At 36.6% G+C, this 72,089-nt stretch overlaps 3 protein-coding genes across 3 annotated transcripts; 1 reads left to right on the top strand and 2 right to left on the bottom strand.

The window, feature by feature from the left end:
- Nucleotides 1–7,895: 7,895 nt before the first annotated feature.
- LOC133831569 (uncharacterized) lies at nucleotides 7,896–13,201 on the bottom strand. The gene is made up of 14 exons (XM_062261936.1): nucleotides 13,051–13,201; nucleotides 12,843–12,944; nucleotides 12,695–12,760; nucleotides 12,507–12,604; nucleotides 12,310–12,407; nucleotides 12,157–12,208; nucleotides 11,907–11,999; nucleotides 11,370–11,480; nucleotides 10,422–10,770; nucleotides 9,581–10,092; nucleotides 9,379–9,488; nucleotides 8,957–9,015; nucleotides 8,692–8,879; nucleotides 7,896–8,215 (listed from the first exon to the last, which is right to left on the bottom strand). The coding sequence occupies exons 1-14, from the start codon at nucleotides 13,103–13,105 to the stop codon at nucleotides 8,027–8,029; spliced, it is 2,082 nt and encodes a 693-aa protein (XP_062117920.1). The 5' UTR covers nucleotides 13,106–13,201; the 3' UTR covers nucleotides 7,896–8,026.
- A 1,426-nt stretch (nucleotides 13,202–14,627) lies between these two features.
- On the bottom strand, nucleotides 14,628–16,066 carry LOC133829506 (probable F-box protein At5g04010). Its single transcript, XM_062259217.1, has one exon. It carries the CDS (start codon nucleotides 15,575–15,577, stop codon nucleotides 14,804–14,806), a length of 774 nt encoding a protein of 257 aa, XP_062115201.1. The 5' UTR covers nucleotides 15,578–16,066; the 3' UTR covers nucleotides 14,628–14,803.
- Nucleotides 16,067–37,151: 21,085 nt separating this feature from the next.
- On the top strand, nucleotides 37,152–39,831 carry LOC133829508 (peroxidase 3-like). Its single transcript, XM_062259219.1, has 4 exons — nucleotides 37,152–37,364; nucleotides 37,707–37,895; nucleotides 38,190–38,355; nucleotides 39,428–39,831. Exons 1-4 carry the CDS (start codon nucleotides 37,152–37,154, stop codon nucleotides 39,829–39,831), a joined length of 972 nt encoding a protein of 323 aa, XP_062115203.1.
- Nucleotides 39,832–72,089: the final 32,258 nt, after the last annotated feature.

The raw sequence follows: 72,089 nt of genomic DNA on the forward strand, positions 1-72,089 counted from the left end.
AGATACCTCGGGAGCAGAACGCCAATGCAGATGCTCTCGCCAAGCTCGCCACCTCGGGGGAGGCAGAAACCCTGGGGTTGGTGCCAATTGAGTTCTTGGACAAACCAAGCATAGACGGAGATCGAGCAGATATTGAGATGATTGACATCAGGCCGACCTGGATGACTCCCATTGTTGAGTACCTCGTCGAGGGCAAGTTACCCGAAGGGCGCAACGACGTACGACGAGTCCTTTATCAAGCTCCGAGATATACGCTAGTCGAGGGGGTGTTGTACCGACGTGGGCATTCATTACCTCTCCTCCGGTGTGTTCTTCCAAGTGAAGCGAAGGCCATCCTGCAGGAAGTTCATGACGGATTCTGCGGAGATCACACTGGGGGGCAAAGCCTGGCCTTGAAGATCCTTCGGCAGGGTTTTTACTGGCCGACTCTGTCCAAAGACTCGATCTCATATGTAAAAAAGTGTGACAAATGTCAGCGGTTCACCGCGGTTGCACGAGCACCCCCGACCGAGCTAAAAATGATATCGTCTCCCTGGCCCTTCGCCATTTGGGGCATAGATCTAATAGGCGCCCTGCCCACCGGAAAGGGCGGGGTCCGTTACGCCGTGGTAGCCATTGACTACTTCACAAAGTGGGCCGAAGCAGAGCCGTTGGCGACAATAACATCGAAAAAGGTGCTAGACTTCGTGGTTAAAAGCATCGTTTGTCGATTCGGCCTACCCAAAAAGATCGTTTCCGACAATGGCACTCAATTTGACAGCGACCTGTTCACCGAATTTTGCGAAAAGCACGGAATTGTGAAAAGTTTCTCATCCGTGGCCTATCCCCAGGCGAACGGCCAGGTCGAAGCTGTCAATAAAACTCTGAAGGCAAGCCTCAAGAAGAGATTAGATGAGGCAAAGGGGATCTGGCCAGAACAGCTCCCCCAAGTTCTGTGGGCCTATAGGACCTCACATCGGACTCCCACGGGTCACACTCCTTTCTCCCTAACCTTTGGAAGTGAAGCGGTCCTCCCCGTGGAGGTGAAGGTCCTGTCGCACAGGGTCCGGTCCTACGAACAAGACAAGAACCATGAGCTCCTATGCCACTCCTTAGACTTGATGGATGAGAGGCGAGAGGATTCACAACTCCAGCTCGCCCATTATCAACAGAAAATCACTCGCTACTTCAACACTAAGGTCAAAAGACGTGCCTTTAGTGTCGACGATTTGGTCTTGAGGAGAGTTTTCCTGCCCGGGAAAGATCCCAAAGATGGGGTTTTGGGACCAAGCTGGGAAGGACCATACCAGGTCATCGAAGTCATCAAAGAAGGGACGTATAAATTAGCTCGACTTGGTGGAGGGGCGGTCCTGCGGACTTGGAATGCAATCCACCTAAAGAAATATTATCAATAAACATTTGTAAGACCTAGAAGGTCACCTTCCATGTATAAGTAAAAATCAAATGTTTCTCGTTATTTGCAAGTGTAATTTTAAAGTAACAACGAAAGGCCCTTTCCCAGTTACTTGGGGGGCATATGGTACCTGGATATATCCAGGTCTCCTTAACGACTTAGGTGTTAATTTTTATCTACGGATAAGAGTCATCACAAACTAAGTCCTATCCTGGTCTTAACCGGGTCATCAAACTTAGAAGTTAACAAAAATTTGTTGACCGTGGTTCTTCTTTAAAGAGCTCGGGATACGGATAAAAGTTAACGCGATCTAAGTTTTTTCGAAATAAGTTCCTGGTCTTAACCGGGTCATAAAACTTAGAAGTTAACAAAAATTTGTTGACCGTGGTTCTTCTTTAAAGAGCCCGGGATACGGATAAAAGTTAACGCGATCTAAGTTTTTTCGAAATAAGTTCCTGGTCTTAACTGGGTCATAAAACTTAGAAGTTAACAAAAATTTGTTGACCGTGGTTCTTCTTTAAAGAGCCCGGGATACGGATAAAAGTTAACGCGATCTAAGTTTTTTCAAAATAAGTTCCTGGTCTTAACCGGGTCATAAAACTTAGAAGTTAACAAAAATTTGTTGACCGTGGTTCTTCTTTAAAGAGCCCGGGATACGGATAAAAGTTAACGCGATCTAAGTTTTTTCAAAATAAGTTCCTGGTCTTAACCAGGTCATAAAACTTAGAAGTTAGCTAAAATTTGTTGACCGTGGTTCTTCTTTAAAGAGCCCGGGATACGAATAAAAGTTAACGCGATCTAAGTTTTTTCAAAATAAGTTCCTGGTCTTAACCAGGTCATAAAACTTAGAAGTTAGCTAAAATTTGTTGACCGTGGTTCTTCTTTAAAGAGCCCGGGATACGGATAAAAGTTAACGCGATCTAAGTTTTTTCAAAATAAGTTCCTGGTCTTAACCAGGTCATAAAACTTAGAAGTTAGCTAAAATTTGTTGACCGTGGTTCTTCTTTAAAGAGCCCGGGATACGGATAAAAGTTAACACGATCTAAGTTTTTTCAAAATAAGTTCCTGGTCTTAACCAGGTCATAAAACTTAGAAGTTAGCTAAAATTTGTTGACCGTGGTTCTTCTTTAAAGAGCCCGGGATACGGATAAAAGTTAACGCGATCTAAGTTTTTTCAAAATAAGTTCCTGGTCTTAACCAGGTCGGAAAACTTAGAAGTTAGCTAAAATTTGTTGAACGCGGATCTTCTTTAGAGAGCCCGGGACACAAATAATGTTAACTTGAACTAAGTCATAAAAATAAAAAGATAAATTGTGACCAAATGCATACAAGTATATATATAAAACTGGCTGAGCAAGATGTCTCGAGGCGGAAACGCCCCATACAAAAAAAAAAAAAAATGCTCAAAGTGCGTAAACGAGGAGCATCCTAAGCCCCATCAGCTGGCCCCTTGGAGGTCGCGGTCTCGCCCTGTTCCGCCGCGGCAGAAGCCTCTCCAGTCTCCGAAGGAGGAGCCTCCTTATTCAGGCGGGCTTGAAGCCGCGGCAACAGGAATGCCCAGAGGTCCGACGGCATGAAGGAGAAGTCCGCGTCCGGATTGTGGGACCAGCAGTGATAGAATAGGTCCTGTAAGGACTGCTCCGACACGACCCGCTCGTCTTTCAGGGCGGCCTGGGAGGTCTGGACTTCGGCCTTCGCCACCTCAAGGTCTGCCCGCGATGCGGCCAGGGAGTTTTTAAGCTCTAGGTTCTCGGAGTGAAGCTTCTCTAGCTCGGATGCGGCCAGGGAGCGTTTAAGCTCTTGGTTCTCCGAGCGGACCTTCTCTAGCTCGGCTTTGGAGGCCGCCAGGGCGTCTCTCGCCTCCTGAGACTCCTGGAGGGCAGTCTGGCGATCTGCTTCCAAACCCTCGAGCTGGGCCTTGGTCCTAACGATGCCTCTATAGGCGGCAGCCATGCCCTGCAAGAAAAGAATGATAAATTAGCAAACTGGAAGGAGAAAGGCGGCGTGTGAGTGTCAAAGCCTTAGAAGAAGGGGGCACTTTACCGTTAAAGTCATGTCCATAGCAGATTCTATAACTCGGACCGGGCTCGTTGTTTCGATGGCCCAGAGCTCCTTCTCCCTGATATTGTAATAGTGGCTGACGGCGTAGCTGGCCGACTCGTACACCGTGCCCCGGAATGCTTCGGGCATCTTCCTCAGAGCCCGGGGGTCGACCGGGATACGCACGTCCGGGGCTGCCGCGGCCAGATTCCCGACCTCTATTACCCCGTCCTGGGCGGCCAGTGGAGATCGTTGGGGTGGCGGATGCATGAGTCCTGTCCTGGCGACAGGGAGGTTCGCCCCCGCGACCTGGGATGGCGGGTCTCTCTCCTTCTCCGTAGCTAGGGATTTGGTGGAGACCCCGGTCGAGCTCTTGGACTCGCGAAGCCTCTTTAACCTCGGCCCCGCTGGGGGATTCCCACCGAACACAACGCCCCGCAGACTATTCCCGGGCTGAGACATCTCTTCTGCCAAAGAGCAAAAAACACGGTTATTAGCAATCATACAGAAATAAAGGCAATAAGAAAGCAAATACTAAGGGAGCCCTACCCCCCGAGCTGGAAGAGCCTAGGACGATTATCTCACGAACTGGCGAAGGTTCTAGGTCCGGTTCTGAATCGGGGCTGGACTCTTCTACGTACTGCCTAATCCCCGGAGCGTAGACGCCCCTCTGGAGCGCAGGCCACGTGCGTAAATTGGTCCCGTACTCCTAAAAAATGGCCGACCTAAAGGCTAGGGTATTATCTACTACTACGGTACCCTTGGGCCGACTCTCTTGGTTGTCCAGCACGAGCTGGTCAACGCAGTGGAGCAGAAGCGTGTCCAGGTTCGGATTCCTTGGGTGACGATGGACGAGCTGCCTAGGGTTGAACCTAACCAGCCGGGGGTCTGCAGTGGCCCTATCTACGTTCTTAAATAAGTAAGAGTTACCTTGACCGGAAGGACCGGCGGCTGCTCCGGATTGGGCCCTCTCCTCGCTCATCCCCTGGGCGACCTCCAAGTTCCTCTTCCTGTTCCTCACCAGAGGAACTTCCTCACCTTCTTCCTCGCCTTCGTCATCTGCGACCTCCTCCGCGACGATCGGCCTGTTGTCGCGGGCTGGGGGAGGACCCCGGGGCCTTTTCAAATTCAAAGTCTGATTTGGGAAAATCAGCTTGCAGAATACCATCGCCTCGTCCGTCACGAGCACGCGGTAGTCTTTCTCACTGGGGGGCAGGTTCGCCAGTGTATCGTATTGACCCCCGAGGGTCACGGACTTTTCGGTCCTCGAGTAGATGGCTGCAAGGTTGGTTGAAATCAGAATTGGAATAAGGGACGAGCTAAAATAAGATAACCGTTAAAAGGCGAGCTAAATGGAGGATTACTTACGAGGGCGGTTGAAATAATGATGATCGCAGTTTCGGAACCCAGTAGACATAAAAAACTGGTCTTTGAAGTCGTTTGGATGGCTCGGCAGCTCGATCACTGCTGCTGTGTTAGGGAAGCGGGTTAAGTAATAGAACCCGTCGCCTCGCCCCCGCTGGTCCGGGCTGGCTTTGAGGCAGAAGAAATATAGGATATCAGCAGGAGTGGGGACCTCCCACTCATGCTTTTGGAACAAATACCTCAGTCCCGCCAGCAGACGGTAGGAATTGGGGGGGAGCTGAAATGGGGCCAACCCCACATAGTTCAGAAAATCAGCAAAATACTGATCCAGGGGGAGGAAGGCCCCTGCCTTGAAGTGTTCCCCGCTCCAGGCCGCGAACGACTCGTCGAGCGGCGTGCAGCTCCTCTCCCCATCCGCAGCAGGTCGGGCGATCACGGAGGTCTTCCCCAGAGGAATGTTGTGGTTAAGGAAGATTTTGGTGATCTTTGCCTGGCTGGTTATCTTCGAGACGATTCTCTCCGCCTCGAAAAACGCGTCAGGAGCCACCTCGGCCTGCTTCTCCACCGCCGGCCCAAAGTGAGGAATTGGCGAGCTGGTCACCATCGCCTTTCCTTTATCCTTCTGGGAGGCCGAACTTCCCACATTCTTCTATGGCAGATTTCTCTTTGGAGCCATCTGGTCGCCTATCGAACAAAAGAAAACACTTTAGAAAAGGCGACCCAAGCAGGAGAGTGAAGCAAGTATTAAGTACACGAGCTGGGGTAAGCCCAGCCCGTGGAGAGTGGTGCCACGCGTTCCAAGGAACACGCGCCTATGCCCTCAACAGATCCCAGATTACTCGGAATTCGTGTGTCAGATGGCTCAGAGTAAAAAAATTGCCTTGGGGGGAAAGTTTCAACAGGCAAGGCGTGGCAAAACCGCTTTTAAGGCGTATTCCCTAAGCTACCCGGTTTTTGCACCCAAAGTTCCTAAGGATCCTACCCAGAAATTGTTCCTAAGAGAGAATCGTGGAACCCATGTTCTAAGGCGATGTCCCATGGCAAGTGTGCCCTAATCTAAGAAGGGCCATCACCCTCCATATCCGCGCGACCCAGAAAACCTCTGCATGTGGCTACAGTAAATTTTTTTACCTAGGCTACAGTGGCATGCTTTCAAAAATAAACAGGGACAGAAGACTTACAGTATAGGGTTGGATGGTGAGCGAGGTTGCTGCGCTGGTAGGAGCTTCGTTGGCACAGTCGTCTCCAAGGCCTTGAAGGAACTCGCACGCTTAAGCTTCGTGAACGGAGAAGATGAGAGCAATGGAAATGAGGGTTTTGTTCTTCGGAAGGTCAGAGAGAAAAGAAGGAAATTTGAGAGGTTCTGAATGGTAAGGTGGCCCGTGCGTGGGATGACCACCCCCTTTTTATACAAGGGAGGATCACGTGTAAAAGGCTCCTGGGAGACCCTCCACTCGAAATGTGAAACGACGGCTGGACAGTAGGCTAGGCCATTTAATGCGGTTCTCGTAGAGTGTACCGTCGCCACCCACGGCGTTCCACGTATCAGACGCATGCGAAAAGCATGGAATGCGAAGGGTTGTGGGAGAAGTCTAAAAGCTCCTACTGTGGTCTCCCATATCTGACGTCATGGACCACGAGCAGGAGCTTGGGGGGCAGATGTACGCCCTGGCTTTCCCACGGGCTGTTTAGCAGGACGATCCTCGGACTAAACATGATTTAGCCCGAGGATCCCACAGGCCAGAGGCTTTATCTTCAGGACGGGCCCTTTCTAGCTCGAGGGGATGGAGTTTCCTGCTCCCTCTTGTTGTTCCAGGAGCTGGGAACAACATCCGGCGACCACTGACGGATCAGCTCGGGTTATGGATTGTTCCGGCAGCGAGCTTCTCAGGAAGCTCTGACCCTATGGGAAGTCAACACGCAAGATAAACGTGCATAATCCTGCCATCACGTGTCCGATATCCCCCTGACTTCTCGGACACGCAGCAGGAACGTGCGTATTCAGACACCCACGGACGGGTTGGGCCGTGCGGCCCATTGTTTCCTTCCATACTGATTAGACCACACTTGTGTGTCAGGTTTAGGAATTAATCATGAATATCACAGACTTGATATGACAAATGGAAAGGTCACGGGATGACCTCCCTACCAATTTCCAGGTGCCTTCTCCTATAAATATGGAGACCCTGGGAATTGATAGAGGTTGGAAAAAATAGTCTTGTAAGAACTATATATTTTGTAAACCAATTACCCAGAAAAGATCAATAATATTGACTAGTGGAGTAGAAGGATTTTAACCTTCGAACCACTTAAAAACGTGTTTAAGGTCACCTAGTTCTTTTCACAAAGATTTCATATCTGCGGCGGTTCTACTTTTAAGTACTAATCTCTTTCTCTTCCTCTCTTAATTACCTGTTGCCGAAGAACCGCGTCAACAGGTATTATATGTAGATAGATATTATAAATATTAAAAAATATAGATAAAAAATAAATAAATAATCTTATGTATGGTATAATGTAAAACTTAAAAATAAAATAGAAAAATATGTATTTTTGAGATGTATTTTAAAAGATAGAATAGAGCACCCATCAGGAGTGCTCGACTGACTTTTTAATTATGCATGTTAGATTAAGCATAGATATTCAAATATTATCATTCTCTACATAACATAAAAAAATCTTTTCACTATTACCCCAAAATTTAATCTGGTCTAAAGAGCATGAGACCATGATATTGCTATGGGACACCATACTCTTATTGGTACAATTCAGATTAAAACATGTAAATTTAAATTTGTAAGGATCAATGTTAAATTATACATCAATGTGATGTGTGGTGCCCCGCTGCCTCTTTATCATGTTTTGATTTAATATTTCTAATGGCCTCTTTTGGTATTTGGTTAGTATAGTTCCCAACCAGCAAGAGTATTTTGAAGGTCACTTTGGTCTAACCAATTATGTATAGTTTCATGCTCCAAACACAAGACTAAGCAGCAAATGTCAGGTCTCATCTCATAATTTTATCAATACACAACTTAATAGCATTATCACTAGCATTTAGTAAATTAAGCATTATATGCACATAGAAATCCAAATATTCCCGTAATAAATATACATATAAATAAAGTGTTTGTTTTAACTCTGTTGTCATACGGAATTAAATGTGTGTAAGAGATTTACAGTAACCTAATCCTAATGGCTCCAGAGCTTCATTAAAATTCGTAATTCTTACAAGGACTCTGCAAACTTGGGAGCCTCTAAGTCCAGCTCTTGTCTCATAATACAGTTCATTAGCCAATCACTGCTGAATGTCCACAAGCCCTTCTTTGCAGCTAATATTGTCTCTTCCATGTCTTCTTCACAAGCCACAAATATCGTTTCTGAAGCTTCCTTTACTTGGCTCAACCTACTAACAACCTGTATTTTGACACAAAAATAAGAAAAATGATAAATTTATTAACCATTTACATCCCATGCGAGAAAATGCTCAACCATTTTTTTTCTCAATTGAAATAATCAGCAGAGTCCATATCCACGTTTCTGGCAATTGACTATAGCTCTAAAGTTGTTGAAGAAAAGGGGACACTTTATCCCAAGAATCAAAATATAGCCTGAATTTTTAACAAATTGGAATAAAAAAAGCCCATCTTTTGAATGAAAAAGATGCAAGGTAAGATATTGTTTAAAAACAGAAGTTGATTTTTTTACTACTAGAAGGGGTATACTTGTACACCATTATGGTTTTAGCATAGTTTTATTTTCTCTATAGTGCACATTATGGTTATGAACGATGTATTAAGAGATGAAGTGAGAATTCTAGACAACTAAAAGAATTATTGCCATTATAAGGATGCTAAAGTAGTTCAAGGCTGAGTAGGAGAATTTAAACATACATTTGCACCAGCAGACCTCACAATGGCGGATAGGCATTTAGCTGAGGGCTCAACATGGGTAGCCATGCATACATCATACCCTTTAAGCAAGCCTCCCGGGTTAGCTTTTGCTCTAAGAACTGCACTTTTCAATTCAGTTCTGTACTTCAGCACATATTCTTCGTCATTTAATATGTAAGGCACTTCATCTGCAAGTTAAGATGCTTTTTAGTACTGAAATCATTTTTGAGCATTTGAAACCAAAAACTGCCAAGTCCCAACTCACCTATAAATCTTCCTTGTCGGCAGCTTTCTTTTAACCAACAGGGTGAGACTATCCAAGCTCTGAACAATGGATAATGTAACGTAGTTAGCAATTATGATATGTAGCTGGCTAATAATATGTTAAGAGGTAGACTGAGATGACAAAATAATAGAGAGAACTGAAAATATGGTTGCTGGTACAGACTTCCCACATTTCTAAAACAATGAAAAGAAAATAGCAAAGCCAGTAGATTTATACATTCAATGTCCAAATAAAAGAGAAAATGAGGGAAAATTTGTTTCATGATATACGTAAGATATCTCTAATGAACTTGACAATCAAATAAATCAAGAAAATTTTATGAGATGATACAATAGAGTACACAAATGAAAGTATTAAAAGATACAGGTTTAGGCAGTACTAATACGGACTGGACCACTAACCCTGAGCAGAGAGCAGTGCAGAAATTTAAAGTTTTTCTGACTTTTCCGGTGATAATGTGAGTGCTTGCACTTCCATCAGATGTAGTGACACCACCAAGGTCAGCTATTACCTATACCAAATAAAAGTTTCAACACAACATGTTAGAATGAAATATGGTAGAAGAGGAATTCTCATGCCAACAACCCAAATAAGCTGCTGTACCTTTCCAAGGTGTGCCTTCTTATTAGCATCAGCAATATTCATCAAAACTATATTATAACCTTCAGTGTGTGGGTGACCTTTCCCAACACAAGCTTCTGATATCGTTTTACCCATTGCACAACCTTTAGCATTATGTTCGCAACCACAAGTAGAACAATTTGATTGAAGTCCATCCAAAGATTTATTTTTTGAAGCAGCCACAGGGCATGTTTGGTAAGAACAATCATTTCTGCTACTTTCCAAAGCTAAATCCGAGACAGAAGATAACTGGCAGCCAACTGGATGGCTTCCCTTTACTTTCTTTGACTTCAAGGAAGATAATGAAGCTTCCCAAATCCTTTTTGCTCCTGAACATTGTGTTGAACAAGAGCAGTGGTTCACATCAGCATTGTCTCCAGTCTTAAATAACTTCCTAACACAAACCAATTTGCTTGACAACTTTGACTCCCGTCTAGAAAAATGAGGTGATTCTGTGTAACACCCTTGTGTTTCATCCAGCCACTGAGAATTTCCTGTCAAAAACAAACCAAGTTCAAAAATAACTCTGATTGCAAATAATGGCTTACTACTAATTTTTGCTTTGCATGGGAAGCAACATAAAAATAAATTGACACCATAGTAGTTATGTCCTATTCAGGTAACTGAAACATTACAAGGTCAGTATTAATAATTCAATCTTTTGGACATATGCTTAAAGGTTGGCTATCTTGAGTATCTTCTTCATAATGATCCTCATGCTCAGGAAAAACATCCAAGTCACAAATGGGAATGAAAATAATACCAAATATCGTGGCCAAGATGGTAAGAAACTACAAAGTAACATATTGTGAATTCTACCTACCATGTAACTTCTTATCTTCTCCTGGACATTCCTTATCATTTACCAGCAACTTAGGTTGAGAAGTTTCAGTTCTGGAAGCAATTTGCTCTATTGTAGTCAGAATATTGTTGCCCTCCATTGGAACTCCAAAAGGGGGTTTTTCAATAGCAGCAGAGGATGAATTTCCATTAGGATGTAATGGAAAAGTCAATTTCAAAGGGTCCGCAGAGTGACCTGCAGCTTCCTGCTTAAGATGTGAAACCATAAGGGTTGAACCACCAGGTAAACATAATGCTTTGCGGATGTCAGCTTTAATAGGTAACCTTCGAGCTTTACCCTTTACATCAACCTCTGCGACTGATACAAAACCCTGAAGTTTCAACAAAATTATATAAAGGAAAAAAAAAATCAAAGATAATGTGACGATTGGTTCTTATTGAAGCACATGATATAACAAGTAGAAGGTTACTATACCAAACCAAAAGAATCAATGAAGACAAAATTAGCAAATTCAGTTGGTTATGTTTTACAATTGTAACTTTCAAAGAGATGAACACTTATAGAGAGAGGTGTGACTTTGTACACTTGGGGTTCTGTTGGAAGAGGTCTCTTCAAAGAACTGTGTGATCTCAGTGCTCAATATTCTCTTTAGTTTTAGTCATTGTGGATTGATACTGCATTGGATGTAAGCCAGCTGAGCCACATAAATAATTGTGCTGTTTTTCTTTATTGTTTTAGTTCGATAAATTGCATTAGACAAAATTTCTTGCTAAGTGGTTGTTCTGATTTAAAGATTTTGTTCATTGGAGAAGTTAATTTTATTTGGTAGCAAGAGTTAGATATACAGGAAAAATAAAAATTAGACATCATTGTGAAGAGGATGACTTTCACTATAAAAAAATAAAAAAATATAATAATAATAATAAATTAATTCAATGAAAATTTGTTAAAAAGAAAAACCTAAACAACCTGCTTATGCCAAAATCCTTCAGATTCCTTGTCTCCCCAACACAATATTGAGCAAACACCTACACTCTGAAGCCTCTTTCTTAATTCCATAAACAGAATACGACCAAATCCCTGCAAATGACTAATCCAAATCAGTTATCCCAATAAGATAATTCCAGGAATGAGCTCAAAAATCTCTTTTATAGTAAAACGAGTGAAGAAAAGAGTAAAAAATTCCATAGAAGTAGATAAACCAATTCAATGATAAAGAGCAAACCAGCAAAACAATAAATATTATGTATTTTCATTATAATACAAGCATAGATATCTCATCACCCCCTGTCAACATTCATAGATCCTGGCATAGTGCCTATGTAAAAGTTATAATTTAGATATTCCCCTTTTATCAAGAGTATCAGAAAACAGTATAAAGAAAAGGAACAAAATAGAGATGTATGATACAATTGAGAACAAGGTATTAGAATGCTGGGACCACACAAAGAGAGGGAGAGAGTGGGGTGCACACTGCTGAGAGAAGAAAATGGTGATAGTAAAGACCTTTCGTTGGTGGGCAGAACTAACAGCAGCTAGAGGAATCTCAGCATATTGCGTGTCAGCAGGAACTATTTGATACGTAATTGCAGCTATAATCTGTATTTGGAGGGAGGGATTAGGAAATAACATAATTGTTACAACTTAAAACTAATGCCAAAATTAGAATTCCGTTAAGCTAAATGTTAACCGAAACAAAAATCATCTAGTTCTTTTAGTGTTACCCGTAAGCAAGAAACATGTGTAGAAAGCTTACCTCTCGTAGACCTCCTACAGACACAAGAATTAAAAGCAGCGAGCAATATTTCCTGCAATAATACATTACATACTTAATAAGCATCATTTTAATTATATGTTAAAAGCAAATGTAGCACTAGTAATCTACAACACAAAATGAAACTCCCATTACCCATTTGTTACACATTTTTCCAAGAACAACGATTGCTTTCCAGTATTCGCAGCATAATTCATTGCAGGAAGTTCTGTCGCATACATCTTAAGCACTTCCTGCGAAAACCCATGTAAAAAAAGTTATACCAAAACTGAGTTTTTAATCTTCGATACCAACCAAAACTGAAGTCTTGATTCCCCATATGTAAATTTTACCTGAAGAAATGATCTGCTAGAGTTATTAACATCTTTCGGATTAACAAGCAAAAATGAGAATTCTCCCTCATGAGAGACAACCCTCTCCCCATCCTCCTCTAAACATGCCCAGAATCAGCATCTCACAATCTCTAATAACAAAAAGAAAAGAAAAATGAACTTTGATCACTTATCAAGAACATATTTACCTCCTTGGCCAGATTGACAAGCCCCTATATCAATCTCCTGGTTCTTTTCATCGGCGTCTTCTTTCACTGAAACAAACACAAAAGCCTTATAAACACAAATCAAAATTAACATCATTGCCATCAGCTAAGAAAGAAACTCGACCATTACCCGAGATTCTAACTTTAGCATTTCTATTAATGGAGATTTGAAGACACTTTTCATCAGATTCACAAGTGTATTTATTTGCTTCCACTGTAACCTCGCAGCCTCCTGCGACCACAAACAAAAGAACAAATCGATTAATACTCCACAATAGTCATTTTCGCCATTAGCGCGTTAGATTTAAAGAACTAGGGTTTTGGGATAGCGATTTTACCGATTGAGATTGGGGAGGGAAAGGTTGCCAGAGCGGTCTTCTTTAGTCGCGCCATTCCGTACTCAATGTTTCGAATTGAAATCTTGGAAAGAGGGAGACGATTATATATAGGCGGGAAAAGAAGGCATTTTCTTAAATATCTGTATTTCCTGGGGATACTTTTGTCTATTTACTATACGTTAATGAATATTTACGCGCGAGGCTGAAAGCATCAATGAAGATTTATAGGAAGATATGATTTGTACACTAGTAGGATTTTTGGGTTTTTGGTTCATCAGGTTTGGATTTTACGGGTTTCGAATTGAGAAAAGTGGTACTGAAATTTATCCTAAATTTTTAGGCTTTTTCGGGTTTCGGATTTTATTCAGATTCGGTTTCGAGTTTGATCGAGTTGGGCTGGGCCATTTGTGTTTTGGGCTCGAAAGCCAAATTTTGCAAAAATACTATTTTTTTACACTTTTTTCAATAATACATTTTTTTAGATTTTGGGTTTTATTTTAGGTTGGACTGGGCCAATTGGGTTTTGGGCCAAAAAGCCAAAATTTGCAAAAATATCATTTTTTTACACTTTTTTTCAAAAGTACCATTTTTTTCGGATTTCGGGTTTGAACCCGAACCCGAGTTTTAACAAATTTCAAACCTGAACCTGACCCGAATTTTGTCGGGTTCGGGTCGGATTTAACCCGAATCCGACGGGTTTTTCCAAAAAATGGGTTTTTGAGTTGCGGGTCGGGCTAGTTTGCAAATTTTTCAGGTCAAATGTTCACCCCTATAAAAGACTATTGATAGTTGGCACCTTAAACTCCCAACACCACATGAATTATCGTCTCATGATTAGTTAATGATAATCCATAATTTAAATGAGACCTTATATTAAATTGCATCAATAATAAGAGTATGTCACTACTTGTGGTGTTGGACAACAGTAATACTCCTTGGCAGTAATTCTCTTTGTAAAAGACTGTATTGCTTCTTTCTTCATACTTATAATTGATTTTTTGGATTTATATTTTGTAAAATATTTTAAATATAATTCTAAACTCAATCAATAATTTACCAAATTAATAATTTAAAACAAAATTAGATAAATTCTGCTCGAAAAATACCAGTAACAACCCTCTTTTATTTCTCTTCCCACCTTATTAATAAATTATTTTTTAATTAAATAACTATTACTAAAAATATCATTTTAATATATTAACAACATAAATCTGTTTTTTAACACGCCTAAAAAATCATTAAATGTAATACTTAAATATTAATTAGTTTATAAAAATTATTTAATATTGTTATTTTATTAATGATTATCACTTTAATGAAATAATTTTTTAATTTTAATTGAAAGCGTCAAAATAAATTATTTTTAAAATAATAAATTGTAAATTGAGAATTTTTTTATTAGTAGTTGATAATTTTTTACAAATAGACGATCAAGCATAAAGTAGCTCTCTGTTTATCTCACTCATTATTATGCTCTCAAGTGGTAGGATCTATCCCACTATTATATTATCAAGCTACAATAAAAATATATATTTTTAGTGTAATTTTTGACGTTATAATTGGAATAAAAAAACACATTATATAATTAAAATAAGTCCATATTTCACAATAGCAAAATTACATTCTGTTTTGACAAAAAAAACACACACACACATAAAATACTTATTTATGTTAATTTCATATCTATACTACTTCACAAAAAGTAAGTCAAACCTTTGACTCAAACTAGCTACGTATACACAAGAAGATCGTATCAAAGAGGCAGAAGAAAATGGTCCAAGTATCTAAGACCATCTTCAACGCTCACATACCTCCAATTCACCACATTCAGCATCCCAACGCTCACTTTCTCAACTCTACCGCCTCCCCCAAACCCTATCTTCAAATCCGCCACTATTCCACTCCCAACAATCCCGGAAAAACACGCCGGCGTAGGCAGCTCCGCCGAGAACCACCCCTCGCAACCGGCCGAGAGTCCCATCTTCCCCTCGCAATCCATCATCGTAAAAACCCCACTCCACCCCTCCAGAACCACGTTCCAAACCACCTCCACCGCCTCAACCACTTCAGACGCCGCAGCCGCCAAAACTGCCGACTTTTCTTCGTTGGCTACTTCCACGGCGAATTTGAACACCCCGTCGGCGGCGAGGTCTCGGATTGGCTTCGATACGGCGGCGAAGACGTCGGCATTATTATTTCCAGAAGATTTCTTCCTCTTGGTGGAGACGTTGACGGTGAAGACGAGGTCGTCGAGCGATAGACGAGGCTTCGACGGTAGTTGACGGCGGATGGCGGCTGCGCTTGCGATGGAGTAGAGGCGTCTGTAGGGTACGGCGGTTAGGTTGTGGAGGTTTGACATGGAAGAGAAGTGGGCTTGACAGATGGGCTCCCAGAGGTTGTTGGAAGACATGAAAGCCGACCACGAGTTGCAGACGCAGGAAGCCAAAGCTAGGGCTTTTGGGTCAAGGTATTGGGAGATTAGATTGAGGACCTCCCATGGCGGTGGAGAATCTTGTTCAGTCTCCATTTTTCGTTCTTCACAATTTTTTTTTTTTTTTGTCGTTTTAAAGATTTATTTAGAATCTTGTTCAGTCTCCATTTTATTTTGTCGTTTTGGTCGTGGGAGGGTTTTGGTGCTGTGTGGTTAGGTATACGTGGATGGCATGGGGTTTTCTAGAGCGATGGCATGTGTCAAGAGCGAGGACATTGCATGGATATTGGTTGACACGTGTGACTAGTGAGAGGTACTGCCGAAGTACACGTGGCGGCGTGAGGCGTGGAAAGTGCTTTGGCGTGTCTACGATATCCTTTTGTAACTAAAATACGACAACAAACAAAGCATGGTAGAAGAAATAAACGACAAAGAGAACATATTACAAAAACGACAGGGAAATAAAGAAATACGACAATATGATTATTAACAAATGATCATGGATAAACTAGCATTAAGTATCAAGAAACGACAATTAAAAATTTAAAAGACTTATAAGTCACATGCTGATGCTGAGATTAGGTTTCGCCCCACCACAATGTACAAATTATAGCATGGAATTAGTAATAGAGAAATGACTACAAATTATTAGAAGAAAATATTATTTTTTTTTATTTTTGTCAATAAAAAAAGTTATTTTTAAGATAAGAGGTAATTCCATTTTATATGAGATTTTTAATAGAGTGCAAAAATATGACTTTTAAGAATTTTCATTTTTATGGGTTTATTTTCCCATATTTTTGTAGAAAAGTTGGTTTGTGCCATAATTTCACCCTTAATCAAGTTTTATTAATTTGAAAAGATATGTTTGTAATTTGATTATTATTTTTTTAGCTTATTTGTTTTTTTATATAATTTTATATTAAATTTTTCTTTGGTTGTTTTGCAAATTTTTTTTTAATATGAATTATGTTTAAAATTATTTTTTATTTATAATAAACATTTTTTTTAGATTGTATGTTTCTTTTTTTAAATCTTGGGTAAGGTAACCGGTTACTTAATTGATATTTGATAGTTATGTAAAAAAATCACAGAGCTATGTTAAATAACATGTACTATGAGAGGTAACCAGTTATCCTGAGAGGAGTAACTTTCTGTCATAAAAGGGGTAATTAGTTACCACAAGAGAGGTGACGGGTTACTAATATTAAATATAAAAAGAAACATCAAATTTGAAGGAAAAAGAGGAAGACCACAAAATGAAGAAGAAGTAACTATGATTTTAGTAACATAGTTAACTTGTTACCATAAAGAACCCAGAAATACACACACATCAGAACGTGAAAGTTACCAGTTACTCCCAGAAATATACACACAAAAAACGTGAAGGTAACCGATTACCATAAATCTGAAGATAGAAAAAAAAAATCAGATCCACCCCTTTTCCCTTTTCTCCCATCTTCTTCATATAATTTTCTTTCTAGATTTGAATGTTATCATCAGGGTAACTGGTTACCCATTTACGTTTTTATATTTTCATTAGTTTTCTTTTCCAAATTTTGGTGTTCCTATAAGGGTTATAGTAAAAAGAAAATGCTGAAAAAATTGATTTAATTTTTTTTACATATAGTGGAAATTTTTAAAAAAAAATTACAATAATAAAATATAATAAATAAAAAAATAGTAAAATAATTATGTAATATTAAAATATGTGTGAAAAAAAGAAAAAAAAATGAAATGAGAAAAGAATAAGTACAAAAAATGAAGAAAAAAAGAAGGAAAGAAAACTAAAATAATATGAAAAAAAAAAACCAAAACAAAGGAAAATGATGAAGGAAAAAAAAACAAATGAATGAATAAAAATGGAAAGAAGAAGAAGAAGAAGAAAAATAATATGAATGAAAAAATTGGTAGAAAAAAATGAAGAAAAAAAAAGAGGAAAAAGAAAGAAAAAAAACTCACATGTATGAAAAAAAAAAGAAAAAAATGGAAGGAGGAAATAATAAAACAAAAATGAAGAAAAAAAAAAGAAAACTGAAAATATATGAAAGAAAAAAATAGATAAATGAATAAAAATAAAAAGAAGAAAAATGGAAAGAAAAAAAAAAAGATGAATAAAAAAATTGGTAAAAAAAGAAAAAAAATAGAAGAAAAAATAATTAAAAAATAAAGGATAAAATAAAAAATTGAAAAAAATAAAATAAAACTACTTTCAAAATCAAAGAAAACATAATTTATGATAAAAATGTGGCGTTTTCATGTTTTAGTTAGCTACTAATTGTGTTTCTCATATTTTAATTTTTTTTTTAATAAAATTTTCCATAAAAATTAAGAAAAATATAATTTCCATATTTTTGCACATTAATAGTATAAAAACCATATTTTTGAAAAATTCTCTTAAGATAAGTCGTGAAAAATCTGAGATAAATATGCAGATATTATGATCATCATCCTTATACTATAAATCGAAGTTGATTAGATCCTATAGAAGCATTTATGAACTAATTAAATAATTAAGAGGTTAAAAATTTGAATAAAAATATAGTTGAGAGTCAAAAGTATGTAACATTTTGAAATTCATATTCTGAAATTGAATTGGTTTATCTTGCAAAAACCATGAAAATTAAGAAATCACTATTAACTAAAATAAAAGGACAATAATTAATCATAGTTATTTATGTCATTGGGGGTTAGTAATGGAGGATCTCCTGAAACTTTTTTGGCTGTGGATTGAGTTTTCAAAGGCAAAAAAAATGTTCATGAGCAATTTTTCGTGGCTAATCTATATAATGAAATCTGGTTTTTAAAGAAGAAAAATAAGAAGAGAGGTGGGAATGTATATTACAGCAAAAACTTCAAAGTGACATACTTCCATTTTTCCCTCTTTTTTTTTTTTTTGTTTTGGCAAATATAGTTATGGGATAGACAAAACTTCAAAGGCACAACTTTTTTTACTTAAAAAATAAAGGGAAAATTACATGTTATTCGGTGATTTAAAAAAAAAATTCGTTTTACACAACAAATTAAAAAAATTACAAAGTCATTGTGCTCCAGCCAACTAGTGTATACATATATTTTTTTGTCAACTAGTGTATCCTATTAATATATAATTTTGAACTAACATATTTTTTTTTGTCAAATTAATTTTTTTTAAAATATTATATGTCAAATTACTTTAATATTTTTTATCAAATCAATACAATTTTTATCTTATATTTTAAACTATTTTAATTATATTAATTCCTATAATACAAATATTACAATTTTCATATTATATATTTAAAAAAAAGTCTCAATACTTTAATTTTTTTTTTTGTATTTTTCTCTTCAGTCATTAGTTCATAAATACTTTGGGTATGATAATAATAATAATTACAAATAAATTTATTTTACTTATAAATATTTAAAATATAATTATTAATATTAAATAAATATTTATGTTTACATAAAATATTATATATTTAATCAATATAATCTATTTCTTTATTAGTTGTTACAATTTAAATATATATTACTTGTTTAATACAATTTAATATTTTTGTATATACTAATTATAAAATTCTTTTAGTTACAAACTTTGTTTTATATATTTTTATTACAAATATGTTAACTAAATTTACAACTTACTTTTTGAAAATATTAGTCACAAATATAATTTTTTTAGTTATATAATTAGTTATGTAAACCATTGTTACAAAAATAAAAAAATTTAGCAAGGAATTATTCTATAAATGTTGTCTACCAAAATGTAAAACTTGTTTACAAATCTGTAAAACTTAGTTATATATTTGTAAATATTGTTTACAAAAATGTTTTTATGTAATTGGTTTACACATCTGTAAGAACGTGTTACAGGTTTGTAACATGTAAATTCATAGTTGTCGTTGTCTGTAAAAGCTTATCACATGTTTGTAACATGTAAGTTCTTATTTGGCCTTTCTCTATCATGTTGTTTAGAGTTGCTCAAGATCCAATCCAGTCCAACTACCCCGAACCAATCCAATAATAAAAAATTGGATATTAAATTACAATTGGATTTGATTGGATTTGTAAACTTAGCCTTACTCTGTCATGATGTTTAATGGACTTAAAGTTGTAAACTTAATATTTAAAGGTCTATAATGTGACAATTGTAAAGACTTAAATTGATATTATTACTCCATAGTGTCTAGTTTTTTATATGTTTTTTGTTTTGCTTGTTAATTTGCTTAATATCAAAATTTAGGTTCAAAGATAAAAAAAATAAAGTGCAAATTACATATTATATGGGAATTTTAATAGATTGTGCAAAAATATGGCTTTTTTCAATAAAAGTTAATCTATGGCTTTTTTTGTTTTAATTCACTTTTATGGGTTTAGTTTCCCATATTTTTGTATAAAAGTTTGTTTATGCCATATTTTCACTCTTAATCAAGTTTTATGAATTTTGAAGGGTATGTTTGTAATTTGATTTTTTTTTTTTAGCTTATTTGATTATTTTTTTATATTAATTTTATATAACTATTTTTATATTAAATTTTTCCATAGTTGTTTTGCATTTTTTTTTTGTAATATGAATTGTGTTTATTATTTTTGTTTATTTATTGTAAACATTTTTTTTCCTTTTTTTTTTGGTTGTACGTTTTTTTTAAAACCTGGGTAAGGTAACCAGTCACTTATTTAATTTTTCAAAGTTATGTAAAAAAAAGCCTACAGCTAGCTTAAATAACATTTATCTAGAGGGGTAACCAGTTACTTGTTTGTGTTTTTTCACATTTATGTAAAAAATAATCTTAGAGGTTAAATAACATGTATCAGGAGGGGTAACCAGTTACAGTGCGATTAGTAACTTACTGCCATAAGAGAGATAACCAGTTATCATAAGAGGTTGATGAGTCACTCATATTAGAAAAGAAAAAAAAAACATCACATTTGAAGGAAAAATAAGAAGAGTAAGTATGATTTAGTAACCTAGGTAACCAGTTACCATATAGAACTCAGAAATATACACACACATCAGAATGTGAAGGTAACCAGTTACCTCCTAAAATATACAAACAAACAACGTGAAGGTAACCAGTTACCACAGATCTCAAGACAGAAAAAAAAAAACCAGATCTGACCACGAACCAACCTCCTCCCTCGCCTCCGACCACTTGCCTCAAATTGAACCAAAGAAGTAGTATTTTCCATACCTGTAATATTTTGTAAATTTTTAAGTAGTTAATTGGGTGTAACTGGTGAAGGTAACTAGTTACTTTAGTATGCAATTAAATACGTCACTGAAAAACTTAATTGGAAAATATAACAGTTTTTTAAGATAACTGGTTACTTTGTTGTTACTGAATGTTTTGACAATTAGAATTCAAACCAAATATCAAATGTTTTTTTATCGCAAAGACAAAGTTGAATCTAAAATAATCATAGTTCTTTTTTATCGAGAGAGAGCTCAACAACGGAGCTACGACATAGAGGCAGAGCAAAAACGACCCCACAAATCGAAGCATTTTTATAAATATTAAAAAAAAGGTGTATTACGCAAGATTGTAGAAAGACTAGAAGGAATTTTGAAGGTTCATAGCTTGGATTTTCCCGAGAAAATCAACTAAAGAGTGACAAATGGAAAATTACAAAAAGTGCTTTAACAAGAAGAAAATATTAGAAAAATGAGAGAGAACAATGATTCGGGTTACAAGATTTGGGAATAATTAGAAAAAAGGAAAAGTGCAAAACAAATCAATGGAGTATTTGATTAAAGATTATATGCGGTGTATAGATCTGCAAAATGCTCCAAATAGAAAATCCAAAAAGGGAAGATGCATTAATACAAATTAATTCAATACAGAAACCAAGAGGCAATCAAGAAAGAAAGTTGTACAGCAACATAGACATATTTACAAGAAAAGATTTAGAACTTGAAAAAGAATAATAAAGAAAAAACCTGTGAGCTTTTGAGCTTGGTTCTGAGCTCTAATGGCGGCCGAAGAGGTTTGTTTGTTTGCTTGGTTCGTAAAGTTAAAAGGCAGCTGTAGATAGTTTTCTCACAACTAAAAATATCACTTGTAGTAGACTTAACTCACTAGACTATACCACTCAAGCTACTGATTCTGCTCATAAATAAATTAAATTAAAAAAGCTATGTATTCAATTCAATATTTATTTTTGCGTAGGACAGAGCTCCTCCTCGTGACTAGAGCCGTTACGCATATATGAAATCAATGGTTCTATATTATGTAGAAGAATTAGGAAATTAATAGATTTTAAGTTGAAGAAAATTAGATTAATATAGTATTTGACAGAGCAAGATTTTACAAACCTGGTTTTCTTGGATGCTTTGGACGATGGAGAAGGACGTCGCCGGAGATGGACGTCGCTGGAGAAGCAGATCCGATTGTAGGAAGGTGTTGTTTCACGTGGCTGGAGGTTTGGGTTTGTGGCTGGAGTTGCCGGAGGAGATGGGTGTTCTTGCTGAAAAAAAAATTCTGTTGGGGATGTTTTTGATCGAGTCAAAATTTCAGCATTGTAGTATTTGGATGTGTAATTATAATACTACCCTCCTTAATGGACGATTTGTTTGTTTATTTTTTTATTTTTTAATGTGGGATAACTTTTCCCATATTCTGATTTTTTGTAGTTAAATTATTCCATACAAAGTAAGTAAAGTTTAATTACCATATTTTTGCACATTAATGGCTAAAAAGCCATATTTTTGAAAAATCCCCAAAAATAAAAATAAAAATAAATCGACCCAATCCAATTACAATTGGAACGGATTGGATTTGTAGGCCAAAACGGGTTGGATGATGATTTCCAACTTCCAACATTTAATTGGATTGGATTATGTTGACGCGGTTCTTCGACAACAGGTAATTAAGAAAATAAGAGGAAGGGATTAGTGCTTTGTAATGAACCGAAATAGATTAATGATCTTTTAATGGATTGGTGACACAAAATACATTTTTTAGGTGGTTCAAAGGTTAAAATCCTTCTACTACACCAGTCAATATAATTGCTATATGCTCGGTATTCTTTTACAGGGTATTTCCTTACACAATAGAATCCAACCCTTTGCAACTCCCAGGGTCTCCATATTTATAGGAGAGGGCACCTGGGGGTTGGTAAGAAGGTCATCCCGTGACCTTCTTACCTATCATATCACTTCTGTGACCTTCATGATTAATTCCTAAAACCTGACACATGAAGTGTGGTCTAATCAATAGGTAAGGGGGGTAATGGGCCGCACGGCCCAACCCAGTCGTGGGTGCCTGAATACGCACGTTCCTGCTGCGTGTCTGAGAAGTCAGGGATATATCAGACACGTGATGCCTGATATATGCATGTTTACCTTGCGTGGTTGACTTTATAAGAGGTCATTCCTTCCAACTCCAGTTCCTACCACGAGCTGGATGCTTCCTCGACCCGCGGCCTTCACAGTCCTGACTCGGTCACTAAGTAATCTTGGTGAACCTTTTGGATACCCCGAGCTAACGGGGTAGGACCTGATGACAGCAGCTCCGGTCAAAGGGGGATCCACGTGGCTGATATGACTTAGGCCGTATCTCAGCTCGTTAATAGCCCGTTGGAAATTTAGGGCGTACAGATTGGTTAGTGGTAAAAATGTTGGATCGGATCGGATGAGCATCCCTATTGTTGTTTGTAAAACAAGTTTATTGCTATATTTTTAAATAATTTTATGATTATGACATTTCAATAATATGATTTTCTCAAATTACAATTTTGCAAGTTTACAAATAAGTAATTCAAAACTGATTTAAAGATATTAATATATATATATATGTTGTTCAGGATAATATTTGTAATGGTTTGATACAAATTTGGAATGTGATGAGTAATATAGATAACTGGGTAAATGTTGGTAATAGTGGGTTGTGGGTTATATAATAGGCATAGGTTACCGTAATATTGTAATTAGTTTAAAATACCGTATTTTTAGAATTTTTTCTAAATTTGCCGTATATGTGTTAGTTGCCCAAAAATAAATACCAATACACAACCAAAACGATAATTTAATTTTAGGGATGACAACAGATAAATTATAACTATTATACAACAATACTCTTATAAAAAAATATACATACCACATTTTATTATCCTTTTAGGCCTGAAAAAGGCAAGGAATTCTCATATTGAAAAACTTGCAACTAGATTTTCATTTGATAGAAAAAGCTTGACATGCTGATCTTTCATAGAAGCAATTTTAACTTGGCAATGTTTTATAGTGTGACCTATATTTAGTTTATGGTCGCTTGAATGAGCATGATCTACGAGAATATTGGAGAGATAGTTGCTTTGGCTAAGGCCCTTGAATTCATAGAGAGACCAAAGCAACTATATTTCCTCTTAAGTCAATTAAAATTGATCAAGTTCGTTTTACTTTCTAATTTTTTGTTTGTCGAGCTCTTATCTGCTCGTGTGCTCAAGTGCAAATAAATCATTCCCTCTTGTTCGAAATTGTGCCCGAACTTAATTGCTTATTTTTAATTGTACTCAAGCATATTCTCAAAAAGCCCACGGAGATGCCTAGTGCATTGCTTTTAACCCAGCTTGTATATAGGGCCAAGTGTCACGGGTTGACATTTTGACAGCGGAAATGCCCGTGCGGCACCTTGACTCCTCTGAGCCAAGGTCAGCCTTCCAGCCATTCGAATAACAATGGGCACATTTTTCGCGCGACCGTGTGCCTCTGCACACTTCCGTCTCTTGAACAACTCTCGCTGAGTCGTGCTCTCAAGCATCTATGAGTGCAATCATGCATCACGGCTATCTAGCCAAGACACCGATGCTCACCCAGACATTGGTTCTCACTATGGCAAGGCAAATCCCAACACCGATGCTCACCCAGACATTCACAAGTCAAGGTAGCATGTGTGGCCAAGAGCCAACACCAAGTTGACGTGCCAACACCTTTCATCATGCCCCATTTGATACTATCCGATTAGCTCACGTCACAGACCAAGGACTCCCATACGTCCTTGGTCCAATCCTCAAGGCACCATACCATCATGCATGTTGGCAGGCCCTCGAGACTGGCTGCCAGACTAGTAGCATACACTGGACCTCTGTCCTACTCAAGCATAGTGCACCCTCCAATGCTTGCATGCTAACAAGTCCCACGAATGACTTCCCATGCCATCTCGTGTCGAGATTCGTGGCCATGGCACGCCACGACATCTCTCGAAGGTTTGGGCCACGTTCCATGCAAGCGGCATCCCGGCAAGCCAAGGGAACCGTACCCTTAAACCTCTGGCAGCACACTTCGACGCATTACCGGGGCGGCCCGGTAATGTCCATGAGTACTCCTACTCATGGAGACATATGAGTCCCCTCGTGGTCCTCATATGCCCACCCTACTAGTTCTTCCCACTAGTAGTAGCTCACTTGACGCACCTGTGCCAGGGGGTGGTGGAGAGCTGACACCAGGTGCTCCCCCTACAAGAGCCTTCTGAGCTTTTAGCCTTCTACCAGGAACATATATGATTTTCGCTTGGGAGACATATTTGGCTTCCAGCTCGCCAATTCTCCGAATCTCCCAAATTCGATCATACCATTGCGTTCATTGACCCTTCAATATGGAACCTACCAAGTCCCGTCCATTTCCGGGCAATATTGAAGATATTTACGAAAATCCCACTGCCGTACAAACTAGGTATCAGCATGCTCACCAGCCTGCACCCTCGCGTGCGCATCTGACCGAGCGCCATCCTAGCTTGTAACGTGCCATCAAGGCCGGCACGTTACACCAAGCACCTTATTCTCACAAGATAGTCTTCTATCTTTGCCCATTCTGTGGTGGGGTGTAGTCTCTTTTCTCCTATATTGATGTGTGCGAGCTTTAGGCAGTTCTTAGTTATTTTAAAAGCTTGATCAAATTCATTGACAAAAAACATGAGGTTCTATCTTAAAATTAATTGGTAATTAATATTAGTGGAGTTACTAATGTTCTTATTAGTGACTCAATATCCCCTCAAGATGGTGGCGATTTTTCGCTCACCAATCTTGAATCATCTGATCACAAGTGACCATTTTTCAGCTGACTTATCTTTTTGGATCTCAAGTGTATTTTTGCACTATGCAGATTTTGTGAGTTTTTTTTTTAAAGTTAGTTTACTCTTTGAATCGGTGTGTATCGAATGTCTGTTAGGGAATTGACTCATAATACCATGACAAGTATCATGAGGCTCCATCTTAAAACTAATTGGTGATTAGTGAAGTTCCACATGTTCTTATTAATGACTCAATGTTCTTACACTTATTCTACGTGAGACACCATACTCCAATATTGATCGTATTCACATTTTAAGTTATATGAAAATCTTTAAATTTAGTAAAAAAATATTGTTACAAAAGTTGCTCCATTTATTATATAAACAATGATAGAAACTTGCCACTCATGTTTTCATGAGCTATGTCTTAAACCCCAATTACGACAAATTTTGGTGTTTTGTGAGGTTGGTTTTATCAATTTTATGAAAGCACCCCACAACAATCACTGCAACAACTTTCTCAATAATGTAGGTATTCTTAAGGCGATAATGACATCATTTTTTTTCCAAATTTTAATCAAACCAAACTACAGTCTTCCTTAACATCTTTATTTATAAACATATTTATGTATATATATATAATCTTAGATAAATAAAATTTAGTCGTTTTAAAGTTGCTGAACTCTTAGAGGGTTGTACTCATCCACCAGCTTTAACAAAATTTAATAGTCTGATTACACACACACAAACAATGAAACTCTTTCATTCATTATTATATATTAAAAATTATAACTACCACATAAAGACACTCTTGTAACAATCCTTATGGTATCTAATAAGTAATTATAAAAGAGACTTAAAGCAAGGACAATTAACAATCTTAATAAAAAAGTGGACGAAACTTAGGTAAGATGAACCCCTATAACCAATGATTCAATAAACAACTTTCGTAAACCATTTAACTATGAATAAAATTACCAACTTCCATTTTGTAATGCTATAGCTAAACCAGGTTCGGTTGAGTTAGCATATGAAATTTAAATATTTGTTGCTATAATCGATATTGTTAGATGACAGTGACTTTAATTAATAATTATAATTTGGTAATGGAGTAAAAGAAAAAAAAATGTGATCAATAACAATGAGAAAAAAGCACCCAAGTAGTCGAGCTGGGAATCAAATCAAAATAAGCAAGGAATTAAGAATAATTAAACAACTCTAAGTTTAGCTCAAAAAATGAATTAGTTTCACTGTCAATTTCTCCATTTTATAAATTTTTATATTGGCTCTTAATATTATTGTTGTGAGGTATTTTAATTAGGGGTGTTCATATTGAACCACCCACACTGCATCACAATTTGCGGTTTGGAACCTTTCGCGGTATGGTTACGGTTTGTATTTTTGTTAAACCGCGCGGTACGGTGCGGTTTGCGGTCTTGAATTTTATAAATGTGATTCAAATCACACCACACTACATCGTTGTATATATTATTTTTTTATATGTATATATTTTTCAACTCTACCGTATTTAAACTTAACCATATATATTTGTATAGTATAATATATACAATATCAAGAAAAATTATTATGTTTTATAGGATGCTAACACATATTCTACTCAACCTAAATATATTCCTCCTTAATCAAAACATTTACTTCTATATCACATTTTTTTCTTTGTTATTAATTTTCAGTATTTTTATTGTTTTGCTAAAAATTTATTAATTTGTTGTATATTTATTGTTTTGTTAAACACTCTTTAGTGGTTCAGCCCCAATGTGTTGACCGCGTTTTTGGCCAACGACGTGTAGACGTCAAAACGACAATAAACCTTCAAGAGAAAAATACGACACAAATAATTTTTATAGTGGTTCAGCCCCAATGTGTTGGTAATAGCCTAATCCACTTGGAGTTGTGATATATTTAGCCTACACTTAAGATCAGATGAACTTGAGCCAACTGAGTTTCTTAAGTACAAGTAGAAAAATATAGAGTTTCTCTCTCTAGAGAATACAAGCTTTATCTCTCTAACCTCTCAGAAAATGCCTCAAGAATGCCCCAAGTAACAGTCCCCAAAATCTCAAAACGAGAGAGTTTTATTAGTCTAAAAAGATCAAATCCCCCCCAATGATTCCATGAGCCCTTTATTTATAGGCTCATGGATCGTACATAAATATCTCCCTTTTTCCGGGTCTTTGGTTCTTCCAACAGACTTTAATTAATAAAATATAAATAAATCTAATATTACAACAATATGGCTATTATTCCGGGATATCTGAGAGATTCCCGCGCAGGTATGACCGATTCTTGTTGATGCCGTTACTGGGATCTTTTGTGTAGCCCTGCTCTGTTTAGTTGGTCCACATCACACCCAGGAGGAAAACTGAAGGGCCAAAGCACTCCACTGGTCGGCCAAACACTTGACTGGTCGGCCAACACATGTCTGGTCGGCCAAACACTTGGCTGGTCAGACAAGCACATAACTGGGCGGAGAAGCACCTGACTGGTCGGACAAGCACATGACTGGGCGGACAAGCACCTGACTTGGCGGACAAGCACCTGACTGGTTGGACAAGCACCTGACTGGGCGGACAAGGTCATGACTGGTTAGTCATGACACTTCTCTGGTCTAACATGACACATTTCTGGTCTAACATGGCACATCTCTGGTCTAGCATGACACTCCAATGGTCTAACATGGCACATCTCTGGCCTAGCATGACACATATCTTCACTGGTTGGATAGAAATTCTATCAGATCGGTCAGATCACTTTATCATAACTCCGAAGAGCCAACACATTTATTGACTATTAATGTGTCATTTACTGACCATGCATTGCCACTTGTCACTTCCGATTGCCACGTCATCGAACTGAAATTTTGGGGATAACATTTGGCCCCCAAGTTTATTATACAATTTACTCATATGATAAACTTTTCTTCTAGCAAAATGTTCTTGAGATCATCCAAAAGCTTCCATCCGGTTAGTAACCTTCACCTTTGTAGTAAACCCACGATCGAACTTTTCTTTTGATTTCTTCAAATTCCATTTTTTGAGCTTGTTTGAATAGCTGATTTGAAATGTCTGTTTGGTCCCCGGGACCTAAATAATTTCTTAACTGCTAACCCTTGGGTGTATTGTTTCCTGCTGCTCAGGTGCCTGCCTGGCTCTTCGGACACCACTCCACATATATGCTCAACCTCTCGAACATGTAGCCTCGGGTGAGCCAAACTCCTTGAGAATGCTCCATTCGATCGGCATGCCTGGCCAGCAGCTCCTCGGACATGCACCCCAATACTTGGACAGGCAGTTAGCCGATCGGACACCTCCCACTGGTTTCTCGGATGGCAGCCCTCAAACACGGACCCTCGGAAGCACCAGGCTCCTCGGATGGCTAGCTAGCATCTCCTCGGACATGGACGCTCGCTCGTTGAAGGCGCACCCCAGTTGCTCGGACGAATGCCACCGTCCGCTCGGACATAGCCCTGGCTGCTCGAACACAGCCCACACCTGATCGGACGCAGCCCACATCCACTCGGACGCAACCTTGGCTGCTCGGACGCTCACTTAAGCCGCTCGGATGCAGCACCATTCGCTCGGACGCGGACGCCAACTGCTCGGACGCACCATCCAGGCGCTCGGCCATGCACCCCAACCGTCCGGGCGTGCATCTCCTTTGATGCGCATCCCCTCGGCATGCTCCTCGAGCTGCTCGGACACGAGACTCCTTCATCCGCTTGGACAAGCGGCACAGCCGCTCGGGGGCATTGCACAGCCTCCTGGACACACGTCCGAATCACTTGAACAACTTGTGTGCATCTCTCATAAGTATTTTGAGAGATTGATTTCTCTCAACCAATCTTGGGGAAAATTGACTTCTCTTCTCAAAAACATTTTTCCACTATGTAGTATTTACTTTGCATGCATTTGTTCATGTTTGTTTGATTCACTCCAGGGACTCATCGTTGTTAGTCATGCTCAACAACAGAGTTTCCTACTCGACCAGTGATATATGCTCAGCTGACCAGGGAAGTTGTATCTGCTCTCCCGACCAGGAAAACGTTGCACCTGATCAGCTAAACCTTGTACCTGGCCAGTAGTTTACTCTTTTTTCTTGTGAAGACAATTGTTGCTTAGTAGCTTTGATATTTTTCTCGTATAGCCGAGTTGTTGGCATTTATACTTTACTTTTCTTTGTTAACTTAAAACATTCTAAGTCTTTTATGACTTAAAAAGTTATAAGTTTTTTGTGAATAGTAAAGTCACTCTGATGTATGCCTTATATTTTCGCATGAGTACTTAGTTTTCTAACTTTGAAATTCTAGACATTTCATAAGTCCATACTAAGTATACTTTCTCACACTTTTATTGCTCTAACATTTTATGAGCATAATGTTTATTATCACACGAATATTTGCTTCTAACTTGAAATTTTGAAAAATTCCAAGTTACTTAAGCTTTGTCAAACAAGTTAGCTTAATGGCCTTTTTTGACTTCAAAATTTTACAAGTCAGCCTAAAAACAAATATGCTTACTCGTGCTCTTATTGCCTGTGTTAAATTATATACAAGTATACCCCATGTGCCCCCCAAATGATCGAGGGTTGTAAGATCCTTAGTCACTTGCTACTTGAATGAATCTGTTCGAGCAGTTAATTACTCGTGAAACACATAGAATATATTGAAATATTCAAGCAGTTGAACACTGCTTGAACGTATCGACCAGTTGAACACTGTTCGATTTTACTGACCAGTTGAACACTGTCCAATTTTACCGACCAGTTGGACACTGCTCGAATAATTAACACACATGCACATTTGTAGCAAGAATCGACCACACTGCGCGTAGTCTCTTTTATTACTCGTAAATTAAAAAGGACAATACGTGTCTAAAAACGAGCCTTAAACAACAAAAATTGTTAAAAAATAGATGACTGGTCAGCAAATAACCAGCTCATACACCAAATTTAAATAAAAAGTCAAACAACTTGAAATTAAACTACCACTCTGAAAGCGGTATTTAGAAATAATATATTCACAGACGTCCGCCCTTCCAGTGGCTCCTGATCCTAGCACTCCCGCTCAACATACCTCTCCCTTGCTATGCTGCTATCCTCAGCCAAGTGTGGACCTCCACATATGGTGTCTAAGGTAAAGTCCACAGGTCAGGGCTGCAAGGGTGGAGATCTTTGTCGTTTGAACCCAGGATTGCTGCTGCCTCCTTCTCCTTGGGGTGTCTCTGCCCGGTACTTTCTCAACTTGCCCGACCGGAGAAGAAACTCTATCTCGTCCTTGAGGTGATTGCATTCATTTGTGTCGTGACCATAATCTCCATGGAAACGAAAAAACTTATTCATATCTCTCTTCCTCATCTCCTTCCTGATGGGTGGAGGTTTCTTGTAGGGAACCTCTTCATGACTAGCAAGATATATTTCTACTCGGCTGGCCGAGAGGGTGGTGTAATTAGTGAACTGAGGCTCATACTTGGTTGGATTTTTGTTTGAACTCAACTTTGTTCTCTTTTCTTCATGGTGGTCAGACCCGTTATTCCCACGTTTCTTTCCACCATTCTGACTATTTCCACCATTCTTAGGAGGGTCAGTCGATCCGCCCGGATTGTTTATGCCATTCTCCTCTTTCTCGATTGCATCATCCAATTTCATATACTTGTCTGCTTGGTCAAGAAATTGTTGAAGTGTTGAAATTGGATTTCTATGTATGCTATCCCACAAAGGGCTCCGATAAGTTATCCCAGCGGATATTGCAACCATCTTCCCCCCGTCGCCTACAGCAGTTGCTCTATTTGCTTCTCTCATGAATCTCTGTATATAATTCTTTAGAGACTCATCTTTTCCTTGTTTGATATCTGCCAAGTGGTTGGCATAAACTGGTGGAGTTCAGGCAGTGCTGAATTGTCTACAAAACTCCTTCCTGAATGCTTCCCAAGAGGTAATGGAGTTTGCTTAAACTTCCAATACCATTCTTGGGCAGTATCCGACAATGTAGTCGGGAAAACTCTACACCGATAATCGTCACTTACTCCAAGCAATTCCATTTGGTCCTCGAACTTCCCAACATGTCTGATGGGATCTGCCTCTTCTGTATATACTGACAGAACTGGTGCTTTATATTTTGCCGGTGGCTGGGCTGCTCTAATCCGGGCACAAAATGGGCTGCCACTCTGGTGGTCTATCGCATCTATCCCGGAAGGTCGTTTTGACAAACCTTGCACTGCAGCTGTTAGCACGTCAAGCTGGGCTTGGATGGCTGGTGCAACTGACAAAGTTCTAGGGTCTTGACTGCCTGGTCGGGCATTACTATCTGGTGCACTGTTGTCAAGTATTTATACTTGACTGGCAGGGCGGTTCAGATTTTTCCCTTCGACCAGAATGGTCTTCCTCTTGTTGGTGATAACATCCCTTAGATCCTTCCTGGAAGCATGCTCTCCTGCCCAATCGAACACCGTACTCTTTGATTTTCCAGAGGGCTTACTACGCGAGACTTGCTTTCTTCTACTACGCTACTGGCTGGGGTGCAGTGGAGGCTTTTCGGTACGTCCCGGGCATTATTTTCCTCCTTGTTGGTCATGGCCCTCCTTTTCCTTTGACTGGCCAGTGTGATGACTATCAGCCTCATCACGACCATGCCCATCTTTGAATTGTGAAGTCCTCTTATCTCGAGGAGTCCTGGTCTGATCCTGCCTGGGTGGAGTCCTTTTACTGCCCGATCGGTGACTTCCTGATCTCGAAGTTTCTGATCGTTGGCTCCTGGAGGGAGTTCTAGAGTTCTCCCTCTGTGTAGATGCAGTTTTAGAGCGGACCCCATCATCTTCTCGACCAGGGGGGTTACTCCTGCTTCTGTCCGGTCCATGAGAATTGGCTCTGTCAGTGGTCCTCCGATCAACATTATTATTTCTTGCTCCCTGGGTGGCTGCTTGTGTCGCGGCTTGAGCATTGGCTTGGGCCAATTGGGTAGCCGCTTCTAGAGCAAGTGCTGCTTCACGATGTCTCCGGTCGACTTCCTCCTGTCGCTGTCTGAGCTCTTCGCTTCTGGCCTCCATATCGTGTCTTTACTGCTCTAACACAGCTCTCTGCTTGGCCATCTCTTCAGCGAAAGACTCCTGCCGAGCATTGAATTGCCTCATCTCCTCTTGGAAAGCGCCTATTGCTTCCTGGAGTTGTTCAACTTCTGGAGTGGTCTCCTCGAGAAATACCCTGGGCTTAGTCTCTGGGTTTTGCGGTCCAGGCTCTTCAGATCTAGCAGGCTCCTTTGATGTGCCTGACTTTTTGGATGCCACATTGGTATTCTTGGGCGCCATTTCGATATGATAGCCGTGTGCTTCTTCTCTTCAGGCTCTCAATGAAAGTACCAAAATGTTGACCGCGTTTTTGGCCAACGACGTGTAGACGTCAAAACGACAATAAACCTTCAAGAGAAAAATACGACATAGACAATTTTTATAGTGGTTCAGCCCCAATGTGTTGGTAATAGCCTAATCCACTTGGAGTTGTGATATATTTAGCCTACACTTAAGATCAGATGAACTTGAGCCAACTGAGTTTCTTAAGTGCAAGTAGAAAAATATAGAGTTTCTTTCTCTAGAGAATACAAGTTTTATCTCTCTAACCTCTCAGAAAATGCCCCAAGTAACAGTCCCCAAAATCTCAAAACGAGAGAGTTTTATCAGTCTAAAAAGATCAGACACCCCCCCCCCCCCCCCAATGATTCCATGAGCCCTTTATTTATAGGCTCATGGATCGTACATAAATATCTCCCTTTTTCCGGGTCTTTGGTTCTTCCAACAGACTTTAATTAATAAAATATAAATAAATCTAATATTACAACAATATGGCTATTATTCCGGGATATTTGAGAGATTCCCGCGCAGGTATGACCGATTCTTGTTGATGCCGTTACTGGGATCTTTTGCGTAGCCCTGCTCTGTTTAGTTGGTCCACATCACACCCAGGAGGAAAACTGAAGGGCCAAAGCACTCCACTGGTTAACCAAACACTTGATTGGTCGGCCAACACATGTCTGGTCGGCCAAACGCTTGGCTGGTTGGACAAGCACATAATTGGGCGGACAGGCACCTGACTGGTCGGACAAGCACATGAGTGGGCGGACAAGCACCTGACTGGGCGGACAAGGTCATGACTTGTCGGTCATGACACTTCTCTGGTCTAACATGACACATCTCTGGTCTAACATGGCATATCTCTAGTCTAGCATGACACTCCTCTGGTCTAACATGGCCCATCTCTGGCCTAGCATGACACATATCTTCACCGGTTGGACAGAAATTCTATCAGATCGGTCAGATCACTTTATCACACCTCCGAAGAGCCAACACATTTACTGACTATTAATGTGCCATTTACTGACCATGCATTGCCACTTGTCACTTCTGATTGCCACGTCATCGAACTAAAATTTTGGGGATAACAATAAGCTTCTAATATTTCCTAGAATTGCTATGCCTCGATCATCGCTTGAATCCGAGTCCTAAAACTCAAGTTTCCTTCGAAAATGTGATCGGTGTCAAAAATGGAACTTTGAGGGAGGGAGAACGTACTGAACGTTCTTTTTATGTTTCTGACAGGTTACTTCAAGCTTAACTAACCTCAAGCAAATCCTAATGCTTGGGGTCCCGAAAACGCCCCCGGGGTAAAATAGTCAAAACTTCCAGAATTTCCCCCTGATCTCACTAACTCCTAATTTATCATCAAATATTTAATCCCATTACCCAACATCCCGGTAATGTACTAAATACCCCCTGACTCACTCTGAGTCAAGTATAAATCTCGTTGTAACTTTCCCACTAGCTTACCTCCTAGGATCATCTCGTGTTGAGTAACTCATGCATAACCAAATAATAATGAAGTGCCACACACATATCACATATATGCCAAATATGCTCAAAATATGAAAATTGTCCAATTAAACAAAAATGGGCCCTACAGGCATATTTAATACACTTAAACATGCATATATAGTCATATTATAATATAACTCACATAATCATGCATAATGATACACATAAATATCACATAATCATATAACTCCAAGTTTTGCCATCCTGACCCCCTAATCAAGGCCCTAAGCCTTATTAGGAAATTTGGGTCGTTACACTACTACTCCCATCACCGATGACAAAGACATTCGTGAGCCTACTGATCTGCACAAGCAGGGAGTGGACTTTGGAGACGACGACCAATCTAAGATATGCTCCCTCTCTTCTCCGGATCTGGGTGGGTGCACATCTACTCCGTCGCCTGAGGAGTAAGAAGAAGGAGTCGAGGAGGAGGGAGAGTCGCCATTGTTGTCAAGCAATAAGGAAGAAGAAGAAGGATCAGGATAGATGATAGAGAAAAGAAAAAAAAAAGAAAAATTATTTGTTTAAATTTTTTTTCTATTTTCATTAATAATTTTTATATAAATTTATATTTTTTATTAATTTTTTTATTTTAAATAACTTTTTATAAAAAAATTATAATCTAGACCGATGAAGAGATGATATATGTTCGTTTTGTCAATATCTAACAACTCTGTTAGAGTGGGTACTGTTTACTGAGTTTTTCATAAACTAGAAATATATTAAGAAATAAGAGTTAGAAAGAAATGATCAAAGATAAACAAATAGAATTTTTACGTGGTTGGGGCGTTAATGAGCCTTAGTCCACGAGTCTATTGAATTAGATTTTAGAGAGCTTTTGACAATGGAGTTTTCTGCAAGTTTTAGCAGAGTAATTGCTTACAAGAGAAAATCTGGGATCCCCACTATAGTGCACAACTGACCCTATTTATAGGCAGTCAAGTGCAATGGGCTTAGGCTCGACTAATCCGAGTCCAATAGGGATGTAATCATGGTTTTCTCACTAATGGAGTCATAATACAAAGAAGGTTGCTTAATAGAACATAGTAATCAGGGCCCATTGGGCCGACTTGGGCATAGCCAAGCCTTACAGCTGCCAATAGTACATAATTTCAGACTGGTCTGTGTGGACTTCTAAGGGGATCCTAGGGACAGGATCTGTCAGAGTAGTGACAGTATTGTTTCCTAGGAACAACATACATTCCATGCATAACCTCTTCTGCAGGTTAATTGAGGAGACTAACTTCCGTGTTTCTTGGGGACATGTCAGCGTTAGGGAAGATCAAGCTTGCCCTATCCAGACGTATGGTTTGGGTTCCTTTACTAATGTCCCGGTTTACTTACCGGAGTCCTGGTTAGTTCACCAGGACTCGGGTTCATTCTTGACAAGGTCTATTCCCAAACTAGTGAGCCTGCCACCTCTATTGGCATCTCAGAGGATACTGGTAGGTTGGGACCAGGAAGATGAGTTGGGCTTGCATCTTGGTCATGGTTCCCTTGTTATGTTCGTGCTTACCGAACGTTGTTGGGCTCATTCACGATTGGGCTATTAGGACTTTCTTCTTCCCTATTCATCGGGCTCAGGATGGGCCCGGATCTCTTTAAGGGGGCCCACGGACCCATTGCATCATGCCGTGTGTCCCGAGGGAAAATAGGGATAACAGGTACCAACGGAACCCGGCATAAGTGACATTAAGTACTTTTACCATAAAAAAAGAAGAAAAAGATTGGTTGCTAATAAAAAAATGTTGGATACTTTTGTTGTTAATTTCTTTTATATATATAAATATTGTTAGAATGTGGAAAATGGTCTAGAAGTAGAATGTGGTGCATGGTAAGAAACATGAGGTTCATCTCAAAATCAATTGGTGATGAGTGTAGTAACTCATGCTCTTATAAATTGTTAAATATACCCACACTTTCTATGTGAGATTTTCTCTAACATCCTCCCTCAAGATGGTGACTATTTTTGCTCACCAACATTGGGCAGCTCGATTGTAAGTGGCTCTTTGACTCTTTTTTGGCTGACTATCCCCGAATCACAAGGGCTCTATTTGGCTCTCTTTTTAGACTGGTTTGTGATTTAGATCGTGTTTACTCGTTAGAGTTTTCTTTGGCTCATGATACCATGTTAAAAAGTTGAAAGTGGTCTAGAAGTAGAATATGGTGTATGGTAAGAAGCATGAGGTTCATCTCAAAACCAATTAATGATGAGTGGAGTAACTCATGCTCTTATAAATTGTTAAATATACCTACACATTCTTCATGTGAGATATTATCTATAACAAATATAAATGTATAATTAAAGAGACAACAACTACTGCAGGCCGCTATATCATTAGTATAAAAAAATAGCAATCCGGCTGTGCAGCCGGGCACAGTTTAAGAGTCATAATATGATTCGTGTACAGATTATTTTGACTGGACAAATCATAATTACAGAATATATGATTAATTATGTATGTGCAAGTCAACTTTGCTCAATCATTAATTGTAACAATTGCTACTTCATTTACAAATTTGAGAAAACTTCTTCGTGTAGTATATAATGTTTAGTAATTAACTAATTAATGGTAATTTAAGAAGAAAAATTGTTTGTTGGCTGCGATTTCAGCATAAGATAATATCAGTTTAGTTGGCAATATAATTTTGACCATTAATATTATATTTGCAGCAGAGAGATTAATTATATTATAAGTGAAAGACTACGTTTCTAGCTATAATATTTGCCTATATATACCAGCACTCGAATCCATTCATTCACACCAATAAGTACTATCATTGCTCATAAATACAAAGATATTTCTAACAATGATGAAGATCAACGTTCTTATATTGGTGTTTGTTGTTCTAATTAGTCTCTTGGTGGGCTCTGAAGGAGGGCAACTCACAAACAATTTCTACAAGCATCGCTGTGAAGAAGCTGAGACTATTGTGAAGAAGGCCACCGAGAAACATGTGGCCACTAACCCTGCTGTGCCCGCCCGCTTGCTCAGAATGCATTTCCACGATTGTTTTGTTAGAGTAAGTAATTGTCTATTGTGCTTTGTTAAATGACAATTCAGCCCTATGTTTTAGTACTCTAGACTCGATTTTAGTCGAAATATTTTCAAATATAATATTTCATTATCTGTTTCTCGATTACATTCTTAGCTTCTTTAAACTCATTCCATCACCAACGACCCATAATATGATCTTATAATTGAAAATATTTTGACCAAAATCGAGTTTGTAAAACAAAGTATCCAAATTATCATTTAACAATACATAGGAACCGATCATGATTCGGAAACACACACAAATGCCAAAATAGTATTTTTCCTTAAATATACAGGTATTAATATATCATCATTAATATTATTTCAGGGATGTGATGGTTCGCTTCTGTTGAACTCAACAAAGAAAAATGCTGAAAAGGATGCAGCTCCAAACCAAAGTTTGTTGGGTTTTGATGTAATAGATGATATAAAAGCACAAGTTGAGAAGAAATGTCCTGGAGTCGTTTCATGCGCTGATATTCTAGCTTTGGCTGCAAGGGACTCTGTTTCCTACGCAGTAAGTTATTAGAACTAAAAAATATGAGAATTACTAAGGGGCACCACTAGTGTCCAATATCACAAGTAGGTGGCGTACCGTTATTGGTACAATTCAATATCAGGTCTCACTTATTTGAATTTAATAAGTATTATGGAGTATCGCTAACCAATCATGAGGTGCAAGTGCCACCTCATGTGGTGTTGGATACCTTAAAATGTCAAATAACAACACTAAAAATATATCTAACAAAATTTAGCAATGTGTTTATATATTTAGAGTCTTAATAATATCTTAATATGTTTATATATTCAGTTTAAGAAATCCATGTGGGAAGTGCCTACGGGTAGAAGAGATGGGAAAGTATCAATAATGAGCGAAGTACAGCAAAACATTCCAGCACCCTCCTCCAACTTCACCCAACTCAAGCAAAGCTTTGCCGCCAAAGGCCTTTCTGCGCATGACCTTGTCGTATTATCAGGTAACCTAATTGTAACTAAACCAAACTAATTAATAATTAAAGCCATTTCTGTAAATACAATTCTTTGTTTGTCCATATATATATAGAGTATTGCTATGGTGCATACCTTTTGTGACTTTTTGTATTTCCCGGCTCGTGAATAGTTTTTGGCGCGATTTTTTTTATGACCGTGTTTATTGTAGTTACTTAGACCATCCTGCAAATTTTCAGGAAATTTCGAATAATTTACAGTAACGAAATCTAGGTTCAAACATGTTGTTGCACTCGTGATTAATTTTTTTTATATGCGTGGAAAAAAGTTTATTTGAACCTAGTTTTCAACATTATAAATTATTTGGAATTTCTTAAAAATTTGCAGGATGCTCTAAATAACTACAACAAACACAGCCATAAAAAAAATCGCGCCGAAAACTGTTCACGAGCCGAGAATTATGCACCATAGAATTACATATATAGACTATAACATATTATATATAGAGCTACTACCACACATTTATTTTCTTGATAACACTGGTGCATCATTTTTCTATTTTCGACACCTGGATAGATGTAATCCAAATTTTTTTATATGACGGTGTACATGTAGCTATCTAGAACATCTTACAAATTTTCAAGAAATTCCGAATAAATTATGGTACCGAAAACAATGTTCAAATAACTTGTTGCATGCGTGTTTATTTTTTTGTATATACGAGTGTAAAAGTCAACTGTCTGGACCTTGTTTTCGACACTATTTCTTGAAATTTGCAAGTTATTTTAAATGATTACAATATACACTGTCATTTAAAAAGATTATAAAAAACACAAATTGGTTGCACTGATGTTATCAAAATAGTATAAAAATAGTGGATGGAGGATGGATTATAGTTGCTCCTATATATATTAAGGAACAGTTAGTACTAATTATTGTGAATTGACATTACTTAACGGCTTATTGGAAAAGCATGCAAAGAAGAAGAAATTAACAATGAAAAAAATGACAAAACGACACGTGGGGTAGCTTTAGTTGCTGAACTTGAGTAGTTTTATAACATTAATAATTAATAGCCTAACATAATATATATATATATAGGAGGACACACAATCGGAGTGGGACACTGCACTGCGTTCAACGACAGGCTATACAACTTCACTGGAAAAGGAGACCAGGACCCTTCACTGGACAAAAACTATGCCAAACTCTTGAAGACCAAATGCCCTCCAAACGACCAAAACACAACTGTCCCAATGGACCCCGGCAGCGCTCTCACCTTCGACAACAGCTACTACGGCGTCGTGCTCAAGCACAAGGGCCTTTTCACCTCAGACGCCGCACTTCTCACGAACAAGGTCGCCCGTGACACCGTCCAGGAGTTAGTTTATCAAAATGATTTCTTCGCTGAATTCGCACTGTCCATGAAGAAGATGGGAGCCGTTGAGGTCCTCACCGGCACGGCTGGTGAGATCAGGAACAAGTGTTGGGCTGTCAATTCTTAAAACAATAATATAAATATATGTATGAACAGGGAAGTCTCAAGTAACTGAAATCTTTGAGTGTGTCCTGTGTGTGTGCATGCGAGTGTGTCCTGCGTGTGTGCATGCCTGTTCTTCTTTTATTATCTTTCGATTGAATAAACAAACTGGAGTGTATTTATGGCTTTTAATTGATGTTGTGATAATTGTGAATTTCATGAGTAGAAATTTTCTTTTCCCAAATTAAGCGTCTTTCTTTAGTTTCTTCACGTAAAATTCTGTAAATTATGTGTGGAATAAGTATGAATTTAGAACACAAGCTCCTATAAAACATGCAACTCGAGATCTCGATATAAAAAATAAATCATATTTTACATGCACGATGTAAGTAAAAATAAATGTTTAATACACAACTTAAACCATATCGTAGTCAATATCGATCCAGTCCAATGTAACAAATACATCCGATCTTTTCTACTTTACTAATGTTCTAGAAAGAGCATAACACTACAATGTGTAAGTAGATCATATCGTAGATTGGTAAGTCAGTTTGAATCCTGTGCACTGACTAATCTTAGGACTAACTTATTTTTGAACATATAATCATATTTATATTCCTCTGTGATTACGTCACTATAAATATCATTAGCTATATGCTCGTGATTTAATAGAAGTTTATATTAAACAAATATTCATGAAAATAAAACATGTGAGCAAAGTGTTTGACCAAGTCAAAAAATGATTTCTATTATTTTATTGATAATAAAATGAGATTATAAAGAAATTGAGTTTTAATTAGGGCATAAATGTAACGCCCTGGTTACCCCAGAACAGTTACGGTGAACCGAAAATTTGACCCGCTACCCGAGTCCTTTGGTTAAAAACGTGTTCTAAGTATAATTAATAGGTTAAGGTGTAAAACCAATAAAAAGGAAATGATATATTTTATCATAAACTGCTCATGAACTATTCAAAACGTTTACAAATTCTTTACAGTACAAAAAGGTCACTACTGTTCCAAATTTACAACCCCGCCGACCTAAGCGGCAAAAATAGGGTAAACCCCCTAGTTCCTCTGAGAACTCCTTGGCCGTGGTGGTCAAGCGGTCGCATATGTACACATCACCACCTAAGCTCTCCACTCAAGGCTGGGTGAGCTTTTCTTTCCCTTTACCTGCACCACATAGCACCCATGAGCCAAGACCCAACAAGAAAACACAATATAACATGATATAATATCAACAATGATCATAATAACCATTCAGGACTATCAGTCCAAAGCAGATAGGTGACAGTCGCAAAAGTCACAAAAGTAGGTACAACTCCCCTTAGCCTTGTGACGATAGGGTCACTCGGGCTTAATAGATAAGTGAACCTTTCACTAGCTTAAACAGGATAGGTGCATGATGAATAGTCACCAACATAACCTTCCTCGTGACCATAGAGTCATAACCCTGGAACAGCGTTCCCTAGCCATGTGACAACAACCACCTTGGCCTCTGGCCCTGGCTCTCAGTAACTAGTCTTAGACTAGCCAAGCGCTTATAAGATTCATCGACCTTAGGGTCGGTCTAGTGTTAATGCCTTAGAGTCATTCAACGCTGCTATCGATTAGATCTAATCTTTATTCAGCCCTGCGTTCAGGACGCTTATGCCGGTTCTGACTCTTAGGTCAGTATCCCTGACTAGTCAGTGCCATATACAAGTAAACAATATTCACTAGCATTTAATATGCAATCCATGTCCACATATATCAACCAGCATGCCTCAACAACTATTATACATGTCATATACGCAGGGTGCAGCTTTCTTACCTCAGGTTCGAGCGAGAAATATAATAAGGACGGCCCCTGAGAACGATCGATCTTTTAGTTCCTTAGCGGTTACCTAATCACAACCAATTATAACCTCCATTAATGAGAATCCACAATAAAAGGGTCTTAATCTAAGCACCACTCTCGGGACCTCGAAACATGCCCACACAGTGAGTAGATTCGATCCCGGGCCTTAAGGATTGAAACCCCAAGTCAAAAACCCTTAAAAACACTCAAAACGGGGCTTTGAAGGAACAGGGTAGCGCTACAGCGCTGACCCCTAGCGCCCCAGCGCTATTCTCAGAACCTCCAACACGCCCAGCTGCCCACTGAGTAGCGCTGTAGCGCCCTAAGGTGGGCGCTATAGCGCTACCTCCAGACCAGAAATCCCCTGAAACCTCCTTCCTCATCTCCTTCGATTCCCACCTGATTCCAAGCTTCCAAATCCTGTTCTTGATGCCAAATGAACCCAAAAAACATCTCAACATACCCCAAACATCCCAACCAATAGAACCCTAGCCAAAACTCCCAACAAAACCAAGATCTCACACTAGAAATCACAACTGCAATACAGAATTAAAATAGGGCAAACCAGGGAATTCTATGGTTAGAAACTTACCCAAAGCTCAGCTTATGATGCTCTTCAATGGAGGAACACTCTCCCAAACTCCCAAGGCTTGCTTCCCAAGCTTGAATCCTCAAGAATAATTCAAAAATCACAAAGAAAGATGAAGGAAAGAAGGTACGGGAGAAACTTAGAAACTTGCTCTGTTTTTCTACCTCTTTCTTAGCCAACAATGGTTATATCTATCCTAGGGGTGAAATGACCATTATACCCCTAGGTCAATTTAAAGTTTCTAAAGGCTCCTAAGGGAAAAATTGGTACTTTCCCCCTATCTCGTTAATTATAATTAACACTATCCAATTCCCGCTATTCTCAATAATCTCAAACACCAATAATTTGTATCCTGTTACCCTCTAACTCCCGGTAACGCTCTAATCATTAAAATCACCCTGGGACTCAACCTGAGCCCCGAACTTAAACCTGTTGTGACTAAATCGCTAATCAATAATCCAAGATCGTCCCATGTCGAATAGCTCGAACAAACCCACATTATAATGTGGTCTCAACATATATGTAATGCCCCAACTCCAGGGACCGTTACGGTGTGCCTTGTAAACAGTGCTAAACTCGCTAATCGAGTCATTTGGCCAAAATTGTGTAACTAAGTATGATTAGCGGTTTAGGGATTAAAAATTTTGGTTAAGATGTAACGTTTCATTAGAACGTTTAATTATACATTGGGATCTTGAAAATATAATTTTAGAGTTTATTACAGGAAAATATTTACAACAGGTCGTTCTATGCGGCAAAACAGGGTTTAACCCTAGTTCCCCTTTAAACCTTGGTCGTGGCGGACGAGCAGCTGCATATGTACACGTCATCACCTAAGCTCTCCAACTCAAGGATGGTCCAGCTTTCTTTTGCCTTTACCTGCACCACATAGCACCCGTGAGCCGAAGCCCAGCAAGAAAACACAATATAACATGATATAATATCAACAGTGATTGTATTAATTACTCAGGACCAACAGTCCAAACAAATAGGTTACTATCACAAAAAGTCACAAATATGGGGACAGCACCCTTTAGCCATGTGATGATAGGATCATCATGGCTTAACAGATATCAAAAGTCACCAATATGGGATTAGCACCCTTTAGCCATGTGATGATAGGATCACCAGGGCTTAACCAATAAGTGAGCATCTCACTAGCTTTAACAGGATAGGTGCATGGTGATTAGTCACCAACATAACCTTCCTCCTGACTCTAGAGTCATAACTGTGGAACAGCATTCCCTAGCCATGTGACAAACAGTCACCGGGGCCATATGCCCTGGCTCTGAACAACTAGTCTCAGACTAGCCAAGCGCTTATAATTTCGTCGACCTGAGGGTCGGTCCAGCGTTAATACCCCATATGAGTCATTCTTGCTAATATCGATTAGATCTAATCTTTATTTGGCTCGGCGTTCATGACGCTATGCCATCTTTGACTCTTAGGTCAGTAAAACACGACCAGTGTTCAACTCATTGTGAACTTGACTAATAAATCACAGCTTCACAGATGGATCTAACACCGTTGCCAAATCTGACTAATAAGTCAGTGCCATACACAAGTAAGCCATGCCACCAAACATATATCACATGGCCAATATCCATAAACAAGGTATTCAGCATGCTTACTTAACAGGTATTAGTACAATTAGGACCATGCACAAACACAGAGACTCAAGCTCTGAACGATATCATACTCAGTGTACAAAGCATATCCTAATCACATGTTTCTCGTGCATCACATACATTATATTTAAAAATCCAACATGCATCAATAGTAGCCATGCATGTCACGTTTAATAGTCAACCAACATGCATCAAGAATAGCCATGCATGTCACATATACACAGGGTGCAGTTTTCTTACCTCAGATTTGAGCTAGAATGATTAAAAGAGCGACCCTTGAGAACGATCAACTTTTAGTCATTTAGCAGTCACCTAGTCATAACCAAATATATGATACCATCAATAAAAATGATCAACATAGGTTCCCAAACCAATATCTAGCCTCCGGGACATCAATCCACACTTAATCGGGTAGTAGGATCGACCTCGAGGCCTTAAGCTAGCATCCCCAAGTCAAAAACCCATTTCTGGCCAAAAATGCTTTTATGGGCCGCGGCTCACCACAGCCATGCCGCGGCTCACCTCTCAGATAGAGGCATTTCCTCCCCAGAAACCAACATAGGTCGCGGCTCACCATAGCCATGTCGTGGCACATTACGCAAAACAGCAAAGAACCAGGATTTCTTCCCCTGCGTTCTCCTTGAAACCAACCCTTCAAACCTATCCAAAACATCATCCAAATACTCAATTCAACCCCTAAACTTCATCTATATCAAACCCTCATCAAAACCCAAGTTAAACATCAATCATAACTTCCATTAATTCCAACTTTCCACAAAGAATTCACAAGCTGAAAACTAAAGCCCAAAACAGAGTATACCATAAAATTAATGGCTGGAACTTACCTCAAGCTTGCTTTGGGTCCCCCTCACTGATTGAACCAAGGTCCTAAGTCCTCAAGCCTTGCTCTCCTAGCTTGTTGCCTCGGTTTGGTTCTCAAAATTCAAAGGAAAATGAAGGGAAGAACATGTACGGCAGAGAAAGAAGGAGATGAGGATGATGCTCTGTTTTTGTCTAAAGGTTTCTCCAGCCTTCAAAGTCAATATAAATCCAAACCAAATGACCTAAATGCCCCTAGGTCATTAAAAGTTTCTAAAGCCTTCCCAAGGGAAAAATTGTCCTTTTCAACCTATACCGTTAATTATAATTAACGCTCTCCAGTTCCCGCTAATCTCAAAATTATCAAAAACCAATAAATCATCTCCCATTACCCTTTAATTCCCGGTAATGCTCTAATCATCGAAATGACCCTGAGACTCACCCCGAGCCCCGAACTTAGACCCGTTATGACTAGACCGAACACTTACATTTCATGATTGTCTCATGCCGAATAGCTTGAACCAATCCATCTTATAATGTGGCTATATTTATTAATCACAACCATGCACCCAAAATACACAATTACGCCCACAACGGCCAAATTACCAAAATACCCTTATAATCATAAATACACCCATATGCATGCATTTGCCATCATATAATAATATAATTCACATAAACATGCATATGATCATTAAATAGCATCATAATTCAATTATGACCCTCCCGGCCTCCTAATCAAGGTCCTAAACCCTATTAGGAAATTCGGGGCATTACAATATATCACCGACATGCATACAATTATACCCTCAACGGGCCAAATTACCATCACACCCCTGTAATTAAAATGTGGACTCACATGCATGCATTTAACATCATATTATAATATAATTCACATATACATGCATAATATCATTTAATGGCATAATTAAACAAGTATGGCCCTCTCGGCCTACTAATCCCGCCATTAAACCACATCGGAGAATTTGGGGCATTACAATAAAACTCCAACAAACTCCCACTTTTACTAATTGAAACTAATGCCTTAATTATACTGATCTCATTTCCTTGATATGCTTATCAAACACAACAAGAAAAAAGGTCTTTTACTTCGGTTTTTAAGCTGGATTTACTTCGGTTTTCGCTAAAATTCGCAACCGCAGTAGTTCGGAGCGAAGTAAAAAGTAGTTAAAAACCGAAGTGAAAAATAGGCTTTTTACTTCGGTTATTATGTAAAAACCGAAGTAGAAAGTGGGGATTCTACTTCGGTTTTTACATAATAACCGAAGTAGAAAGTGAGGTATTCTTCCTTGTTGGGCACTTTCTACTTCGGTTATTATGTAAAAACCGAAGTAGAAAGTGGGGTTTCTACTTCAGTTTTTACATAATAACCGAAGTAGAAACCCCCCCACCCCATTTTTTTTAATAATTATTTCTAATTATTTTTAAATGACCCAATTCTATTTTTTTGCCCTAATTATTTTAAATAGTCTAATTATATGAATTTATAGTTATATATATTTTTACAATTGGAATTAGTTTATTTTCATTTAATTTATAACATAAATAAAAATCACAAAATTTATACACTTAGAATTAAAATTCTTATAAAATTAAATATTTATACATTCACATAATTGTTAAGTAGAATAACCTAATCATTCATATATACATTCACATAATTGTAATTAAGTAAAATAACCTAAACATTTATATATACATTCACATAAAACTAAATGTATGTATAAACAAAATAGTCTTACTAATAAATTTAAGTCATCAATCGGCTTAACTATTCTTGTTGGATTGGCAAGATGTCCTCCCGACCCTTGGTGACAATTTGACTACTTGTCATTTAGTTCATTCTACGAAACAAACCAATGATAGATTAAATTAGTAACTTGTAACAACACTTAAAAAAATTTCTTACTTTGCTTTAAAACACTTACATCTCTTTCTTCAATTTTTTTGTCCAAATTATCTTCGACAAGAGTCTTCTTCGTTTCTCGCGCTCTTATCCAAATTTCATATCCATCTACATCTTCCACTCCTAGTTCTTTTTTCTAGGACATCAAACATAATTGAAGTTTAATTATTAAATTTTCCTAAGTCTAACAAAATTTCGGCAGCATAACAACTGCATTTTAACATCTCCAAAAATTTAAAAATCTGTAAATAACAAACAAAATATATCGACATAGTGTGCAAATTGAAAAAGAAAATGTAGAGTCCAAGAACTTTACTTAGCTAATTATTTAGTAGTATTATAGTATGTATAGTATTATCTTTGTTACTGTGGATTTTTGGTTCAGACCGGGAATTATTTGGACACTCATAGTAGTACTTATAGATTTTCTAAGTTTAATCTATAGTTTAAGAATATTAAGTATAACCTAAGGTTTGATTAATGTGACTGATATTAAGGATTATATTTATTATATTATAAGGTTTAGACATCAACCAATAGGATTTTAAACACATGTTATGAATGGTGATTAAGGATTAAATTTTTTTGAGGATTTAATTTAATAAGGAGTAAAGTTTGAATGTTATAGGGTCAGTCAGCAGCTTTGAATACGTTGAAGGCTGTTTACTCCATTCAAACTTAGCTAAAAATGTGTAATTTCGTGTTTAAATATTCAGCGTGTGCCGATATATCGCAGCTATAGGGGGCGATATATCGCAGCACGTAGATACAGAAAACACGAGACGATGCACGGTCGCCTCGGGCATACTAGCCCAGGCGATATATCGCCTACAGGGGGCGATATATCGCCTCCTCCAGCATATGTTCAAACGTTTTTGAATTCTTTTCCTTTCAGCCATTCAAACTTCTTCAACAGTCCAGCATCTTTTGAACGAGTCTTCAGCCTCTGCTGAACGATTATTCAAATGATTTTCACCTAAAAAGCCATTATTTTTATTCAAGTAAAATCAAGATAATTTCATTCCCAAACTCTATAAATAGGACCTAGTACCCAGCCATTTCTTCACCTTTTGCTCTAAGTTCAGAAGCTGCTAGTGTTGAGTGAGTGTGAGAGTGTAAACACCTGGTTTGGGAAAATCATAAGCTTATCAAACACTTTGGGAAGTGAGGTTCTATAGTATTTCGGTTGAGGTGTAGATTGGTCTTTCAAAGTCTTTGAGGTAACCAAAACTCTAGTTCCTTTCTGTATTATGTTATTTTCTTTCTCATAGTCTTCTACTCAATCTCTAACCTTAATCTTCATTTTGGTTAGGGAATCTAAGTTCTTGAGCACATAAGTTTCGGTAAGCATGATTCTCAAATGGTTTAGTCTTCCCATTTTCCTTTTCATCTCTTTTCTTCTTTCAACTCACTCTTGTTCATTATGGTTATTAGGAGTGTTCCAAAAAGTCCCAACTCAGTCCACATATCCCGGTAACTTTGGTAAGGAAAATAGGCTAGAATCTATATGTTTATGTTTATGTTATCTTATGTGTTATGTTATGATATGTTATGAATATGTTATGAATGTGTATGTTTGTAGGCTTGGGCTTATGCCCTTTTTGACTAACAAGACCCCAAAAAGATTGTGGGCATATGCCTATTTAGCTGGTAGGACCCCACTAATCTCATGGGCATAAGCTTGTTTAGTCTATGGGACCCCAAGTAATAATGGCCATTATAATAAGTGTATTATGTGTTATGATATGTCTTTACGTTATTATGAAATTGATGTGTATGACTATGTGTTAGATTTTTCCTTGCTGGGCATTAGGCTCATTCCTTTCTGTTTATGTGCAGGAAATAAGCTTTAGAGGCGGAAAGATTCGTGACGCTTAGAGGATGTGTATCGATGGTGAATGGAGTCAAGGGGCCGAGCGTTATTCGATTCGAGGATGTAGTTACTGTTTTATGTCTTTTTATGGTTTTACATTTTTACATGTATTTTCCGCAATTCTTATGTAATGTCTTTTTATTAAATCATGTTTTGTTTTTAAAGACAATGGGATCCCATATCCTTCTTAGTATTCTATTTATTTGTAAGTAACTCTTCTTTTGCAAGTTACTCAATAAAATTATGGTATTTTCGTAAAAATGTAAGTTTTATGTATAGTTTCGTTAATGGTCCAAATAGTCTAGATTAGTGGGTCATTACAGAAAAACAATTAATAAAATCTATAAAAAATTGGCAGAGTTTCCTTTGTTTTTGTAGCATATCCCAATTTTATAATTATATATAAATTCAACACAAACAAACACAAAATCAACATACATAATTCCATCATTATATCACCGCCAACAACAAATTTCCCAGAACCTACTTCACTAAAGTAAATCATGCAAGATTTAACTCTAATTTTATAAATAAATATTGTAATAGTAATAAATAAAATTTAAAGATTACTCACCTCCAATATTACTCTTGAAGTCACCCAAAATCAATACCGAATTGGCAACTAAATCAACAACCCTACTAAAAAGCTTAAACAAAAACAAATAAAAATCAATTACATAATTAATTAAACTAGCTACATAATCATCAAACAACATATCAAGCTAGCTAGTTATAGAAAACAAAAAACAAATGTCACTAATAATTCAAACATTTCAAGTTCTAACATTGACAACAACATTACTTATTGAAGCTATGTTTAGAAATTTAAATAGCAAGTCACAACAATTTTTAAATTTTACTAATATATATATAATTTATAACATTATATAAAATAACAAAATAAATAAAAAAAATATAACACAAATATACTAAAAAACAAGTATTAAATTCGGAATAATATAAAAAAATTAACACAAACAAAGTTTTAAGGTAACAAACCTTCTTTGATGCTCAAAATAATCTCTAAATCAATATTAGCAACTCTAAAACCTACATATAATAAACACATTATATCTATAAGAAAAAAATCTGAAAATATTATAGAAAATAAAAAAAAAAATCATACAAACAAAGATTTAGTGATTCATACCTTTTTTGAAGCTCAAGAACTTATTTTAATGTAAGAAAACCAGCCAAAGTCCAATAACAATACCCATTTTCGAACCCTAAAAATACCCACACCCAAAGTCTTTATTTTCTTCCTCAAAAATAAAAATGGAACTAATATTTCTGTTTTTAAGTAAGAAAAATGGTTTCAAATGGTAAAAAAAACATAAAAAATGGTATATTTTGTGAAACCCTCGTGGGAGTACGACAACAATGGAGGTTTTCTGGGTTTGGCGTTTGGGATTTTTGCTTCAGAGAGATGAATGAGCCGTGGGAGCTATATATTAAGGGTATTAAAACTCTTTTACTTCGGTTCTTATATAAAAACCGAAGTAGAAAGGGTACTTTCTACTTCAGTTTTTGTATAAGAACCGAAGTAAAAGCCTTCAGGGCCGCGTTTGGTTGCTCCACTTTTCACTTCGGTTTTTTCATAAAAACCGAAGTAAAAAGCCCCGATATAGTGTGCAAACCAAACATGGCCCTTGTCTATTTTCTATTTTAACTTCGTTTTTTTAAGAAACCGAAGTAATAACCTTTTTTTTATGTACTACCATTCCCAAAAGCGAAGTAAAAACCCATTGAAAGGCTTTTACTTCAGTTTTTTTATATTCTATGTGTAAAAAACGAAGTAAAAGCCTATATTTCTAGTAGTGAAATGTAGCTTCTGATAGTGTCTTTGTAAACGGATCCACAAGATTGTCTTCAGATACAATCTTCATAACCTTCACATCTTTCCTGGCCTTCTTATTTTTCTTGTTCTTCCCCTTAGGCGTCTGTGCATTTGGTTGTGCACTCGTCTTTGCAGCCTTTGCAAGCCTTGGGTTGTTGTTTTGTCCATCTTTCCTCTTGTTTCCAGCTTCCGAAGATGAAGCTTGGTTAGCTTCAGCCTTACCTGGATCAGCAGCAATAGTAGTAGTTGTCTTCTTTTCTCCTCCCTTACTTGGTCCACCCGTGATAGAATAAAAAATCTGAAGCTCTTTCATGAGCTGCGTCAGACCATAGTTGAGTTTATTCAACACATAGTTGGTGATGAACGGCAGGAAAGCTGGAGAGAGACCGCTGAGGATTAAGCTGACTTGAGTTTCCTCAACTATTCTTGCTCCATGCAGTTCAACTTCCTGAAAGTAGTTTGTCATCTTGATCAGGTGATCACGAACATGTTGAGATGGTGTCATTCAAGCATTGGCATATTTCTTAGTGGCCTCAAAATGAGTATGCGCTGACTTGGCATCAAACATGTCTTAGAGCTGATCAATAATTTCGTAGGTCATCTCGACATTCTCCATCTTTGTCTTGAGAGTGTAGACCATACTAGTCAACACGTAGTACTGTGCTTTGTTGTTAACTGTCTGCCAACACTCATACTTATCCCTCACATACTTGGTAGCTCCTTCAGCTGGAACTTCCGGGGATTTCTCAATCATGACGAACTTAGAGTTGTCACCAATCAACACAATGTTGATGTTTTGCTTCCATTTAAGGAAGTTTTCTCCAGTGAGTTTCTCCAACGAAAGTTGAGAAAGGATGGGAGTAGACACAGCCATACTTAAAACTACAAATTATCAATAAAATAGAAATCAATCACTTTTGCTCAATACAACTTCTATTCACACAAAATTTCAAGAAATAGCACAACATATACCAAAAATATGTAAGATATGAGAAAAAAATACCAAAATAATCATATCTCTATTCTTTAGATTTTTAACTATTCTAAGATATCGTTGTCCCGGTTGGCGAGAGTAAAAAAATACCACTAGTTAAAATAGAGTTGTAAACTCCGTTAATAATGGACACCACTATTAACAACCTACTATTCGATCAAAATAAGAAAACAAAATCTCTTATTTTATGAGCTAGACTCACGGTTTCGATAATCATAAATTTAGTCATAGTAGTCATCGTAGGGTGAGTCTAGTAGAATTTGACCTATAATTATATATCTTTCGAAATCTAACCTTGTCAAAATAACTAATGAACACCTTCCGCATGGGGACGAATTAAAGCGTCTCGAGGCCCCATTAAGCTATTGACCTTGTTAAACCAACGGTGGAGATCGAATATAATTCTTAAAATAAGCTCATTATAAAATTTTAAATAGTATTTTTATTATTTATTTTTAGAAAATTAATGCCTATGGTTCTCCAAAAAATTGAAAAGATTAAATTTTTAAAACCAGAGTCCTATAATTTCCTATTAATTCTAAAGAGTCACATTGAAACAAATTCAATTAATTTAGAATTAATTTGTTGCTAATCAATATTTAGGTTTAACTAATATAATGAACCTATACAATTAAGTCCAACTCAGGTAAATAGGCATTAACAATTGGGCTTGTATGGAGGAGGGCTGGGTCCAGTATGTTGTTCCTACTACAAAAACCACCATACTTCCATACAAAGTCCAAAAGACAGGAATTTAAACATTCGTTTTATTAATTGTTATTAATTGATTAGGCCCACTATAGTCATGCAAAGCAAGTGGAACCACTCACAAGAGAGGAATTTAAACTTTAAATTTTCTAATGGGCAAAAAAAAAACCTATCATTTTATGAATATTTTATTTGGAAAAATCCATATATCTAGTAAACATATGGGCACAATATGCATCTAAGCCCAATTGCAAAAATACTACATAAAGTGTAAACAAATATGTTATAACCAGATGGGCCTAATCATATTATTATATGAGCAAGTCTATGAATTTAAGCAAAATTACCACAATTTATTTCATTTGCAAAAATCCCACAATTAATTATCTAGAATTTAACAAAATTTTGAATTAATTAAAATTTTACAAAAATAAGTCAATTTAAATGAAATTTATCAACAATTAACAAAAGTTAATTTAAATTTTATTTATCAACAATAAACTTGATTTAGGTTAATTTGAAAAATATTAATTTAATTTAAATTGGATTTATCAATGTTGACCCTCAAATTGGCCAACGACACGGAGCCAGATAAACGATAGGAAATTAAAGGAAAACAAGAAGAAAATTAAATGGAAAGCAAACGACACAAACGATTTATAGTGGTTCGGCCCCAATTGAATGGTAATGACCTATGTCTACTTAGTGTTCTTATTGATAATGAATCCCAACATTGTGATCAATGAACTAGGGTTCACAAGTTTCACAAGCCTTGGGAAGATTACAACTTCGGTCATTAATCACACTGTATTCTTCTCTCTGAGTACAAAGATCAAAAGTTAAAAAAAAAGTCCTCTTCCTTGAGCCTTATCCTTCTTATTTATAGGCTTAAGAAGATTACATGGGTCGATGAGCCTTAATTACAATTAAGACTTGCGTATCCAGGTAATAAAAGAAATTACAAATAATGTAAATATCACAAGATTGTACATCCAAAATGAAGTAAATGAAAGTATGCGACCAAGCTGATCACCAAAGAGTGATGCTTGATAAATCAACCACCTTCTGGTAAAGGGTCGAACATGATTCACTTGAATCTGCCACGTGTAGATTAATTCTGCCACATCATCAGGAGCCGTTTTCTGGGTAAACAATCAACAATTAACAAAGTTAATTTAAATCTCATTTACTAAAAAAGTATTTTATTAATTAGTTTGAAAAACATTATATTTTTAAAAATCTAACCAGTTATAAATTTTTAAAACAAATATCATCTGCTATTTTTGAAATTTTTTTCTTAAACAGTTAAACAAATTCAAATATCTATAAAAATAACTAGTCAAAAAATTTTCAAATTTCAAATAATTTAAATATTAAAATCCATAGAATAATCAGATATTAATATCTTCAAACATCATATTTTAAAAAAAAATATATCAATATTAAAAAATATCTTAAATATCTGATAACTTAATTATAATATTTTTATAATTAATTAGTTAACCTATTTTAAATTTGAATTTGAATATTTGTAGAAAATATATATTTTTAAAAGTTCAAACAACCAAAATTTCATTTTTCACAAAAGATATTTATAAATAATAAAGAATATCTTATATTTTTGTATTATCCTATTAAAAATACATTCAAAAATTAAATTTTAAGAAAAAAAATTAACGCCGGCCATGGCCGTGGGACAAAACTGGGCATTTTTCGCGTCTTGGCCGCGGTTAGGGGTAAATGGTGGCTGCGGCCACTGGCCCCTGTTACCTAGGCCGCGACCAGTGGTGGCTGCAGCCACTGCTCGATAATTTTTTTTTTAATAAAATTTATGTAATTTTTCAAGCCAAAAATGTTTTCTAAATAATTTGTACCATGTTTTACACAAAATAAAGCGTATATAAAAAGTAATGGCATATAAAACACAACAAAATAACATAAAATCGCTAATAATTACCTAAAATTCAATATGCTTCATAAAAACATGAAATTTATCCAATTACTCAACACATCAAATACTTCAACTTTTAACATGTTCATGCATGAAAATAAAGATTACCAAAGGCTCTGAGGCCAGTTGTTAGGAAAACTTATACAAGATTTTGTTTATTTTCAAGTAAATCTTATATTAAACAAATTAATATGAGAAAACCTAAAACTTGTTTCTAAAATTGAATTCAAACAGAGATAATGATAAGAACACTTACATTATTTAGCAGTGGAATGATTGAGTCATTCCTTCAGTTTCTCTTACCCTTGTATCCTTTCAGTCGCAGAGTATTACCAAGAAAGTTAACCGTTCTTCAATTTTCTTCATAGCCCAAAGTATCCTTAGAATCACCTAGACTAGGGTGGAAAATTCTCAACATGAGATAGATACAGTGAGAATAAGAGAAAAGAACAATGAGGCTTAGAAAATGATTTATGTTTATAGAGAGAATCTAAAAACTATCAAAAAACTAGTGATTAAACTTATGTTTTCAACTCTCACTAAGCACTCATTTTATATACTAAATTAGGTCATTTAATTTAATTAACAAATCAATAAAATAGTAGATAATATCAGTCCTAGATCGAAATTTTTAATAAAATATTATTAAATATATATATTTTTCTTTTAAATATTAAGAAAAAATTATAATATTTAAATGGAGAGGAAGAAAGAAAAAAAAAAGAAAAAAATAGAAAAAATAAAAAAAGTAAAAAAGTAAAATATATACATATTAATAAGAAAAGACCTTTAATAATTTTTTAGTAAAATAGAATTTTTATTAAATATATTTTCCTATTAATATATATTATTTTATTTTATTTTTTCTATTTTTAATTATTTAATTTTAAATATTAAAAAAAATTATAATATTTAAATGGAGAGGAAGAAAGAAAAAAATGGAAAAAAGAAAAAAAGTAAAAAAGTAATATATATATATTAATAAGAAAAGACCTTTAATACTTTTTTACTAAAATAGAATTTTTATTAAATATATTTTCTTATTAAAATATATATTATTTTAATTTTCTATTTTTAATTATTTAATTTTAAATATTAAGAACAAATTATAATTTTTAAATAGAGTACAAGAAAGAGAAAAAGACAAAAAAAAGTAAGAAAAATAGATTTTATAATTTTTAACTTATTTTTTTTATTTTTTTAATCTTTTGAAATAAGTTTTTATATTTTTATTTTTTAAAATTGTAATTATATTCGTGGCAGTGGTGTGTAAATGTCATGTCACTTCCTTAAGTGTCAAATTATCACTTTGTTAGCGATGTAGGATGAAAACTAATGCCATGTCATGTTATGCCATGTCACTGCCTTAAGTGTCAAATTAACAAACAAAGTCATTAGATGGATGGTTAAGTAGGTTTTTTTTTTTCCCACAACATACATAGGTTTGAATATTAGCTAGGTCTAATGGTCTACAAACTATTTTTTTTTTTGTTTTATAAAAAAAATTCAAACACTTCATTTTTTTTATCTGGGTCTATAGAGCCAGCTTGTACTTAGCTGGGTCCACCCGTGATAGTATATATATAATTAATAATTATAATTTGAGAATGGAGTAAAAGAAAAAAAAATGTGATCAATAACAATGAGAAGAAGCACCCAAGTAGTAGTTAAAGAACTCTAAGTTATATGTAGTAGTTTAGCTCAAAAAATGAATTAGTTTCATTGTCAATTCCTCCATTTTATAAATTTTTATATCAACTCTTAATATTATTGTTGTGAGGTATTTTAACTAGGGATGTTCATCAACCACCCTCATCGTACCACAATTTGCGGTTTGAAACCCTTCGTGATGCAGTTGCAGTTTGCATTTTTACCAAATCGCACGGTACAATGCGATTTGCGGTAGTGAATTTTATAAATGCGATTCAAATTACACCACACCATATCATTGTATATATTAATGTTTTATATATATTTTTTCAATTCTATCATATTTAAACTTAAACATATATATTTATATAGTATAATATACACAATATCAAGACCCAATTATTATATTTCATAGGATACTAACACACACTTCAACCTAAATGTATTCCTCCTTAATCAAAACATTTACTTCTATATCACCTTTTTTTCTTTGTTAATAATTTGTTGTATTTTTATTGTTTTGCTAAAAAATTATTAATTAGTTGTGTATTTGTTGTTTTTTTAAACACTCTTTAGTTATGAGCTTTATTATTAATATTTTTTAATTATAATGTTTAATTGTTAAATAATTTGGCGTTATGTATAAATCACCTACACCGCATCGCATTTTTGTGGTGCATATTATGTGGTTTAAGTTCTATGCGGTGCGGGTTGCAGTTTTGAAAATTGCTTAAACCGTACATGCGGTGTGGTTTAATAAATTGGCAAAAAAACTGCACCGTCCACACCCACATCCCTAATTTTAACATTGCATAGCGAGAACAACCAGCTCTCCCGTTGTTGTTCACTGAGAGTATAATTTGCCAACCTTTACTCAAATTATACTTTCAGTGAACGTAGGCTTAATTTATTGGCTGAACTACTTAAATTTTAGAGTTATTTGTATGTTTGTTTAAACCGACCTAACATTGATATAGGTCAAAATTTGGGATCGTCTCCCACATTACTTCTCGATCCCCTAAAATGAAAAATTGCAGAGGCTCACATACGACTGCGATTGTAGGCCCTCCAGAGCCACGAGAGCCCCTCCCGACCTCCGAACTCTGCCCCTCCATCCCCCCCCAAAAAAAAGCCCCACATCGTATTTTGAAGATAACATTTTAAATGGATCAAGATCACATATCCCACTAAGTCGAAGAACCAAAAATGGGTACAAGATGAACATTTTCATAATTTTAGTACTTAGTTGGAAAAACAGTTTTTATGTTTGTTTTGCTTGTATGTTTGATTTGTTGATTTTATTGCATGGATATTTTAACATTTTGTGTTTGTTTTAGGTTATACTTGAATTGAGTATGAGCACCAACCAAGAATTTGAATCACTGAAATGGATATTATGATTTCCTTTATTAAGTATGATTAAGTATTAGTCGTACTATATAAATAGTACTCACTTTAACATGATTGATCATGATTTAAGTAGAAAGACACAAAATAGTGGGGTCATGGTTGTTGCTAGGACTTTCCAAATTTCTAGTTCGAAGAATAAAAATCTTGTCGAATGTGATATGACATTCTATGGTGTAGTAAAAGAAATTTGGGAAGTAGATTATGTCAATTTTTGAATTCCTCTATTTCTTTGTGATTGGGTAAAGAGTGATAACGGGTTAAGGATCACCAATTAGGATTCAAACTAGTTGACTTAAATTGATTAGGGCACAAGTCTGATAGATTTATAATGGTATCATAAGCTACTCAGGTATTTTATATGAGTGATCCACTAGATGCTTGATGGTCAGTTGTCCTAAAATCCCCACCAAAAGATTATGACATGAATAATTCTAGTGGCGATGATCTTCATCTTGATGGTGAAATTTTTTGAAATCACTCAACCACCTACAGATTCGACCGTTGAGGACGATAACACTTGTTCCCGTATCGATGATGAAATGTTGTGGATTGACAATTGAGTATGTTATATACTTTGAATTTTTTGTTGATTTATATTCATTTATGTTCGTTTTACATATTACTATAAACATGCTGATAATTTATTTTTGTTGTTCAACTGTAGGTGCATGCGTTGATATGAGCTACAGAGAGGACAACCTACAAGAAGGGGACAACTAATTATACTTGAGTCGTCACGTAAGTCATGTTTAATTTATTAGTTATTATATAGTTTAATTGAACTTTTATTTTAAAATCATATATAATTCAAGTCTAACTAATTTTTTGAATTCATTTGTAGTTCAAAATTATAATGGTGTACTCGCTTGAAGAAGTCAACGCCGTACAAGATGAATGGGCAGAGTCAATTCTACCTCATCTCAGAGTTTGATGAGAACTAGTGCTAGCTAGTATGTACCTCCTGCATATGTCGATCTTGACTTAGATTAGTTTACTAGCTAACTTATTTTTTGTCTCTAAACAATGGTTAAGTTAGTAGATGTTGATTAGAAATTAACTTAGTCATTGTTTTCCCTCTCGACCATTTCATATTATTTTTTGGATCATATATCTAGACCATTGTATATGTAGTTTCATATAAATATATAATTTTAATATGTATATAAATATTTCTGCCTTTCTGCTTCTGTTTTGCTGAAAGGGGGAAATGGCATCGGTCTACTGACACATCTGAGCAATAGCGTCAGTTACAAACCAACGCTTCTAGATAGGTTGATCGCATCACCAACAACAACGTCAGTCTTGGAACCGACGCAATTGGCTAAAGCGTCGGTCTGTAACCAACGTTGAACCCCTGTTTTTTTGTAATGGAAACAACTAAGAAGAAGAAGAAAATGAATTGGAGATGGCATTAGCAGTGACTGGAGGTATGATGTCCGTTTTGGTTGCTAGTGTGAGAAGGCTACCATTATTGTAAAATAAAATGGATAGAGGGTTTGGCTGCTATTGTTGTGAGAGAAAATGAAGAGAGGAAATTGTTGGGGAATATACAAGGAAGAGAGGTAAATAAGAGTGAGAGAGATGTATTTTATTTATGGTAATCACTTCTTTATAATTAATGAATGGCAATATTTTAAACAATTTTTTTAATAAAAAAATTTGTTGCATAACTTTATGCCCATAAAAATAGAAAGCAATTTGTTTTTTCTTATATTTTTGTAAAAAAAATATTTTTAATTTATATTTTTTGCCCAATTTTAAAGTCAATCTTTTATCATATGAACGGTGCCTTATAAATTGTTTAAAAAATAAATAAATAAAACATTTTGATCACTCAAAAGTGTATTGTACATAATATATATTGGAAAATTCTTGGAAGTTTTCTTTTAGCACACCCTTTGTATTTTCCACACATGGATATAGTTATAATTCAAATATTTTTATATGATACTCTACATTATAGTTAAAGGAGACATTCCATCCGTTTTTGGAAAATCCTAAAAAATTTATAATGTCGAAAACAAGGTTCAATCAATTTATTATAGGGATGCATATTTTTTTGAACGCGAACAAAACAAACAGTTTGAACCCTAATTAACATATACAACATCATAGAAAAAAAATAGGATTATAACTATTCAAGTGCCAAGATCACAAAACTGGTGAACCAATAGCGAACTACCAAAAAAATTCCCAAAAATATTTTATTTATACATATAAAATATTTACACGAAATAAGAAATAGAGTTACAGTGACACCTATTGCTACACCTATCCCGACATGTGCGGGTACGAGAAATCATATCAATCCCCACCCCCACTCCTAGCCCCGAATTGGACTCCCCCCACCCCGCTCCATAAGGGGAGTGATGAAGGCTTTGGTGTACTATTTTTTTTATTATTATTATGACTGATTTTTTTGTTTATGTTTTTCCTTTTGCTTTGTTGTTGATTTTTATATTTTCGATTTCATTTTGGTGTAGTCTAGGTTGTCTCTTACCCATTTCACCTCGTGCTTTGAGGCTTCACATTTCATGAGCTATTCAGATCTCAACAACACAATGCATTTTATGGGCCACACCAACCTCTCATCAGCCTAGCAATCGGCAACGGCTGGTTAGCCTCAGACCATAATTGAGGGATTGGAGCCCAAGAGAACTAGAATTACACCATAATAACAACAACAATAATAATAACAATCCATAATTTCCCATTTTATTATATGGAAAGGCATACATTATTATAAAGTAACAATACTATAAAAGACACACCGGAATTAAGACAAAAGCAAACCACGCATGCATATGCATGCATGCATCCATTATTTATACCTACGTACGTAGTAAGATTGGCATTATTATATGGATATGGTTTATCTATATTATTTAGAATTTTCCACACATATCAAAAGACGACAAGTACATCCAGAAGAGCAAGGAAGCAAGAGTCCGCATACTTGACCACACTTACCATTTGTTGAAGGTACTCCTCTCAGCAATATATCTAGAAGAGAATAATAACGTTCAATAACCTGATTGGTATTATCTCCATCTGAGTAAACTCGAACATCATTCAGGGTTCGGCTTGCATAAGCAGTAGATGGGAAAAACACAGCAAGAACAACTATGCTCATCATCACTACAAGAACGATTGACTTATTCTTACTCTCCATATTCGAATGATCTCTTGTGGAAGTAGTAATTAAATTATACGATTGCAATGTGAATGCCTAAGACAATGACATTGTATTTATAACTCTAGATCAATGCTCTGGATGAATATTAGGTGGATAATTTTTCCGAATAATTATTCTGAAAAATAACTTTTAGGAAATTATTGAAGGGTCCAACACTTTTAATTTGAGAATAGTAGAAGAATTTATGGGAAAATAAAAATAAAAATAGCAGCGAAAAGTAAAAGGAAAAAAAAAGTGAAGAAGGAGAAGAATAAGACTTGATTCAAAATAAATCAATAATTTGTGGTTGAAAGTCTAGCTATTCTACTGTCATGTGAATGTTTATCAATAATTTTGCTAACAAATAATAGTGTTACTGTATACAGTTCTAGCAAAAAGATAGAAGAAAAACTATATCATAGAGAATCTAAAAATCTTTCCATCAACAATTTTACCTTCCAAATAAACAAAGTAAAGACTGTTGGATCTGTGTCATGTCATAGAGGTAATTATAAGGGTAGGTGATAATGCATATATAGAAAATGATAGAATTTTTGTGCGAAAATTATTGTGTGTCATGAAGGTGGTGGTCATACATATAGCAGGTAGTTGATCATGTTTTTGCATAGTAGAGAAGACATTTTGTGGAAAAGAAAAGTATATATATTGAAGAATGACATATAACTAACTTTAAAAAAGGACAAATAAATCATTCTCACTTTCTATATAATATATATTTTAAAAAGTATGAGAGATAAAATGTAAACCGACATCACTTAAATGATTTACTACAAAACATTTATAAAGAAACTCGATTGAATACAACATAACTTAAATAACCTTTACAAAATATGCAACTCGAGATCTCGATATAAAAAATAAATCATGTTTTACATGCACGACGTAAGTAAAAATAAATGTTTAATACACAACATAAACCAAAGGTTAAAGACTTTTATAACAGTAATGCATAAGTAGCACCCCTCGACCCTCAGGTCAACCAATCATGACATGCACACATCTGACCGAGCCTGCTCTAACTCATTGCCTCATCAACTATGCTTATACATTTACCTGCAACATAGAGTACCCATGAGCTAACGCTCAGCAATAAGAGCTATATAGGACATAATCCTCAAAGCCCAACAATAAAAGACATAATATATAAAGCGTAAAACATACTAATTCATATTTCCACAACCTAAAACATAAACCACTCATAGTCGATACCTTAGCATACAAAGTTCTATAACCAAAATTATTGTATTGTAACATAATCACAACATCATAACTAACTATCCTATCAAAACCTAACTATAGCATAACGTAAACATAGAATACCATAAATATAGCTTAACATATTAAATCCATAACTCGTATTATCGGTGTTGTTCCAGCCTATTGTGCAACCAAACACAAATTATCATAAGCATGCATTTTTCATAACGTAAGCATGCTACACAGACATATAACATATTTACACATATCTCAGTCACACACAACATGCATCACTCAATAACATAGCTCTTAACATAATTAATAACATGATTCATACCATAGTTCATGACATAATTCATAACATAGTTCACAATATATTTCGTAACAAAATTCCTAACATAATTCATAGCATAGCTTATATCATATTTGTTGGCAATACTTATAATAGGATCTTCATTTATTTTCATGTAATTTACATATTATCAAACAAACAAGTAAATTCCTAGAACATGTTCCTATGAAATTGATACAAAACAGAATAAAGTAAGAAAACTTACATATACGCAGCAGAACTGGAACAACTCCTTCATTCAATCTCTCTAACCCTTGATTCCTTTCTGTAGCAGAGTATTATCAAGAGATTGAACTAGATCAACAACACAGTCTTCCTCACCAATCCTTTGATCAACCTAGAACTAGTGTGGGCTGGTTCTCAACACATGAGATAGAGATATAGAAGAGAAGAAGAGAGAGTGGCTAGAAGAGTGTAATTCTAGAGTGATGTGTGACTTACTCTTATGTTTTTCATCATCTGAAAACCCTAGCTATAACACTCTATTTATAGACACATCCATGGGCTTATCTTCTTATTTAAAATTAATTAAAAATAAAATATAAATGAAGCTCTATCATGGCTGGCCCACGCCATATGAGTTGGGCTCATGATATATGTAACGCCCTGGAAAGCCAAGACCGTTACACTGTGTGTTTATAAAGGTGCAAGACTTGCTAATCAAGTCATTTAACTCAAAACATGTTACCGAATCTATAGTTAAACTAGGGTTAAAAGATTTTAGTCCCAAAAGCTTCATTTCTTATAAACTAACATTTTCTTTACATGGGATCCCAAAAGTGGTAAAGTTAAAAGACGGTCTACAAAATTTTAGGATTGAAATAAAGCTATTAGCCACTCTAAGGCAAAACAGACAATTAAGCTTTTCTCGTCCTGTATTACTCCTCGGCCGTGACAGCCGATCAGCTGACTATGTACATTCAGCCTCGAAGCTCTCCATCTCAGGACTAGTCCAACTTGCCCTTACCTTTACCTATACCACGTAGCACATGTGAGCCAAGGACCAGCAAGAAAACACCATAACAGAGCATAGTCATTAAGCAAACAACTAGAAAACTCACATGGTATAAACATGTACTCAACAGTCTAAGCATTCATGTTATTCAAGTATTCAACATACCAAGTATATCATTTCATATAAAAAATAAATCCACATATGATAACCAGGGTTAATGCCTTTAGGCCGCACCCTCTATTTATCCCACTGACTCTGGTCTGCTTAAACCGAGCTCAGTGAATATTAAGCTGTCCTCAGCTACCAGTGGCTGAGCCACGCCCTGTGCGCAAGTATTATTTACGGCACCCTTAGGCCGTTTATCACATGTTCCATGACATAATACCATCTATGACATCATACAGATATACGGAACTCTTAGTCCCATCACAAACACATAACCAAGTGTAGTTCTCTTACCTTTAGATTTCGCTAGCTTTGTTCAATTTGATCCTCAAGCACGATCCCGTCTGAGCCCTAGCGTACACCTAGTCACAGCCATAGATCAGAATCATCACCAAACCTCAAATCCAAAACCTAGCCTCGGGAAGCCCTAATTCCACCAAACGGGGTGGTGGTATCAAACCCTGAGCCCCCGGGCAAAAACCCTTAGAAATAACCCAAAAACCCCTTTCTGGAAACAGGGTAGCGCTACAGCGCCCTAAGGAGAGCGCTATAGCGCTACAAGCAGAGCCAAATGTTAGGAAAACTTATACATGATCTTTATTTATTTTCATGTATATCTAATATTAAACAAATTAATACGAGATAGCTTAAAACATGTTTCTAAAATTGAATTCAAAGAGAAACAAAGAATATAATACTTACATTATACGCAGCGGAATTAAAGAGTCATTCCTTCAGTTTCTCTAACTCTTGTATCCTCTCTGTCGCAGAGTATTATCAAGAAACTGAACCGATCTTCTATTTTCTTCACAATCTTCCAATGTATCCTTAGAACCACCTAGACTAGTGTGGGCAATTCTCAACACATGAGATAGATATAGAGAGAATAAGAGAAAATAACAAAGAAGCTTAGAAAAGGACTTGTGTTTAGAGAGAATCTAAAACTATCAGAAAATCTGACTTGTGACTTATGTTTTGACTTCTCTCTAAGCACTCCTTTTATAGACTTAATTAGGCCATTTAATTTAATTAAAAAATCAATAAAATAATAGCCATTTTAAAGCCTAGGTCGAAATTATCACGGGCTTTAGGCCCGTGAAATTTTCCATGTGATTATAAGCCCATTGGACTTAAAATCAAGGCCTGTATTATTTTCTATTGATTTAATTAATTAAATAATTATTTAAATCCTTTATCAAATTAATTATTTATAATTTGAACCTTGATTTAAACTTATTTATTAATTTAGATACCAATTTATCTTAATTAATAAATCTGCCATAATTTCTCTTTTCTTCTCAAAATTATACAACTCTGTGAAACTATCCAAAATTGACCTGGTCAACTTTGATAATTAAATCAATTAGTTGAGACTATCTAGATGATTTTACCCAAGGTACAATGGGGACCATGAGCCTATGAAATCAAGCTCCAATAAGTTATCATAATTCTAACAAATAAATTTACTAACTTATTAATTCCTCGTGACTCCACTATAGACTCGGAATTGCACTCTTGAATTCATAGAACACTCTATAACAAATATAGATACGCTATTAATTATCCATTGTTACAACTATAATTGTCACTCAATCCTCTATAGATGGTCCACAATCAGATAGGACTAAAATACTGTTTTACCCCTCATTGTATTTTATCCTTAAAACACTTAGTTCCTTGTAAATGATATTTCAGTAAACTAATTTAATCACTAAAATGAGATCTCTATCATTTAACACCTTGAACCAAACTAAAAGGAACCATCATTTCACTTCTTCATCAGAAGCTATAGATGTTCATATCTATGATTAACACTCCCACTCAATTATACTACCGAGTTCCCAAGATGTAAGTATGGGCTAGTCTGTAGGGTAAGCTGGTAACGAACAAGTCAAAGAACTCAAATAATACAATCAGTTAGAATACTAACCACTTAGAATTGAGATTGAATTGACCTATGGTCAACTATATGATATGACTAGAATAGATAATAACGGTATGTTTACTTATCTTATCAACTGTCAATATTAGTCCTGTCCGATGTACCAAATACATCCGATCTTATCTACTTTTCTAATGTTCTGGAAAGAACATAACATTGTAATGTGTAAGTAGATCATATCGTAGATTGGCAAGTCAGTGTAAATCATGTGCACTGACTAATCTTAGGACTAACTTATTTTGAACATATAGTCATATTTATATTCCATTGTGATCACGTCACTATAAATAAGATTAGCTATATGCTCGGGATTTAATAGAAGTTTATATTAAACAAATAATCATGAAAATAAAAGATGTGAGCAAAGTGATTGACCAAGTCAAAAAATTATTTCTATTCTTTTATTGATAATAAAATGAGATTACAAAGAACTTGGGTTTTAATTAGGGCATAAAACCCCAACAAACTCCCACTTGCACTAATTGAAACTAATGCCTTAATTCTACTAATCTCATTTCCTTGATATGCTTATCAAATGTAGCTTCTGGTAGTGTCTTCGTAAACGGATCCGCAAGATTGTCTTCAGTTGCAATCTTCATAACCTTCACATCTCCCCTGGCCACATATTCTCGAATTATGTGGTACTTCCTTTTTATATGCTTACTTCTCTTGTGACTTCGAGGTTCTTTCGAGTTGGCTATCGCTCATGTGTTGTCACAAAACAACACAAGCAAATTATCCATTTCTAGAATGACACCAAGTTCTGAATAGAACTTCTTTAGCCAGACTATTTCCTTAGCTGCTTCTGACACAGCTATGTATTCAGCCTCCATGGTGGAATCTGAGATTGCAGACTGCTTTACGCTTCTCCATATCACAGCTTCAACCCCATAAGTAAACACCATTCCAGAAGTAGACTTCCTGTCATCGACATCAGTCTGAAAATCTGAATTGGTGTAGCCTACAATGTTCAGAACACCACTTTTGTAGACTAACATATAATCCCTAGTCTGCCTTAAATATTTCAGAATATGCTTAACTATTATCCAATGCTCCGGTCCTGGGTTTGACTGATACCTGCTCACTACTCCCACTACATAGCAGATATCTGGTCTAGTACACAACATAGCATACATCAGACTTCCAACTGCAGATGCGTAAGGAACTTTTCTCATTGCATCTTCCTCTTCAGGAGTCTGGGGAGACTGCTTCTTTGAAAGATGAATTCCATGGCAGAACGGTAGACGCCCTTTCTTGGAATTTTTCATTGAGAAACGTTCAAGCACTTTATCAATGTAAGCTGCTTGAGATAGAGCTAAGAGTCTGTTCTTTCTATCCCTGATGATTTGGATACCTAGAACATAACTCGCTTCACCATCCTTCATCTGGAATTGAGTGCTCAGCCAATACTTCACGTCTGATAAATTTTTAACATTGTTTCCAATGAGTAAGATATTATCTACATAAAGGATCAGGAATACCACTATTTGATTTGCCTTCAATTGGTAAACACAAGGCTCATCAATATTTTGTTCAAAGCCATAGGTTTTTATTATCTCATCAAACCTAAGGTTCCAGGTCCAGGAATGAGAAGCTTGCTTAAGTCCATAGATGGACATATTCAACTTGCAAACTTTTCCTTCTTGTCCAGCTACTTTAAATCCTTATGGCTAATCCATATAAATGACTTCGTCAAGCTTCCCATTAACAAAAGTTGTCTTGACGTCAATTTTCCAGATCTCATAGTCGAAAGTGGCTGCTATGGATAGGAGGATGCGAATGAACTTGAGCATGGCTACCGGGACATTGAGAATGTGGGCGGGACAGGACACCCCAGATTCTATAATAGCGTAAACTAGGTTCACGACCATTCCAGCGTTCTAAAGGTGTTTTGGGGATTGATTTGGACGGCATGACCTTAAGAATGTCGTTCGTAGTTTCAATTGCATGAACCCAAAACGAAGTTGGTAGAGTAACTAAGCATGCATCTAACCATTTCCAATAAAGTTCAGATCTGGTGTTTCGCTACACCATTTTGTTGCGGAGTACCCGGGGCAGTAAGTTGTGATAAAATCCCAAGTTTAGTTAAATGATCTTGGAACTGCATATCCAAATATTCTCCACCCTTATCAGATCATAAGATTTTTAACATTTTACCTAATTGGTTCTGAGCCATTGCTAGGAATTCTTGAAACTTTGAAAATGTTTCTGATTTCCTATGCATTAGGTAAAGACATGAGTATCTAGAGTAATCGTCAATGAAAGTGGCGAAATACTCAAAATCACCCTTGGCTTGTACATTCAAAGGTCCACAAACATCTGAATGCGCAAGTCCAAGTGGTTCTGTGGCCCTATCACCCTTTGCAGAGAATGGACGCTTGGTCATTTTGCCTTCTAAACAAGATTCACAGACAGATAATTCTCCTAAGGTGAGTTCCCTCAATTCTATCATAGCCAATGTGACCTTGTCTCAAATGCCATAAATACGTCATGTTGTCATTTTTGGTCTTTTGACGTTAATTGGTCCTATGTTTAACTACTTTGAATAAATCATTGTTAAGAGCGAGGGGTTCGTTAGGTCGCAAAATATAAAGCCCGTTTTCCAAACAGGCAATATACAATTGTGATCCATTGAAAGAAATAGATATATTAGAACTTGTGAAAGTCATAAAAAATTGTTCTAATTGCAACATGGAAACTGAAATTAAATTTCTACTAAAATTTGGAATAAAAAATACATCATTTAAAATTAAAAATTTATTTCCGAACTTCAGACGAGCTCTTCCTTTAGCTTGGACCGCAACGAACGCTTCGTTCCTAACTCTAAGTTTTAAGTCGCCTTCGTCCACTTTCTCTCATGATTCAAGTAGCTGTAAAGAGTTACAAATATGGTTAGTAGATCCAGAATCAATAATCCAAATCGATTTATCATTCTCTAAAACACATGTTTCTAAGATAAATGAACTATAATCATTACCTTTGTTATTCGCTGCTAGAAACTTGGGGCAATCTTGTTTCCAATGACCCTTCTCTTTGTAGTGAAAACACTTACCTTTTCCTTTCTTGTTCTTCCACTTAGGCGTCTGTGCATTTGGTTGTTGTAATGCCCCGAATTCTCCGATGTGTTTAACGACGTGAATAGTAAGCCGAGAGGGCCATACTTGCTTAATTCTATTATTAATTGATAAAATGCATGTATATGTTGATTATGTTATAATATGATGTGAAATGCATGCATGTGCGTCCATATTTTTAATTACAGGGGTGTGATGGTAATTTGGCCCGTTGAGGGTAAATTATTTACTTGGATGCATGTTGGTGATATATTTTGAGACCACATTATAATGTGGGTTTGTTCGAGCCATTCGGCGTGAGACGATCATGGTATGTTAATTATCAATTTGGTCATAACAGGCTTAAGCTCGGGGGCCGGGGTGAGTCTCGGAGTGTTTTAATGATTAGAGTGTTACTGGGCATTAAAGGGTAACGTGATGTGAATTATTAGTGTTTGAGAATATTGAGATTAGCGGGAATTGGGAAGCGTTAATTATGATTAACGAGATAAGTGGAAAGTACCAATTTTACCCTTGAAATGGTTTTAGAAGCCTTAAATGACCTAGGGGCATTTAGGTCATTTGTTTTGGATATATGTGAAGCTTTAGATGGCTGTAGAAACAGAACAGAAACTGAGTTTCATTTCTCCATCCCGTACATCCATTTCCTCCATTTCCTCTTTGGAGTTTTTGAGCTTGAATTGGGGAATTAAGCTAGGAAATCAAGGGGCTGAGGTTGTAGACTTGGTTCAGCCATTGGAGAGGGTTTAATTCCAGGTTTGAGGTAAGTTTTATTCATTAACTTTCTGGTTATACCCTGTTTTAGTTTTGAGTTTTCAGCTTGTAATCATTTGGTGGATAGTTGGAATTAAAGGGAGTTAGGTTGATGTTTTACTTGGGTTTTGATGAGGGTGAGTTGTGGATAAAGTTTAGGGGTTAAATTGGGTGTTAGGTTGGTGTTTTGGGTTGGTTTTAGGGGAAAAACGCAGGGGAGGTTTGCTGGTGCGTGCTGTCTTTTTGGTAAATCTGGGTATTGAGCCGCGGCATGGCTGTGGTGCGCCGTAGCTCATGGCGTCTGGCAGAGAGGGTTGCCTCTGTTTGAGGGGCGCGCCGCGGCACAGCTAGGGCGGGCTGCGACCCTTAGTGGCTTTTTGGCCAGAAAAGTGTTTTTAGCTTGGGGATTCAAGCCTAAGGCCTCGGGGTTGAACCTACTACCCGGTTGCGTAGTGTTTGATGTCCCGGAGGTTAGGTTTTGGTTTGGGAACCTTTTATTATTCATTTTATTGATGGAATCCCATAATTGGTTATGACCTGGTAACCACTAGAGGATCAAAAGGTTGATCGTTCTCAAGGGTCGTTCTTTTATTCATTCTAGCTCGAACCAGAGGTAAGAAAACTGCACCCCAAGTGTGACATGCATGGATGTTCATGAGGCATGTTGGTTGTGTAAATATGGACATGGATTGAGTATAGAATGCTTAGCATATGTTGCTCACTTGTGCATGGTACTGACTCATTAGTCAGATTTGGCAAAGGTCCTAGTATCAACTGTGAAGCTGTGACTTATTAGTCAGGTTCGGCAGTGGTACTGGGCACTGGTCACGTTGCGCTGACTCATTAGTCAGAACGACCTTAGCGTGTTAACGCAAGCCAACAAAGATTAGATCTAATCGACTATCTGCATTGAATGACTCAAAGAGCATTAATGCCAAACCGACCTCAAGGTCGATGAATGATATAAGCGCTTGGAGGCTAGTGGCTTACCTAGCAGCCACTCTCCCACTTGAAACAGTGACATGCTTGTCAGTCACTCAGTATGGTTTACCAGAACCTGTTGAAGGCTAGTGGCTTACCTAGCAGCCACTCTTCCATTTGAAATAGTGACTTGCTTGTCAGTCACTCAGTATGGTTTATCAGGACCTCAAGTGATGTTCACTCATTTTTTTGAAAGCTTTGAGCTCAGTGTGATTATAATGATAATCATTTGATGATGTTTACATATAATGCTATGTTTTCTTGCTGGGCTTTGGCTCATGGGTGCTATGTGGTGCAGGTAAAGGAAAAGAAAAGCTCACCTAGCCTTGAGTGGAGAGCTTAGGTGGTGATGTGTACATATGCGGCCGTTTGACCACCACGGCCAAGGAGTTCTCAGAGGAACTAGGGGGTTTACCCTATTTTTGCCGCTTAGGTCGGCAGGATTGTAAATTTAAAACAGTAATGACCATTTTGTACTAAGAACAACTTGTAAATGTTTTGATTAGCTCTGCAGAGCAGTTTGTAATGAAATATCCATTTCCTTTTTATTATTTTTATACCTTAACCTGTTAATTACACTTAGAGCACGTTTTTGACCAAAGGACTAGGGTAGCGAGTCAAATTTCTGGTCCACCGTTCACCGTAACTGTTATGGGGTAACCAGGGCGTTATAGTTGTGCACTCGTCTTTGCAGCCTTTGCAGGCCTGGGGTTGTTGTTTTGTCCATCTTTCCTCTTGTTTCTAGCTTTCGAAGATGAAGCTTGGTTAGCTTCAGCCTTAGCTGGATCAGCAACAGTAGTAGTAGTAGTAGTCTTCTTTTCTCCTCCCTTACTTGGTCCACCCATGATAGACTCAAAAATCTGAAGCTCGTTCATGAGCTGCATTAGACCATAGTTGAGTTTATTCAGCACATAGTTGGTGGTGAACGACAGGAAAGCTGGAGAGAGACTGTTGAGGATTAAGCCGACTTGAGTTTCCCCATCTATTGCTGCTCCATGCAGTTCAGCTTCCTGAAAGTAGTTTGTCATCTTGATCAGGTGATCACGAACATGTTGAGATGGTGTCATTCGAGCATTGGCATATTTCTTAGTGGCCTCAAAATGAGTATGTGCTGACTTGGCATCAAACATGTCTTAGAGCTGATCAATAATTTTGTAGGTCATCTTGACATTCTCCATCTTTGTCTTGAGAGTGTCGACCATACTATTCAACACGTAGTACTGTGCCTTGTTGTTAACTGTATGCCAACACTCATACTTATCCCTCACATACTTGGTAGCTCCTTCAGCTGGAACTTCCGGGGATTTCTCAGTCATGACGAACTTGGAGTTGTCACCAATCAACACAATGTTGATGTTTTGCTTCCATTTAAGGAAGTTTTTTCCATTGAGTTTCTCCATCGAAAGTTGAGAAATGATGGGAGTAGACACATCCATACTTAAAACTACAAATAAACTCATTTAATAATGGACACCATTATTAACAACCTACTATTCGATCAAAATAAGAAAACAAAATCTCTTATTTTATGAGCTAGACTCACAGTTTTGATAATCATAAATTTAGTCATAGTAGTCATCATAGGGTGAGTCTAGTAGAATTTGACCTATAATTATATATCTTTCGAAATCTAACCTTGTCAAAATAACTAATGAACACCTTCCGTAGGGGGATGAATCAAAGCGTCTCGAGGCCCCATTAAGCTATTGACCTTGTTAAACCAACGGTGGAGATCGAATATAATTCTTAAAATAAGCTCATTATAAAATTTTAAATAGTATTTTTATTATTTATTTTTAGAAAATTAATGCCTATGGTTCTCCAAAAAATTGAAAAGATTAAATTTTTAAAACCAGAGTCCTATAATTTCCTATTAATTCTAAAGAGTCACATTGAAACAAATTCAATTAATTTAGAATTAATTTGTTGCTAATCAATATTTATGTTTAACTAATATAATGAACTTATACAATTAAGTCTAACTCAGGTAAATAGGCATTAACAATTGGGCTTGTATGGAGGAGTATGTCGTTCCCACTACAAAGGCCCCCATACTTCCATACAAGGTCTAAAAGACAGGAATTTAAACATTCCTTTTATTAATTGTTATTAATTGATTAGGCTCATTATAGTCATGCAAAGCAAATAGACATTCACAAGTAGAACCACCAATAAGAGAGGAATTTAAACTTTACATTTTCTAATGGGCCCAAATAAAACCTATAATTTTATAAATATTTTATTTGGAAAAATCCATATATATAGCAAACATATGGGTTACTATATGCATCTAAGCCCAATTGCAAAAATACCACATATAGTGCAAACATATATGTTATAATTGGATGAGTCTAATCATGTTACTATATGAGCAAGTCTATGATTTTATGCAAAAATATCACAATTTATTTTAAAAATACCACAATTAATTGTCTAGAAT

This window comes from Humulus lupulus, chromosome 4, assembly GCF_963169125.1.
Source record: "Humulus lupulus chromosome 4, drHumLupu1.1, whole genome shotgun sequence".
NCBI classification, from domain to species: Eukaryota; Viridiplantae; Streptophyta; class Magnoliopsida; order Rosales; family Cannabaceae; genus Humulus; species Humulus lupulus.

What these genes read in the sequence shown, in the direction of transcription:
- LOC133831569 (XM_062261936.1), bottom strand. Translation starts at nt 13,105, where the DNA reads ATGGCGCGACTAAAGAAGACCGCTCTGGCAACCTTTCCCTCCCCAATC. An exon ending in TGCTAAAGTTAGAATCTCGG is followed by an intron (nt 12,761 to 12,842) that starts GTAATGGTCGAG and finishes TGTTTGTTTCAG; the next exon opens with TGAAAGAAGACGCCGATGAA. An exon ending in GTTCTGCCCACCAACGAAAG is followed by an intron (nt 11,481 to 11,906) that starts GTCTTTACTATC and finishes AGTCATTTGCAG; the next exon opens with GGATTTGGTCGTATTCTGTT.
- LOC133829506 (XM_062259217.1), bottom strand. Translation starts at nt 15,577, where the DNA reads ATGGAGACTGAACAAGATTCTCCACCGCCATGGGAGGTCCTCAATCTA.
- LOC133829508 (XM_062259219.1), top strand. Translation starts at nt 37,152, where the DNA reads ATGATGAAGATCAACGTTCTTATATTGGTGTTTGTTGTTCTAATTAGT. An exon ending in TCCACGATTGTTTTGTTAGA is followed by an intron (nt 37,365 to 37,706) that starts GTAAGTAATTGT and finishes ATATTATTTCAG; the next exon opens with GGATGTGATGGTTCGCTTCT. An exon ending in TGACCTTGTCGTATTATCAG is followed by an intron (nt 38,356 to 39,427) that starts GTAACCTAATTG and finishes ATATATATATAG; the next exon opens with GAGGACACACAATCGGAGTG.